Source organism: Lithobates pipiens, unplaced genomic scaffold (genome assembly GCF_037356315.1).
Source record: "Lithobates pipiens isolate NorthernLeopardFrog02 unplaced genomic scaffold, aLitPip1_a1.2 Scaffold_19, whole genome shotgun sequence".
NCBI classification, from domain to species: Eukaryota; Metazoa; Chordata; class Amphibia; order Anura; family Ranidae; genus Lithobates; species Lithobates pipiens.
This window is the reverse complement of record NW_027507764.1, coordinates 589696721-589768809: the sequence shown is the minus strand read 5'-3', so window position 1 is coordinate 589768809 and position 72089 is coordinate 589696721.

Genomic DNA, 72089 nt, shown 5'->3' with positions numbered 1-72089 from the left:
CTCAACCTTGATGGCACCTCCACACCCGCAGGGCCGCCTGAATGCTGTCCTGAAGCCCCAAAGACCAAAGGTCAATGCCCACATCCGTGAGGTGGACCCCATCCTTCCTTAAATAAAGACCAACGTTGATCTCCAATTCTCTATGGCGAATCACCATCCCCCCTTCTTTTGCCAAAAACCTCCCGACCACCTTATTGACACTAATCCGTGCCTTATTAAGTCTGTACACAGACCGGGCCATGCGCCATGTCGTCCGCGCCACCATGTCCGACCACAGCAGCAACGTGTCCGGGAAAGCTGTACGCAGGTAGACCAGGTCGGCCTTGATATCCGCGATCAGGTCCCTGACCGTTCGGAAACCCAGGTCGTTACCTCCTGCATGAATGACCAACACATCCGGCGGTCTGTCCAACCAAAAATATCTTTCCACTTCTGGGACCACCCTGCCCCACATCATACCCGGCCTACCCAGCCACCGGATGGTCGCCTCCCGCCCGGAGATCCCCAACTGTCTCCCACCTGGTCTTGCGTCCCCTCTCCTGGCCCCCCAGCACACATACGAATGCCCCAGGATCCAGACGAGGCGTGTAGGCCCTCCATCTGAAACAACAAACAGAACGTAGCAATCACTCACCAACCACTGTACAGAAATTTTTATTTGTATGTTTTTTTTTTTTTTTTTATTCACAAACCAACTGCGGTCTAACATAAGTACGGAATCGTTTGGATTCCCATCTCCCCAGCCTACACACCTCCGTTTCATCCAACCCGCTTCTGGCGGCCTCCGTGGCCGCCCCGATACGGAAGGAGTGGGAAGCGTATGCTGAACCATCCAAGCCCAACCTCTGTAAGCATTTTCGCAGTACCGCCACAAACTGGTATTTCGATAAGAAAGACCCATCCGCATGAACCAATAAAGGACCACCCCCTGCCGGTCTCTCACGTACAAAACTCCCAACCGCCCGTACTGGGCATGCCACACAGCCCGGCAACGCGTACAACGACAGTCGAACCCCCCACACCTTGTTGGTCCCTTTTGGACCTCCTCAACAGCACCGATACTTTATCGCCGAACACTTCCACATCGCGTGCCAACAAACCACCCCCAACCGCCCTAGAAGGGCTCACCAATTCCCCAATCCTGAACGCCCCAAAAAACGCCAGTGAAAAAGCCGCCAAAAACAACAACCTTTCGAAGTGTGACGAGCATACCGATCCCAATTGTGCGCATAACGCACAAAAGTAATAGGCCGCCTCGTATCCTTACTCCTATGCTCCCTCCGATATCCCTTAATAGCCTGCTTCACCCAAAAATCCTTCGTCCAATCCACCATCCCACGCAGCTTGAAACAAAACGCCAACCCTGTCAATTTCCTATTTATGGATGAAACCGACTTTCCCTCCTCCATGTTCCTGGATACCAAATACAACACCAAAAGCCTCAGCGCACGCTCCTCACCCCCGACCTCTGCCTCCTGAACCAAAGTCAGCCATTCCTGCCATACCTTATTATAAGCCGAGCATGTGGCCGCACTTACGGACCGCCGGATCCATCCCGCGGCGATTCCAATGGCAAATCCCAAATCCAGCCCGGGGCAAGGGACTCCCTCCTTCTTCGCGTCCGGCGCCAGATTCCTGAACCTGTCCCACTGGAACCGAGACAAAGAATCAGCCAGGGCATTATCAACCCCCGGGATATGCACAGCATATAGAAAAATGTTTAACTGCAAGCAGCGCAACACCAACTGCCGCATCAGCCGTATGACGGGTTGTGAAGATGCCGACATGCTGTTGATCACCTGCACAACCCCCATATTATCGCAATTTAGCCGCAATTTCAGGTTCCGGCAAGCCTGCCCCCATAGTTCCAACGCCAGTACCACCGGAAAAAGTTCCAGCAGCACCAAATTCTTAAGGAAACCCGCCTCCACCCAAGATTGCGGCCACGGCTCTGCGCTCCAATGACCTTGAAAGAACGCTCCGTATCCTGTGGATCATGCGGCGTCAGTAACCAATTCCACGTCGAAGTTGCTCACCGGGCCCGACATCCATACTGACTTGCCATTGTACTCAGTCAGGAATCGATACCACACCAAAAGGTCTTCCCTATGTTCCCTAGTCAATCTGATGAAGTGTGTAGGCGCCCTCACCCCGGATGTGGCTGCCGACAGCCTGCGACAAAATATCCTCCCCATGGGAATGATCCTACACGCAAAATATAATTTACCCAACAACGATTGCAACGCACGCAACTGAACCTTTTTACAACCATGAATCTCCCGAATTTCCCTCTGCAAGTCCCTGAGCTTCCCCTCCGGCAATCTGCACTCCATCGCCACGGAGTCAATCACTATGCCCAAGAAGCTCAGCTCCGTACGTGGGCCCTCCGTCTTATCAGCTGCCAAAGGCACCCGAAATCTCTCCGCAATGTGCTGCAACGTGGACAGCAGAATCGCACACACATTGGAAGAAGGAGGGCCCACACAGAGAAAATCAACCAAGTAGTGGATGACGGAGTCAACACCTGCCACGTCCCGAACCACCCACTCTAAAAAGGAGCTAAACGCCTCAAACATCGCGCAGGAAATGGAACAACCAATCGGTAAACATCTATCTACATAAAACCGGTCGTGCCAACAACAACCCAGCAAATGAAAACTATCCGGGTGAACCGGCAAAAGTCGAAACGCAGATTCCACGTCAGACTTTGCCATCAACGCCCCACGACCGTAGCGCCTCACCCAGCGGACCGCCGCATCAAACGACGTATACGACACCGTACAAGCCTCTGGGTCGATGAAATCGTTCACCGACCCCCCCTTCGGGAATGACAAGTGGTGAATCTACCAAAACTTGTGAGGCTCTTTTTTGGGAACCACACCCAACGGCGACACCACCAACTCGGCTAACGGTCTCGTCGCAAAAGGCCCCGCCATTCTCCCCAAGGCCACCTCCTTAGCCAGCTTCTCAGAAACCACCGCTGGGTGCTCCAAAGCCGACTTCAAATTTTTCGCCAGCGGGGGCACCACCGTCAACGCACACGGGATCCGAAACCCATGCCGAAAACCGGCGTAGAGCAACCCCGCTGCCGCCCATCCTTTCCCACATCACCGGCGTCGTCCCTCTTGTGCGAAGGCTCTCCGGCACGTTTTCCCTTTTTAAAACACCGCGCGAGCGCGTGTCCTCCCCCGCAGCCCGAACACTCGTGTTTGAACTTGCAGGCACCACCAAACTTGCAGGAGCCCATCGTTGAACTGCCAGCACACTCCCCCATTTTTTCCGGCCGACAGTCCCGAAGAGTGGCTACTCCCGGCCCCCCCTTGAAATGGCTGATTAGGGGTCCTTGCCGACGCCATTAGCCTCATCCAGAGGCTAATGTCCTTGTGGTCCCAACGCAAGGCAGGTCGCACCGCCCTGCGTTGCCGGAACTGCTCGTCGTAGCGAAGCCACGCCGTGCCACCATAAACCCTATAGGCCTCCCCAACAGCGTCCATGTAACAAAATAAGGCCGAACAGTGTTCGGGGGTTCTTTTCCCCAATGACGCTTGCAAAAATGGCGAATGCTTGTAACCAGTTAGCAAATGTGCGCAGGATTAAATGGTACCGACGTTTTTCTTCATCCTCCTTCTTTGTATCATCTGGCTTAACCCTATCCAGGTTGAACTTCTCCAGGGGCAAAAGGGAGAAAATCTCCACATACTCCCCTTTCCAGATTTTTTCCCTCACCTCCTGTTTTAAATGTGCCCCTAACAGTCCCTCGAAGCATAAATATACCTCGCACCGAGCCGCATCTGCGATCCTCACGATGTCCGACCTCGCCGTCTTCTCCGCGCCCCGCGGATCCACCGTACTCACCTTTTCCGAAGTACCCGGCGCCACACTGCCCGTGGGAACCGCCCCGGTCCCCTCACTTAGCACCCCCTCGGCGACCCCAGTAGCCGCTCCGCTGGCCGTGCCCACGCCGCCAACACCTCGCCCCTCCACCGGATCCAGAACTTGACTACCATCAAAACGGCCCACCAGAACCCGCAAACCCTCCAACAGTTCGTGCATCTGTCCCCGCGCCCCCCCCTGTGGACACACTCCCGCCCCGCGTCTGGTCAGAGGTAGCCAGCGGCGGTGCGGGAGGCCCTGTCACCCCCCCCCCCCACCGACACAGAATCCAACAAACTCTTCAAAGCATTAGTGAATATAACATTGTCGTTCGACTTACCGGGCTGACCGGGTGGTCTCCCCACAGCCGCTGATTGGACCTCCCTTGACGTGATCGGCCGACTGGGCACCTCCTCCTCTTCGGACAGCTCTCCCTCCGATCTGCTCACACCGTCCAAGTCCTCCACGCACGGCGACCCCCCCTGGCGAGGGGCCCCTGGATGGCAGGCTGCTCCGTGCCCCATACTGACTGCCAACTGCCCCCCCCGCTGTCTCTCGGCTCTGCTGGCAGGCGGGCCGATCCGGGCACCGCTCCTGCTCCGTGATGCCCTCACTTGGTCACTTGTTGGCCTCCGCCCTACATAGTGCCCACTGTCATACTCTCCACACTTCTCTCCTATACATAGTGCCCACTGTCATACCCTCCACACTTCTCATCTATACATAGTGCCCACTGTCATACCCTCCACACTTCTCATCTATACATAGTGCCCACTGTCATACCCTCCACACTTCTCATCTATACATAGTGCCCACTGTCATACCGTCCACACTCCTCTCCTATACATAGTGACCACTGTCACACCCTCCACACTCCTCTCCTGTACATAGTGACCACTGTCACATACTGCTCACTGTCATATCCCCCACATTCCTCTCCTGTACATACTGCCCACTGTCATACCCTCCACACTCCTCTCCTGTACATACTGCTCACTGTCATATCCCCCACACTCCTCTCCTGTACATACTGCCCACTGTCATATCCCCCACACTCCTCTCCTGTACATACTGCCCACTGTCATACCCTCCACACTCCTTTCCTGTACATACTGCCCACTGTCATACCCTCCACACTACTCTCCTGTACATACTGCCCACTGTCATACCCTCCACACTCCTTTCCTGTACATACTGCCCACTGCCATACCCTCCACACTCCTCTCCTGTGCATACTGCCCACTGTCATACCCTCCACACTCCTCTCCTGTACATGCTTCCCATTATCGTACCCTCCACACTCCTCTCCTCTACATACTGCCCACTGTCATACCCTCCACACTCCTTTCCTGTACATACTGCCCACTGTCATACCCTCCACACTCCTCTCCTCTACATACTGCTCACTGTTATACCCTCCACACTCTTCTCCTGTACATACTGCTCTCTGTCATACTCTCCACACTCCTCTCCTGTACATACTACCCACTGTCATACCCTCCACACTCCTCTCCTGTACATACTGCCCACTGTCATACCCTCCACACTCCTCTCCTGTACATACTACCCACTGTCATACCCTCCACACTCATCTCCTGTACATACTGCCCACTGTCATACCCTCCACACTCATCTCCTCTACATACTGCCCATTATCATACCCTCCACACTCCTTGCCTGTACATAGTGCCCACTGTTATACCCTCCACATTCCTCTCCCTCACCTGCACATACTTCACACTTTTATACCATCCATACTCCTCCCCTATGCCTCTTACCCACAAAAACAGTTCTTTAAAATGATTCTGAATATCCTCAATGTTACCAGCTCTAGAATGGGCACTCTTGTTAGTTCAACTAAAGGAAATCTTCTCAGTCCTCATATTTGTTGTGCCCCATTATTAGTACTTATTTCATGTTGTGATTACTATTGTGATGTATAGAGGAACACGGGGGATGTCAGCTACTCTAAATATAGCACTGGAAAAAAAAAGTGTCCCAGGAAATACTTTTGAAATCTTGGCACCTGATCACTGCCCAAGGGCCACCAGGTCAGTAAGGGGCCCCATGAGAGGCTCCTGGGATCCTATGATAGTAACCGCTTGCCGACCGCCTCACGCCGATATATGTCGGCAGAAGGGCTCGTACAGGCAAACTAAAGTACCTGTACATTGCCCTTTAAGAGGCGGCCTGCGGCAAGCTCCATGGGTCGGGTCGCGGGTCCCGTGGACTCGATCGACCCGGGGATACCCGCGATCGCCTCACGTAGAGGAAGAACGGGGAGATGGTAATGTAAACAAGCATCTCCCTGTTCTGCCTAGTGACAGTGTCACTGATCTCTGCTCCCTGTGATCGGGAGCTATGATCAGTGATGTGTCAAACACAGCCCCTACCCCCACAGTTAGAAACACTCCCCAGGACACACTTAACCCCTACACTGCCACCTAGTGGTTAACCCCCTTCACTGCCAGTTGCATTTACACAGGAATTAGTGCATTTGTATAGCACTGATCGCTGTATAAATGACAGTGGTCCCAAAAAAGTGTCAAAAATGTCCGACGTGTCCGCCGTAATGTCGCAGTCACAATAGAAATCGCTGATCGCCACCGTTATTGTAAAAATAATGATTCATAAAAATGCCATAAAAACTATCCCCTATTTTGTAAACGCTATAAATTTTGCGCAAACCAATCAATAAACACTTATTGCGATTTTTTTTGTTGCCAAAAATATGTAGAAGAATACGTATCGGCCTAAACTGGGGAAAAAATGTTTTTATATATATTTTTGGGGGGATATTTATTCTAGCAAAATGTAAAAAATATTGTATTTTTCTTCAAAATTTTCGCTCTTTTTTTGTTTATAGCGCAAAAAAATAAAAACCGCAGAGGTGATCAAATACCACCAAAAGAAAGTTCTATTTGTGGGGAAAAAGAAACGTCATTTTTGTTTGGGAGCCACGTCGCACGACCGCGCAATTGTCAGTTAAAGCGACGCAGTGCCGAATCGCAAAAAGTGCTCTGGTCAGGAAGGGGGTAAATCCTTCCGGGGCTGAAGTGGTTAAACCAGTAAACTGCGCTAACATTACTACTTTTTAGAGGCCCTGGGGTAGGTTATGCCATAATGTAAAGTATGCACAGCATATTAGCACATTGGGGCACACTTACCTGCCAGACTGAGCCCTCCAGTGCTGTGCTGTGACCAAGCCGGTGGGTCCCGGGTGCTTCCATCTTCACCCGGTCTTCCTTCCGGGTGCCTTGGGTCACTTGCCTTGGCCAGGCTGCATTGATGTCAGTCCCACGCATGCTCATGCGCATCCTCTCCTTCTCTCTCATCCCCCCTCCCTTACCCCTCACCCCTCTCTCATCCCCCCTCTCTCATCCCCCCTCTCTCACTCTCTCGCTCTCACCCCCTTTCTCTCTCTCACCCCCTTTCTTTCTCTCACCCGCTTTCTCTTTCTCTCTTATCTCCTTTCTCTCTCTCTCATCCCCTTTCTCTCTCTCATCCTCCCTCCCTTACCCCTAGCCCCTCTCTCACCCCCCCTCTCTCATTCCCTTGCTCTCTCTCGTCCCCTTTCTCTCTCTCTCTTTCTCTCTCATCTCCTTTCTCACTCTCTCTCATCCCCCCTCCCTTACCCCTAGCCCCTCTCTGATTCCCTTTCTCTCTCTCATCCCCTTTCTCTCTCTCTCATCCCCTTTCTCTCTCTCATCCCCTTTCTCTCTCTCTTTCTCTCTCTCTCTCATCTCCTTTCTCTCTCTCTCTCTCTCTCTCATCTCCTTTCTCTCTCTCTCATACCCCCTCCCTTACCCCTAGCCCCTCTCTCACCCCCTCTCTCTCTCATCCCCTTTCTCTCTCTCTTATCCCCTTTCTCTCTCACATCCCCTTTCTCTCTCTCTCGTTCTCTCTCTCTCATCTCCTTTTTCTCTCTCTCACCCCCTTTCTCTCTCTCTCTCTCTCATCTCCTCTCTCTCTCTCTCTCTCATCCCCATCCCTTACCCCTCACCCCTCTCTCATCCCCTCTCTATCTTTCTCTCTATCATCCCCTTTCTCTCTCTCTCTCATCCCCTTTCTCTCTCTCTCTCATCCCCTTTCTCTCTCTCTCATCCCCCTCCCTTACCCCTCACCCCTTTCTCATCCCCCCTCTCTCTCTCATCCCCTTTCTCTGTCTCTCTGTCTCTCTCTCTCTCATCACCCTCTCTCTCATTCCTTTTCTCTCTCTCTCTCTCTCTTTCTCTCTCTCTCATTACCCTCTCTCTCATCCCCTTTCTCTGTCTCTCTCTCTCTCACTCTCTCGCTCTCACCCCCTTTCTCTCTCTCACCCCCTTTCTCTCTCTCTTATCTCCTTTCTCTCTCTCTCATCCCCTTTCTCTCTCTCATCCTCCCTCCCTTACCCCTAGCCCCTCTCTCACCCCCCTCTCTCATTCCCTTTCTCTCTCTCATCCCCTTTCTCTCTCTCGTCCCCTTTCTCTCTCTCTCTTTCTCTCTCATCTCCTTTCTCTCTCTCTCATCCCCTTTCTCTTTCTCTCTCTCTCATCCCCCTCCCTTACCCCTAGCCCCTCTCCCACCCCCTCTCTCTCTCATCCCCTTTCTCTCTCTTATCCCCTTTCTCTCTCTCGCATCCCCTTTCTCTCTCTCTCGTTCTCTCTCTCTCTCATCTCCTTTCTCTCTCTCTCACCCCCTTTCTCTCTCTTTCTCTCTCTCTCTCTCATCCCCATCCCTTACCCCTCACCCCTCTCTCATCCCCTCTCTATCTTTATCTCTCTCTCATCCCCTTTCTCTCTCTCTCATCCCCCTCCCTTACCCCTCACCCCTCTCTCATCCCCCCTCTCTCTCTCATCCCCTTTCTCTGTCTCTCTCTCTCTCATCACCCTCTCTCTCATTCCTTTTCTCTCTCTCTCTCTCTCTCTTTCTCTCTCTCATCACCCTCCCTCTTATCCCTTTTCTCTCTCTCTCTCTCTTTCTCTCTCTCTCTCACCCCCCCTCTCTCTCTCTCATTCCCCCTCTCTAATTGGCATTGGCAAGTACTAAAGAAAAAAAAGTATCGGTACACGTAATCACTGTAAAAAAAAAAAAATTGGTATCGGTGCATCCCTATGTAAAACCGAAACATCTTTTTCTTTGCGCACACTTTAATGTGATTTACACCAATTCTGAACCGTCCTACAAACCTCCCCAGTCTTCTCCGATGCCACGCAGGAGGCGGGGCAGAAGTGATTGGTGACTCTATGCTGGGTCTTCTCCGATGCCACGCAGGAGGCGGGGCAGAAGTGATTGGTGACTCTATATGGAAACCAGGCAAATCTCCAAACTGCAATACTTTGACTCTCATAATTATTTGTAGACTTGTCTCTCTGACAGTCAAACAAGTCAAGTCCAGACAAGACTCGTGACTGCTGGTACATCACATAAATGTGCGCCGTAATGTATTATAATTTCAAATGTTATTTCTATAATTCTGGATTCCTCATTAAGTAACCGTATCGTCAGGAGTGGCCCAACCCCCGAGCCACACCCAGAAAGCTGATTCTAATAGAAAAGGAGTGTAAAGCATTGGAATGGGACATTGGAGGAGCCGGCGCCCGGAGAGGACAACATGTCGGGGACAAGTCCTCTGTGCCCAACCTTCCTGGTCTTTGTGCTGTGTTTGGTGTCGTCCATAAGTTCTCCTTTTACAGAGACGAGAGCGATTGGAATATATCGACCTAAAGAGCTGGATAAACATCTACCTGCCCAGGAGAGTGAGGTAGGTGGCCCATTTAAGACGGTTCTGTCCTGTTTAATGAGTGGTGGGAACGTCTCCCAGCTGATGGTGTAGCGGGAGACTTAGGGTTGCCACCTTTTGTTCAAATCAAACCCGGACACTTTAGCGGAGCACGCCAATTTATTTATTTTTTATAGTATAAACTATACATATATTTTGCTACTAAATAACATTTCTAATCATATGAAGTTAATAACAAGAGTTCCCCTTTACATCAGAGTCCACAGAGTTCTCCTTTTACATCTGAACCCGCAGAGTTCCCTTTCACTGTAAGGGGGGACTCTCCAGACTCTGATGTAAGGGAGAACTCTGGGGACTCTAACATAAGGGATGCTCTGGGAACCCTGATCTAAGGGGGAACACTGAGAACTCTGATGTACGGAGAGGACTCTAATGTAAGGGGGAACACTGTGGCTTCTGATGTAAAGGGGAAATCTGATGTAAGGGATGCTCTGGGAACCCTGATTTAAGGGGGAACACTGAGAACTCTGATGTACGGAGAGGACTCTGATGTAAGGGGGAACACTGTGGCCTCTGGTGTAAAGGGGAAATCTGATGTAAGGGATGCTCTGGGAACCCTGATCTAAGGGGAAACACTGAGAGCTCTGATGTACGGAGAGGACTCTAATGTAAGGGGGAACACTGTGGCTTCTGATGTAAAGGGGAAATCTGATGTAAGGGATGCTCTGGGAACCCTGATTTAAGGGGAAACACTGAGAGCTCTGATGTACGGAGAGGACTCTAATGTAAGGGGGAACACTGTGGCTTCTGATGTAAAGGGGAAATCTGATGTAAGGGATGCTCTGGGAACCCTGATCTAAGGGGGAACACTGAGAGCTCTGATGTACGGAGAGGACTCTAATGTAAGGGGGAACACTGTGGCCTCTGGTGTAAAGGGGAAATCTGATGTAAGGGATGCTCTGGGAACCCTGATCTAAGGGGGAACACTGAGAGCTCTGATGTACGGAGAGGACTCTAATGTAAGGGGGAACACTGTGGCCTCTGGTGTAAAGGGGAAATCTGATGTAAGGGATGCTCTGGGAACCCTGATCTAAGGGGGAACACTGAGAACTCTGATGTACGGAGAGGACTCTAATGTAAGGGGGAACACTGTGGCCTCTGGTGTAAAGGGGAAATCTGATGTAAGGGGTGCTCTGAGAACCCTGATTTACATTAGTGTACTCACTCAGAGGCAGGAGAGAGGAGGGCGGAGACTTCAGTGACAGACAGGGATGGATGGTGAGCTCACTCACCCCTTGGCAGTCAGAACCTCTCATCCAGATGTATCCGAGGCTGCTGAATTCAAATTTCCGGCCCCCACTTTCCTTTTCTGAGGCAGACACAGAGGGGTGAGGGGAAAGAGGTGCTGATCGAGCCCTCTCTCCTCTCCCGTCTGTGTGTGTGTGTGTGTTTCGTGGGGGGTGGGGGGGATTGTTAGTGTTGGCTTTGGGCAGTGTGAAAGAGTTTAACAGACACTTTCAGCTTAGACAACTGCAGCTAGGAACCCTGCTGGGAAACCAGTCCAGTCTAAATAATGTGTCCGGGTTTCAGGGAGTCTGAAACCCGGACGCATGATTCCAAACCCGAAATGTCCAGGTGAATCCTGGACAGGTGGCAACCCTAGGGAGACTCGTTATCCTGGGAAGACGTTCCGGGGGATAATTACTTCTGGCTTTAATGGATACATTTTGTCGCTCTATATTTGTGACTACTAGAACAAGAACCATTAAACTTAGGGACATTTTTCTAAAAAAATATATCATAAGGCCAAATATCTGTGGACCTTCCTTTAACCCCTTCAACACCGGACACTTTCACCCCCCCCCCCCCCTTCCTGCCCCAGGCTAGTTTTCAGCTTTCAGCGCTGTAACGCTTTGAATACAAGTCATGCTACATTGTATCCAAACTACATTTCTTTGTTAGCGCTTTCTTTTGGTGGTATTTAACCGCCTCGCCTCGACAGAAGGGGCGCGTACGGGCAGAACCACGTACCTGTACCTTTAGGAGGCAGCGGGGGCACGCTTGCGCGGCCGCAGGAAGCTCCGTGAGTCCCGGTCCTGGGTCCCGCGGACTCGATCACCGCGGGGATACCCGCGACCGCCTGACGGAGAGGAAGTAAAGTAAACAAGCATCTCCCCGTTCTGCCTAGCGACAGTGATCTTCATAGTTTCATAGTTAGTAAGGTTGAATAAAGACACCAGTCCATCCAGTTCAACCTTAATGAGTGTCTACGATTGTCCCTATCTCTGTACATTGCACACTCACATTGGTCCCTACCCTCAAGGAGCCCACAATCCAAGGTCCCCATTCATATACTAGGTCCAATTTTGGACATAAGCCAATTAACCTCCCTGCATGTCTTTGGAGTGTGGGAGGAAACCGGAGTACCCGGAGGAAACCCACGCAGGCACAGGGAGAACATGCAAACTCCATGCAGGTAGAGTCATGGTTGGGATTTGAACCAGTGACGCTTCTTACTGCTAGGCGAGAGTGCTAACCACTACACCACTGTGCCACCCAATTGGAGCAGAGATCAGTGATCTGTAAAACACAGCCACGCCCCCCCCCCCCCCCCACAGTTAGAAACACTCCCCTAGGACACACTTAACCCCTACGCCGCCACCTAGTGGCTAACCGCTTCACTGCCAGTGTCATTTACACAGGAATCGGTGCATTTTTATAGCACGGATTGCTGTATAAATGCTATACAAATCGAAAGTGCTATACAAATCGGTGCATTTGTACAGCACTGATTGCTGTATAAATGACACTGGTCCCAAAAAAGTGTCAAAAATGTGTCAAAAATGTCCGATGTGTCCGCCATAATGTCGCAGTCACGATAAAAATCGCTGATCGCCGCCATTAAAAAAATTAATAAAAAATCAATAAATATTAATAAAAATGCCATAAAACTATCCCCTATTTTGTAAACGCTGTAACGTTTGCGGAAACCAATCAATAATCGCTTATTGCGATTTTTTATTATGTAATATGTAAAAGAATACGTATCGGCCTAAACTGAGGAAAAAAATTGTTTTTTTTATATATTTTTGGGGGATATTTATTATAGCAAAAAGTAAAAAATTATGTGTTTTTTTTTTCAAAACCGTCGCTCTTTTTTTGTTTATAGCGCAAAAAAAATAAAAACCGCAGTGGTGATCAAATACGACCAAAAGAAAGCTCTATTTGTGGGAAAAAATATATATATTAATAAAAATGCCATAAAACTATCCCCTATTTTGTAAACGCTGTAACGTTTGCGGAAACCAATCAATAATCGCTTATTGCGATTTTTTATTTTTTTTGCCAAAAATATGTAAAAGAATACGTATCGGCCTAAACCGAGGGAAAAAATGTTTTTTTTATATATTTTTTGGGGATATTTATTAAAGCAAAAAGTAAAAAATAATGTGTTTTTTTTTCAAAATTGTCACTCTTTTTTTGTTTCTAGCACAAAAAATAAAAACCAGCAGAGGCGATCAAATACGACCAAAAGAAAGCTCTATTTGTGGGAAAATATATATATATATTAATAAAAATGACATAAATCTATCCCCTATTTTGTAAACGCTATAACTTTTGCGCAAACCAATCAATAATCGCTTGTTGCGATTTTTTTTTTTTTTTGCAAAAAATATGTAGAAGAGTATGTATCGGCCTAAACTGAGGAAAAAATTTTTTTTTTAATATATTTTTTGGGGGATATTTATTATAGCAAAAAATTATGTGTTTTTTTTTTCAAAATTGCCGCTCTTTTTTTGTTTCTAGCGCAAAAAATAAAAACCGCAGAGGCGATCAAATACGACCAAAAGAAAGCTCTATTTGTGGGAAAAAATATATATATATTAATAAAAATGACATAAATCTATCCCCTATTTTGTAAACGCTATAACTTTTGCGGAAACCAATCAATAATCGCTTGTTGCGATTTTTTTTTTTGCAAACAATATGTAGAAGAATACGTATCGGCCTAAACTGGGGAAAAAATTGTTTTTTATATATTTTTGGGGGATATTTTTTATAACAAAAAGTAAAAAATAATGCGTTTTATTTTTTTCAAAACTGTTGCTCTTTTTTTGTTTCTAGCGCAAAAAATAAAAACCGCAGAGGCGATCAAATACGACCAAAAGAAAGCTCTATTTGTGGGGGAAAAAATATATATTAATAAAAATGCCATAAATCTATCCCCTATTTTGTAAACACTATAACTTTTGCGCAAACCAATCAATAATCGCTTGTTGCGATTTATTTATTTTTTTGCCAAAAATATGTAGAAGAGTATGTATCGGCCTAAACTGAGGAAAAAATATTTTTTCATATATTTTTGGGGGGTATTTATTATAGCAAAAAGTAAAAAAATAATGCGTTTTTTTCAAAACCGTCGCTCTTTTTTTTGTTTATAGCGCAAAAAAATAAAAACCGTAGAGGCAATCAAATACGACCAAAAGAAAGCTCTATTTGTGGGGGAAAAAAAAGACATAAATTTAGTTTTGGGAGCCACGTCGCCCGCGCAATTGTCAGTTAAAGCGACGCAGTGCCGCATCGCAAAAAGTGCTCTGGCCAGGAAGGGGGTAAATCCTTCCGGGGCTGAAGTGGTTAATCACCACTGGGGTTTTTATTTTTTTGATAAATAAACAAAAAAAAGACCGAAAATTTTGAAAAAATAAAATAAAAGATGCCTTTTTGTTATAAAATTTTGCTAATTTATTCTTATGGTGGTATTTAATCACCACAGTTTTTTTTTTTTTTTTTGCTAAATAAATGAAAAAATAACCAAATATTTTAGAAAAAAAATCATGTTTTCCTTAGTTTCTGTTCTAACATTTTGCAAATAAATAAGCTTTCTTCATAAATTTAGGACAAAGTGTATTCTGTACTCTTACTAGTGCAGTAGAGATTTGGAGATTTTCACTTAGGGGTGTACTGACTTTTGTTGCCAGCGGTTTAGACATTAATGGCTGTGTGTTGAGTTATTTTGAGGGGACAGGAAATTTACACTGTTATACAAGCTGTACACTCACTACTTTACATTGTAGACAAGTGTCATTTCTTCAGTGTTGTCACATGAAAAGAGAGAAGAAAAGATTTACACAAGGATCAGGGGGATTGAAGTACTAGAAGGTCTTGGTGGTAGCCGAGATGTGAAAGTGAAAAGTGATGAGGATATAAACGCGTTGCCAAAAAAGTTGGAATAAAGCAATCTAGCGGTGCAACTTCAGGTGAATCCTAATTACCAATCGGACAGCGATGGGGTCCGGGGATCCGAGGTGGTGATTCAGGTAGTGAACTGAAGTGAGTGACGACGCACCAAAGTGAATCTGATGTCCCTGGGTGAAGCCTATAAAGGGGCACGGCCATCAAAAGCCCACCAACCTCATGCAAGAGGGAGGCGTCCTTGGCTGGGGACGGGCAGCTGCCCAGCGTCGGTGCCAGTACACTCCTCCTTCTAGCCGCCTGATTGTACTACCGTGGAAAGGAGGGGCGGTGCCACAGCAGTCACACCACACCTACAACACACAGAAGGTGACATCGGCGCATGAACATCCACCCACCCTAAGTAAAAGGGGCGGAGGGTCCGCAGCACGCATCACATCTCCCGGGAGGGAGCCAGAGGGATCCTTAACCAGATCACATAGTTACATAGTAGGTGAGGTTGAAAAAAGACACAAGTCCATCAACTCCAACCTATGTGTGTGATTGTATGTCAATATTACATTGTATATCCCTGTATGTTGTGGTCGTTCAGGTGCTTATCTAATAGTTTCTTGAAACTATCAATACCCCCCCCGCTGAGACCACCGCCTGTGAAAGGGAATTCCACATCCTTGCCGCTCTTACAGTAAAGAACCCTCTACGTAGTTTAAGGTTAAACCTCTTTTATTCAAATTTTAATGAGTGGCCACGAGTCTTGTTAAACTCCCTTCCATGAAAAAGTTTTCTCCCTATTGTGGGGTCACCAGTCCGGTATTTATATATTGTGGGGTCACCAGTCCGGTATTTATATATTGTGGGGGTCACCAGTCCGGTATTTATATATTGTGGGGTCACCAGTCCGGTATTTATATATTGTGGGGTCACCAGTCCGGTATTTATATATTGTGGGGTCACCAGTCCGGTATTTATATATTGTGGGGTCACCAGTCCGGTATTTATATATTGTGGGGTCACCAGTCCGGTCTTTATATATTGTGGGGTCACCAGTCCGGTATTTATATATTGTGGGGTCACCAGTCCGGTATTTATATAATGAAATCATATCCCCTCTCAGGCGTCTCTTCTCCAGAGAGAATAAGTTCAGAGCTCACAACCTTTCCTCATAACTAATATCCTCCAGACCCTTTATTAACTTTGTTGCCCTTCTCTGTAGTCGCTCCATTTCCAGTACATCCTTCCTGAGGACTGGTGCCCAGAACTGGACAGTATACTCCAGGTGCGGCCGGACCAGAGTCTTGTAGAGGGGAGAATTACCCTTTTATCTCCTTTTTAATGCCTGCCCCACTAAATAGAGCAAGGGAGGCTGTATATCTATTTAAGGAACGCGAGGTAACAGCCCCATCCTGAAGGGCATTGGCCCCCTATTGGGGGTCCCCCAATCTATAATGCCACACTTTTATTAGTCAACATTGTAAGGTTGGACTTGATGGACTCGTGTCTTTTTTTGACCTCACCTACTATGTAACTATGTAAGTAACTATATAAGTATGGTAGAGCTGCCACGACTACGTTGACTATGAAAATACGTCAGCGTGCGTGAAAGGCATCGATGCGTCACACTCGTTTCATCTCGCGGGTAATGGTGCTAATGGCGGCTGCTGCTCCTGGGAATGGGAATGGAGAAAGTTCCAGTGTAGCACGAAGAGCTAGACCACGATTTCAAAAGTATGAGAATTCTTTAAACAGAGGCCAGATAAAATGGTCCTTGGTTCCCTTTCTAAAACGGAAATGGCGTACCATGGTAGCACAACCTGTTAGTATGTATCATTTTTGATAGTAATTATTTATAATCACACGGCAACTTGTCTATATTGTATGTACGGATATACAATTTTATGAATTGTAGCAGTTATTTGCGTTGTATTGGATATACACTCATTCATTTTTATGCATTTTATATGTTAATTTATGTAATAAACTGAATCCTTTATACCTACGTGCTTCATCCAAAGTCCCCCCATCCCCCCTTTTCCCTCCTTTTTTCAGATATTACCATTCGAAACATGTAGCAGAATACATGTCTGGTGAAAATTTATGAGGAAATTTGATTTTATTTTATATATTTTATAACAGAAAGTAGAAAATATTTTTTTTTTTTTCTTTTTTCAAAATGTTTTTAGTCTTTTTTTCCTTTATATAAAAAAATAAAAAACCTTGTAGTAATTACCATAAAAAAAGCTCTATTTTTGTGAAAAAAAAAAAAAATCATATAAATTTTATTTGGGTAGAATGTCGCAAGACCACACAATTGCCAGTTAACCGTTTGCCGACCAGTCGGCGGCGTCATTATACTGCGGCAGGCTGGCACAGCTGTGCGAATCACCGTATCGGTCGCTTTAAGAGCTCTGGTTGGGAGGGTGGGCACGCCCCCCCCCCCCCCGCGGCACAACGCCAAGGCTGATCTGTGCGTCTGCCGGCGACCCATGGTCGCTCCACAGAGAGGCAGAATGGGGATCTGTCAATGTAAACAGGCAGATCCCCGTTCTGAAAGGGGAGGAGACAGAGAGAGCTGCTGTTGCTAGTGATCAGGAACAGCAATCTCTCTCCTCCTCCAGTCAGTCCCCTACCCCCACACTTAGAAACACCTCCCTAGGGAACACTGAACCCTTTGATCGCCCCCCCCCCCAGTGTTAACCTCTTCCCTGCCGGTGACAGTACTCAGTGGCTATTTTTTTAGCACTGATCGCTGTATAAAATGTCACTGGTCCCCCAAAAAAAGTGTCATATCTGCACACCGCAATATCACAGTCCCGCTATAAATGGCTGATCACCGCCATTACTAGTAAAAAATAATAATAATAATAATAATAAAAAAAATGCCATAAATCTATCCCCTATTTTGTAGCCGCTATAGATTTTGCGCAAACCAATCAATATACCCATATTGCGATTTTTTTTTTATCAAAAATATGTAGAATATATATATTGGTCTAAACTGATGAAGACATTTTTTTTTTCTGACAATATGCACGGTCGTGCGACGTGGCTCCCAAACAAAATTGGCGTCCTTTTTTCCCCACAAATAGAGCTTTCTTTTGGTGGTATTTGATCACCTCTGCGGTTTCTATTTTTTGCGCTATAAACAAAAATAGAGCGACAATTTTGAAAAAAATTCAATATTTTTCACTTTTTGTTATAATAAATATCCACAAAAAATATATATAAAAAACATTTTCTTCCCTCAGTTTAGGCCGATACGTATTCTTCTACATATTTTTGGTTCAAAAAAATCACAATAAGCGACTATTGATTGGTTTGCACAAAAGTTATAGCGTTTACAAAATAGGGGATAGTTTTATAGCATTTTTATTAATGTTTTTTTTTTTACTAGTAATGAATGCGATCAGCGATTTTTATTGTGACTGCGACATTATGGCGAACACGTCGGACATTTTTGACACATTTTTGGGACCGTTGTCATTTATACAGCAATCAGTGCTATTTAAATGCACTGATTCCTGTGTAAATGGCATTGGCAGTGAAGGAGTTATCCACTAGGGGGCAGTGTAAGGGTTATGTGTGACATTATGTGTTTATTGCAGGGGGGCGTGGCCTGGCATGTGACGTCACTGATTGTCTTTCCCTATAAAAGGGAACAGACGATCGGTGACAGGCTCAGTAGGAAGCATGGGGAGAGGTTTGTTTACACAGACCTCTCCTCGTTCTTCAGCTCTGTGACCCGATCGCAGGACACCAGCGGCGATCGGGTCCGCTGGTCCCGCGGCTACGGTCACGGAGCTCAGGACCGGGTCGGGATCTCGCCGCTGGCGGCGCGATCCCGACCCACGGTTGGGCACTTAAAGAGCAACGTACAGGTACGCGATTGTGCCCAGCCGTGCCATTCTGCCGGCGTATATCGGCGTGAGGCGGTCCTTAAGTGGTTAAGGTTAAGGGAAAAATGAGTCTTTCTTGGACATCGTGAATATCTGGGGGGTAACCTCCACCCCTGACCACTCTCTCTGTTTCTCTTTCAGATTCCGACCCCTCAGGGTAGTCCGAGGTCCACCAAGCCCGGAGCCAGGGATAGAGATGACATAGCCAGAGCGCTCCGCAGCGGGGAAATGAACAGGCCTGTTATTAAGATTGAGATATTAAATATCATTGATAACTTACTTCCTTGTAAATCCTGCACAACGCACAATAAGAAATCAGCATAAGAATTTAATGATGGCTTTTAAAAGCTAAATATAAAAAAAAACTTTAATAATAAATACATCTAATTATACATCAAATTGTTGTCTCTCTTTTTGCTCTGCTGTGACATTTTGCAGATGAAAAAGCAAGGGTGCAGACATAGAAATTAGACACGTGCAATTAGTATGGTTCCAAATTCGTTTTTTTTAACGAATTTTGACAACTTCGTTAATTCCAAAATTTCCAAATTTTTTAATTTTCGAATTTCGGAATTTCGGAATTTCGCATTTTCGAAATTCAAATTTCCGAATTCCCAAAAAATTCTAAATTTGGGAAATTCAGAATTTCTGAGTTTTGTAAATATGGAAATTTGAACTTTTGGAATTTTGAAATGCGGAAATTGGAAAATTTTGGAAGTTTGGAGATTAAAAATTTCCAAAGTGTGGAATTTCAGAAATTCGAAATTCAGAAATTCGAAAATCCTAAATTAGAAAATTTGGAAATTCGAAAATTCGTAAATTTTAAAATTTGAGAATTCGGAAGTCGAAAATTTGGAATTCAGAAATTCAGAAAACCAAAACTTTGAAAATCCCCAAATTAGAAAATCGAAAACTTGGAAATTCGAATATCCGAATTTTCAGATTTTCGAATTCCGAATTTCTGAAAACAAAAACATTTTTTGGCAGTGCACATGTCTAAGCCCTTGTACACACGGTCGGAGATTCCGACAACCAAATCCGTCGGATTTTGTCCGACGGATTTTGTCCAAAACTGGTGCATACACACGGTCGGACAAAGTTGTCGGAAAATCCGATCGTTCAGAACGTGATGACATTATTTCATTACGACGGGACTATGTTCAGGCTAGTAGCCAATAGCTTTGGTTAGTGATGGACGAACTTCCGACGGGACGTTTCGCGAACGCGAAACGCGAACGGACACAAACGTTCGCGAAAACGACCGTTCGCCGCGGGCTCCATTGACTTCAATGGGAGGCGAATTTCGCAAACCTTTAGGTCGAATTTGCGGCCACGGGGTAATTATTAGGGGGTAGCACGTAGTCCCACCACCTGGACAATAGCATAATACATGTATGAGGTGAATTTGGGATCGATAACTACAAGCATTTTTTTTTTATTTGGGAAATTGTTCTGACAATTCAGGACTATGGAGCTAATGAAGGCAATGGAGGAGAGGGAAGGTCAGGGACCAGGGTAGGCAAACAAGAGGGTGCAGGAGATACAGAGCACTGACAGCAGCACCGTAATACAGAGCACTGACATCAGCACCGTGACATACAGCGCTGACAGCAGCTCCGTGACATACAGCGCTGACAGCAGCTCCGTGACATACAGCGCTGACAGCAGCTCCGTGACATACAGCGCTGACAGCAGCTCCGTGACATACAGCGCTGACAGCAGCACCGTGACATACAGCGCTGACAGCAGCTCCGTGACATACAGCGCTGACAGCAGCTCCGTGACATACAGCGCTGACAGCAGCTCCGTGACATACAGCACTGACAGCAGCTCCGTGACATACAGCGCTGACAGCAGCTCCGTGACATACAGCGCTGACAGCAGCACCGTGACATACAGCGCTGACAGCAGCTCCGTGACATACAGCGCTGACAGCAGCTCCGTGACATACAGCGCTGACAGCAGCTCCGTGACATACAGCGCTGACAGCAGCTCCGTGACATACAGCGCTGACAGCAGCTCCGTGACATACAGCGCTGACAGCAGCTCCGTGACATACAGCGCTGACAGCAGCTCCGTGACATACAGCGCTGACAGCAGCTCCGTGACATACAGCGCTGACAGCAGCTCCGTGACATACAGCGCTGACAGCAGCTCCGTGACATACAGCGCTGACAGCAGCACCGTAAGCAGCCCCAGGAGGAAGTCAGCACAGCACAGGGATGGTGTGATCCCCTCATAATAAGAACCCCCAGGAGGAAGTCAGCACAGCACAGGGATGGTGGGAGCCCCTCATAATAAGAACACCCAGGAGGAAGTCAGCACAGCACAGGGATGGTGGGAACCCCTCATAATAAGCAGCCCCAGTAGAAATATGACACCGCTCAACCTCTTCAAAGAGGAGGGTAGGGGCATATAGTACGGTGTGCTTTTTTGGGTCAGGGAAGTGAGCCAAATGAATTAAGAAGGTCTGTGTGCTTGATTCCAAAAATTGTTTATAGACATATACATGGTCTACTGATCACATGTGTTGAATTCCTCCGAGATCCATGCCTCATTCATTTTTAGAAATGTGAGGTAGTTAACACTGTGGTGAGCTAGGCGAGTACGCTTATCGGTCACAATCCCCCCTGCTGCGCTGAACGTCCTTTCGGACAGGACACTGGATGAGGGGCAAGCCAACAGTTCGATTGCAAATTGGGCAAGCTCTGGCCAGAGGTCAAGCCTGCCCACCCAGTAGTCTAGGGGTTCATCACTCCTCAGAGCGTCCACATCGGCCGTTAACCCAATGTAGTCGGACACCTGACGGTCTAGGCGTTCCCTGATGCTGGATCCGGATGACACCTGTCGATGGGTCGGCTGAAAGAATGACCTCATATCCGAAGTCACCAACACATCTTCAAACCGGCCTCTTCTTGCAGGCGCTGTTGGATTGGTACCCGCAAATCCTTCTCTGGGAGTGGGAATTGCTCCTCTGCCAGCGCACGCAAAAGCAGAATGCAGCATTTCTCGAAGCAAGGCCTGGAAGTGCTGCATTCTGACAGCCCTCTGCGACGGCGGTAACATTTCCGCCATTTTGTGTTTGTACCGGGGGTCTAAGTACGTTGCCACCCAGTACTGGTCCTTGACCCTCATGCTTTTTATACGGGGGTCCCTATTAAAACACTGGAGCATGAAGGCCCCCATTTGCACTAAAGTGGAAGCGGTGTGGTGGCCTGGCTCCTGCTCATCATCCAGGATAATGTCGTCCTCTTCATTCTCCTCTCCCCATCCTCGCACAACAGGGATCCCAGAAAGGTTTAAAGCATGCTCTTCTTGCTCCTGCTCATCCGCCCCGGCACCATCCTCCTCTGACTCCTCATCAGACTCCTGTTGTTGACTTGTCTCAGATAGAGTAGCCCCCCCTGGGAATTCATCCAGCATTGCGACTTCCTCATCTTCCCGCTCCTGCTCCTCCACAGCCTGATCAATGACACGACGCAATGCACGCTCCAGAAAGAAGGCATAAGGTACCATGTCACTGATGGCGCCATGGCTGCGACTGACCAGTTTGGTGATCTCCTCAAATGGCCGCAGAAGTCTGCATGTGTCGCGCATGAGCAGCCACTGGCGCGGTGAAAAAAAACCCAGCTCCCCAGAACCGTTTCTTTCGCAGAGTTCATACAGGTAGACGTTAACTGCACGTTTCTGCTGGAGCAGCCTATCAAGCATATAGAAGGTTGAGTTCCATCGCGTCGGGCAATCGCAAATAAGACGTCTGACCGGCAGATGGTGTCGCCGCTGAATGTCAGCAAGGCGAGCCATGGCCGTGTAAGATCTTCTGAAATGGGCCGAGATTTTCCTTGCCTGCCGCAAGATGTCCTGGACCCCAGGGTATTTGACAAGGAATCGCTGCACGACCAAGTTTAAGACGTGTGCCATGCACGGCACGTGCGTGATTTTGCCCTGTTTCAATGCGCTAAGCAGATTGGCACCGTTGTCACACACCACTTTACCAACTGTCAAATTGAGCGGTGTTAGCCACTCATCTGCCTGTGAACGCAAAGCTGAAAGGAGTGCCGGGCCAGTGTGGCTCTTTGCTTCCAGGCACAACAGACGCAGCACGGCATGGCAACGTCTCACCTGGCATGTGGAATAGGTTCTGGGGAGCTTGGGCGGTGCAGTGGAAGAGACGCTAGCAGCGGAAAAGGAGGAGGCAGCTGAGGAGGAGAGGGAGGAGGATGGAGTAGGAGGAGGAGAAGAAGAGTCAGGCCTGCATGCAATCCGTGGCGGTAAAACCAAATCTACACGGGTGCCACGGGTTACATGCTTGACGGCCGTCAGAAGGTTCACCCAGTGGGCAGTAAAACTGATATACCTTCCCTGCCCGTGTTTGCTAGACCACGTGTCTGTGGTCAGATGTATCTTGGCACCGACACTGTGTGCCAGAGATACATTCACTTGCCGCTGAACATGGCCATATAGCTCTGGGATGCCCTTCTCTGAGAAATACTTCCTTCCTGGGACCTTCCATTGTGGTGTTCCAATGGCCACAAATTTGCGAAAGGCCTCCGAGTCCACCAGTTTATATGGCAGTAGTTGGCGGGCTATGAGTTCTGACAAGCCAGCCGCCAACCGTTGGGCAAGAGGGTTATCCGGCGTCATCATTTTTTTACGCTCAAACATTAGGCCCACGGAAGCCTGCCTTTTTGCAGAAAAATGTGAGCTTGGCGTGATGGAAGGTGGAGTGGAGGACAATTGTGAGGAGAGAGGAGAAGGAGAAGTAGAAGACGAGGCTGGACGGTGAGAGCCTGCAGTGTGGCTTTGTGTGTTCCGTTGCTCCCACTGGGCTCGGTGATGGCTGCTCATGTGCCTTCTTAAGGCGGTCGTCCCTAGGTGAGTATTGGGCTTACCGCGACTAACGCGTTGACTGCAAAGATTGCAGATGGCAACGCTATTGTCAGCAGCGGACACGTTAAAAAAAGCCCACACTGCGGAGCCATGTGCCGGTGTCCTGGGAGCGCCAGATGTGACCGTACATGGTCGATGACTCGCTCCTGATACATTTGCAGTCTGCTTTGTCCCTGCTGTGCAATGTAAGTCATTGCTGCTTCTCCTCCCTATCTGCTGGTCCATATCTCCCTCTGAACTCCCCTCCTCTTCCTCTCTTGTGGGCACCCACGTGACATCACTAGACACGTCATCATCAACGTCACCTTCCCCACCGCTATAAGTAGAGTAGGCAGCAACACCGGGGACCAACCTCCTCCTTGGGCTGATCTGGGTACTGGCGTCAGACTGCTGAGTAGCGCTTGTTGCTACCTCCTCTTCCTGATCCAATACCAAGAGTGGCTGCGCATCAGAAATGTCCTCTTGATATGGATCGGAAAATAATTCCAGTGACTCAAGCGGAAGGTATGTGGTGGTGGTGGTGGTGGTCGTGTTGTTGGTGGTAGTGTCTTTGGGGGTGCACATAGCAGAGAGTGAAGAAGAGGGTGCAGATCGAGAGGATGAGGAGGGTGCAGAAGAGTAAGGCTGAGCGAGCCACTCAACCAAGTCTGGTGCATCCTTTAAAGTAATTGAACGCACCTTCTGCAACTTCCCACTTTGGCTCAAGCCTGTTGCTCCTGCCCTACCCCTACCACCCCTGCGGAAGGGCCTGCCTCTTCCTCTGCATGTCATTTTTTAAATGACCCTGTGACAAAACTCTTAGTCCCTATACCGCTGAAGGACTGCTGCAGTATAGGTGAGCGGTCAGCAGTGGTGCACGTCAACCCTATCTATTGTGGACCTATAGCGGTCCTTACAGAACAGCAGACTGTACCGCACTCAAGCCTATGTACCGTAGCACCCTATACCAAGTTACCAGTCCTTATAAGAACTTTTGTGGACCAAGCAGGTTGTGTATTAGTGTTTAGCAGACTGTACGTCAGTCCCTATACCGCTGAAGGACTGCTGCAGTATAGGGCAGCGGTCAGCAGTGGTGCACGTCAACCCTATCTATTGTGGACCGATAGCGGTCCTTACAGAACAGCAGACTGTACCGCACTCAAGCCTATGTACCGTAGCACCCTATACCAAGTTACCAGTCCTTATAAGAACTTTTGTGGACCAAGCAGGTTGTGTATTAGTGTTTAGCAGACTGTACGTCAGTCCCTATACCGCTGAAGGACTGCTGCAGTATAGGGCAGCGGTCAGCAGTGGTGCACGTCAACCCTATCTATTGTGGACCGATAGCGGTCCTTACAGAACAGCAGACTGTACCGCACTCAAGCCTATGTACCGTAGCACCCTATACCAAGTTACCAGTCCTTATAAGAACTTTTGTGGACCAAGCAGGTTGTGTATTAGTGTTTAGCAGACTGTACGTCAGTCCCTATACCGCTGAAGGACTGCTGCAGTATAGGGCAGCGGTCAGCAGTGGTGCACGTCAACCCTATCTATTGTGGACCGATAGCGGTCCTTACAGAACAGCAGACTGTACCGCACTCAAGCCTATGTACCGTAGCACCCTATACCAAGTTACCAGTCCTTATAAGAACTTTTGTGGAACAAGCAGGTTGTGTGTTAGTGATTAGCAGACTGTACGTCAGTCCCTATACCGCTGAAGGACTGCTGCAGTATAGGTGAGCGGTCAGCAGTGGTGCACGTCAACCCTATCTATTGTGGACCGATAGCGGTCCTTACAGAACAGCAGACTGTACCGCACTCAAGCCTATGTACCGTAGCACCCTATACCAAGTTACCAGTCCTTATAAGAACTTTTGTGGACCAAGCAGGTTGTGTATTAGTGTTTAGCAGACTGTACGTCAGTCCCTATACCGCTGAAGGACTGCTGCAGTATAGGGCAGCGGTCAGCAGTGGTGCACGTCAACCCTATCTATTGTGGACCGATAGCGGTCCTTACAGAACAGCAGACTGTACCGCACTCAAGCCTATGTACCGTAGCACCCTATACCAAGTTACCAGTCCTTATAAGAACTTTTGTGGACCAAGCAGGTTGTGTATTAGTGTTTAGCAGACTGTACGTCAGTCCCTATACCGCTGAAGGACTGCTGCAGTATAGGGCAGCGGTCAGCAGTGGTGCACGTCAACCCTATCTATTGTGGACCGATAGCGGTCCTTACAGAACAGCAGACTGTACCGCACTCAAGCCTATGTACCGTAGCACCCTATACCAAGTTACCAGTCCTTATAAGAACTTTTGTGGAACAAGCAGGTTGTGTGTTAGTGATTAGCAGACTGTACGTCAGTCCCTATACCGCTGAAGGACTGCTGCAGTATAGGTGAGCGGTCAGCAGTGGTGCACGTCAACCCTATCTATTGTGGACCGATAGCGGTCCTTACAGAACAGCAGACTGTACCGCACTCAAGCCTATGTACCGTAGCACCCTATACCAAGTTACCAGTCCTTATAAGAACTTTTGTGGACCAAGCAGGTTGTGTATTAGTGTTTAGCAGACTGTACGTCAGTCCCTATACCGCTGAAGGACTGCTGCAGTATAGGGCAGCGGTCAGCAGTGGTGCACGTCAACCCTATCTATTGTGGACCGATAGCGGTCCTTACAGAACAGCAGACTGTACCGCACTCAAGCCTATGTACCGTAGCACCCTATACCAAGTTACCAGTCCTTATAAGAACTTTTGTGGACCAAGCAGGTTGTGTATTAGTGTTTAGCAGACTGTACGTCAGTCCCTATACCGCTGAAGGACTGCTGCAGTATAGGGCAGCGGTCAGCAGTGGTGCACGTCAACCCTATCTATTGTGGACCGATAGCGGTCCTTACAGAACAGCAGACTGTACCGCACTCAAGCCTATGTACCGTAGCACCCTATACCAAGTTACCAGTCCTTATAAGAACTTTTGTGGACCAAGCAGGTTGTGTATTAGTGTTTAGCAGACTGTACGTCAGTCCCTATACCGCTGAAGGACTGCTGCAGTATAGGGCAGCGGTCAGCAGTGGTGCACGTCAACCCTATCTATTGTGGACCGATAGCGGTCCTTACAGAACAGCAGACTGTACCGCACTCAAGCCTATGTACCGTAGCACCCTATACCAAGTTACCAGTCCTTATAAGAACTTTTGTGGAACAAGCAGGTTGTGTGTTAGTGATTAGCAGACTGTACGTCAGTCCCTATACCAATGAAGGACTGCTGCAGTATAGGGCAGCGGTCAGCAGTAGTGCACGGCAACCCTATGTATTGTGGACCGATAGCGGTCCTTACAGAACAGCAGACTGTAACGCACTCAGGCCTATGTACCGTAGCACCCTATACCAAGTTACCAGTCCTTATAAGAACTTTTGTGGACCAAGCAGGTTGTGTGTTAGTGATTAGCAGACTGTACGTCAGTCCCTATACCAATGAAGGACTGCTGCAGTATAGGGCAGCGGTCAGCAGTAGTGCACGGCAACCCTATGTATTGTGGACCGATAGCGGTCCTTACAGAACAGCAGACTGTAACGCACTCAGGCCTATGTACCGTAGCACCCTATACCAAGTTACCAGTCCTTATAAGAACTTTTGTGGACCAAGCAGGTTGTGTGTTAGTGATTAGCAGACTGTACGTCAGTCCCTATACCAATGAAGGACTGCTGCAGTATAGGGCAGCGGTCAGCAGTAGTGCACGGCAACCCTATGTATTGTGGACCGATAGCGGTCCTTACAGAACAGCAGACTGTACTGCACTCAGGCCTATGTACCGTAGCACCCTATACCAAGTTACCAGTCCTTATAAAAACTTTTGTGGACCAAGCAGGTTGTGTGTTAGTGTTTAGCAGACTGTGCGTCAGTCCCTATACCGCTGAAGGACTGCTGCAGTATAGGGCAGCGGTCAGCAGTAGTGCACGGCAACCCTATGTATTGTGGACCGATAGCGGTCCTTACAGAACAGCAGACTGTAACGCACTCAGGCCTATGTACCGTAGCACCCTATACCAAGTTACCAGTCCTTATAAGAACTTTTGTGGACCAAGCAGGTTGTGTGTTAGTGATTAGCAGACTGTACGTCAGTCCCTATACCAATGAAGGACTGCTGCAGTATAGGGCAGCGGTCAGCAGTAGTGCACGGCAACCCTATGTATTGTGGACCGATAGCGGTCCTTACAGAACAGCAGACTGTAACGCACTCAGGCCTATGTACCGTAGCACCCTATACCAAGTTACCAGTCCTTATAAGAACTTTTGTGGACCAAGCAGGTTGTGTGTTAGTGATTAGCAGACTGTACGTCAGTCCCCTATACCAATGAAGGACTGCTGCAGTATAGGGCAGCGGTCAGCAGTAGTGCACGGCAACCTATGTATTGTGGACCGATAGCGGTCCTTACAGAACAGCAGACTGTAACGCACTCAGGCCTATGTACCGTAGCACCCTATACCAAGTTACCAGTCCTTATAAGAACTTTTGTGGACCAAGCAGGTTGTGTGTTAGTGATTAGCAGACTGTACGTCAGTCCCTATACCAATGAAGGACTGCTGCAGTATAGGGCAGCGGTCAGCAGTAGTGCACGGCAACCCTATGTATTGTGGACCGATAGCGGTCCTTACAGAACAGCAGACTGTAACGCACTCAGGCCTATGTACCGTAGCACCCTATACCAAGTTACCAGTCCTTATAAGAACTTTTGTGGACCAAGCAGGTTGTGTGTTAGTGATTAGCAGACTGTACGTCAGTCCCTATACCAATGAAGGACTGCTGCAGTATAGGGCAGCGGTCAGCAGTAGTGCACGGCAACCCTATGTATTGTGGACCGATAGCGGTCCTTACAGAACAGCAGACTGTACTGCACTCAGGCCTATGTACCGTAGCACCCTATACCAAGTTACCAGTCCTTATAAAAACTTTTGTGGACCAAGCAGGTTGTGTGTTAGTGTTTAGCAGACTGTGCGTCAGTCCCTATACCGCTGAAGGACTGCTGCAGTATAGGGCAGCGGTCAGCAGTAGTGCACGGCAACCCTATGTATTGTGGACCGATAGCGGTCCTTACAGAACAGCAGACTGTAACGCACTCAGGCCTATGTACCGTAGCACCCTATACCAAGTTACCAGTCCTTATAAGAACTTTTGTGGACCAAGCAGGTTGGTGTTAGTGATTAGCAGACTGTACGTCAGTCCCTATTACCAATGAAGGACTGCTGCAGTATAGGGCAGCGGTCAGCAGTAGTGCACGGCAACCCTATGTATTGTGGACCGATAGCGGTCCTTACAGAACAGCAGACTGTACTGCACTCAGGCCTATGTACCGTAGCACCCTATACCAAGTTACCAGTCCTTATAAGAACTTTTGTGGACCAAGCAGGTTGTGTGTTAGTGATTAGCAGACTGTACGTCAGTCCCTATACCAATGAAGGACTGCTGCAGTATAGGGCAGCGGTCAGCAGTAGTGCACGGCAACCCTATGTATTGTGGACCGATAGCGGTCCTTACAGAACAGCAGACTGTACTGCACTCAGGCCTATGTACCGTAGCACCCTATACCAAGTTACCAGTCCTTATAAGAACTTTTGTGGACCAAGCAGGTTGTGTATTAGTGTTTAGCAGACTGTGCGTCAGTCCCTATACCGCTGAAGGACTGCTGCAGTATAGGGCAGCGGTCAGCAGTAGTGCACGGCAACCCTATGTATTGTGGACCGATAGCGGTCCTTACAGAACAGCAGACTGTACCGCACCCAAGCCTATGTACCGTAGCACCCTAGACAGACCAAGTTACCAGTCCTGATAAAGAGCTTTGTGGAACAAGTGAGTTGTGAATGATTAGCAGACTGCAGCAGAAGGGCAGCAGTCAAGTATAATATTCTTTCTATATTTGGAAGAAAGAATATTATACGTGTACAAGCCTATTACCGTACCACTGATACCAGTCCTGAAAAGAACCTTTGTGGAACTAATAGTAACAGCAAGTCTTTAAAATTATCCTCACTGCCTGACACACTGCTTCCTGCCTGTCCCTATACAAATTGGCAAAAAAGAGTAGGCTGGAACGATTAGCTGGAACAGCTCTTTTGTGGACCTGATAGTAACAGCTAATGATGATGATGATGATGATGATGAAGAAAGACTAATCTGGCTGAGCTGTCCCTAAAATAGCAGCATACAGCGCTCTGTCCCTTTATCTAAACTGACAAAAGAAACTCAGGCTGCTGACCTAACACCTATACCAGTCCTGAAAAGAACTTTTGTGTACCAAATAGCTAGCGTTTTCTCTGTCCCTACTCCACACAGGATCCTTTCCCTACAGTGACAGAAGAAAGAATGTAAAATGGCCACCGGATCGGGTGTATTTATAGGTTAGGGGGAATGTCCAAGTGTCCATGAGCTGTCATGTCTCAATTGGTTGTCCTGTAACACATGATAAACGTGTCACGAAAGGTTAAAGTTCTTGTATACATTAAACACGTAAGTCCGCCGGGGCGAACGACGGAAAAAGGCGTTCGAACCCGCGGACGGCGAAAGTCGGAAATTCGCCGCGAAACGACCGCCGGGCGAACCGTTCGGCCATCACTAGCTTTGGTGTAGGAATTTGATCTGAGCATGCGTGGCACTTTGTCCGATCCGAATTCTCTACACATGATCGGAGTATGTCCGATCGGAGCATTTTGTCTGAAAATTTTACCAACAAGTTGGAAAACTTGGTCCGTCGGATACTCCGACGGAAACAGTCTGATGTAGACCACACACAGTCGGAATATCCGACAAAATGGTCCGATCGGACACATTCCATCGGAAAATTCGAAATTTTGTAAATTCTTAAATTGGAAAATTTTGGAAATTCGAAAATTTTAATTTGGAAATTCGAAATTTCAGAAGTTCTGAAATTCTGAAATTCAAACTTTTGGAAATTCGAAATGTGGAAATTGGACAATTTCGGAAATTCAAAATTTCGGAAATTCATAAGTTCGGAAATTCGAAATTTTGGAAATTCGAAATTTGAAAATTCGGAAATTCAAAAATTTGGAAATTTGAAAATTTGAGACTTCGGAAATTCAAAAATTTGGCATTCGGAAATTCAGAAATCCAAAAATTCAAAAATTAGAAAGTCAAAAACTTGGAAATTCGAAAATCAGAAGACCCCTGGATGGCGGTGACAAAGGAGAAACTAGGGCTCCTCCGCTAGCAAAAGAGCGGAAGATAGCGGAGGAGCCGGCGAGAAGAACCCCGAAGTCGGAAGAAGACCCCCGGAGCTGTCTAATAAACTACTTTAAAAACCTGTGTTGTGTTTTTTTTATTGACACCTTTTCCCTCAGGTGAATGGGTAGGGGTACCATGTACCCCATACTCATTCACATAGGGTGGGGGCCGGGATCTGGGGCCCCCTTATTAAAGGGGCTCCCAGATTCCGATAAGCCCCCCACCCGCAGACCCCAACAATCAATGGTCAGGGTTGTCGGGAAGAGGCCCTTGTACTCATCAATATGGGAACAAGGTGCTTTGGGGTGGGGGGGCCGCACTAGAGGGGTCACCAGCAGGAGGAAGGAGGTCCTGATTCCTCTATATAGATCTTTATATCACTAGAGGGATCACCAGCAAGAGGAAGGAGGTCCTGATTCCTCTATATAGATCTTTATATCACTAGAGGGGTCACCAGCAGGAGGAAGGAGGTCCTGATTCCTCTATATAGATCTTTATATCACTAGAGGGGTCACCAGCAGGAGGAAGGAGGTCTTGATCCCTCTATATAGATCTTTATATCACTAGAGGGGTCACCAGCAGGAGGAAGGAGGTCCCGATTCCTCTATGTAGATCTTTATATCACTAGAGGGGTCACCAGCAGGAGGAAGGAGGTCAGTGGCGGCCCGTCCATAGGGGGCGCCCGGGCGCCGCCCCCCCCCTGTAGTGTCAGAAAAAAGACGTTTAAAAAAATAAAATAAAGTCATTTAACATAGTGCACTGTGGCGCCGGTCGATTGCATCCATGGCGCTTCATTTGCGGGCTTTTAACCCGCCTTGTGGTGCAAAGCGCTGATTAGATTCCACCCGTAGAATAACTACGGCGGGAGCATTGTTGTTTACATTTAGAGGTTACTTCCGGAATTTGTGGGCTAAACGAAAACCGTAAGTGACGTCGGCAGCTCCGTTCTTTGCATGGAGCGGAGCTGTCAGGTAGGAGAGCGCACCGGGCCGCTTTGATATTCAGTTCACTAACTCAGTGAACAGGAAATCTGTGCATACTACTGAGCGTCCCTGTCACAGCCATTCAGTCACAGGACAGCTGCAGCTGACACAGCCGATCTCTCCAGGAAAACTAACACTAGGCTAATCTGCCATCAGCTTCACTGTGCTAGCTGCCTCTGTCCCTGATCCCATCCCACCCAACATCCATCTGTCCCTGATCCATCCCACCCACCATCCCTCTGTCCCTGATCCATCCCACCCACCATCCATCTGTCCCTGATCCATCCCACCATCCCTCTTTCCCTGATCCATCCCACCATCCCTCTGTCTCTGATCCATCCCACCATCCCCCTGTCTCTGATCCATCCCACCCACCATCCCTCACTCCCTGATCCATCCCACCATACCTCTGTCCCTGATCCATCCCACCCACCATCCCTCTGTGCCTGATCCCTCCCACCCACCATCCATCTGTCCCTGATCCATCTCACCATCCCTCTGTCCCTGATCCATTCCACCATCCCTCTGTCCCTGATCCATCCCACCATCCCTCTGTCCCTGATCCATCCCACCATCCCTCTGTCTCTGATCCATCCCACCCACCATCCCTCTGTCCCTGATCCATCCCACCATCCCTCTGTCCCTGATCCATCCCTCTGTCCCTGATACATCCCACCCACCATCCCTCTGTCCCTGATCCATCCCACCCACCATCCCTCTGTACCTGACCCATCACACCTGCCATCCCTCTGTCCCTGATCCCATCCCACCCGCCATCCCTCTGTCCCTGATCCCATCCCACTCGCCATCCCTCTGTCCCTGATCCCATCCCACCCACCATCCCTCTGCCCCTGATCCCATTCCACCCAGCATCCCTCTGTCCCTGATCCCATCCCACCCGCCATCCCTCTGCCCCTGATCCCATCCCACCCACCATCCCTCTGTCCCTGATCCCATTCCACCCAGAATCCCTCTTTCCCTGATCCCATCCCACCCAACATCCCTCTGTCCCTGATCCCATCCCACCCACCATCTCTCTGTCCCTGATCCCATCCCACCCACCATCCCTCTGTCCCTGATCCCACTCCACCCACCATCCCTCTGTCCCTGATCCCATTCCACCCAACATCCCTCTTTCCCTGATCCCATCCCACCCGCCATCCCTCTGTCCCTGATCCCATCCCACCCACCATCCCTCTGTCCCTGATCCCATCCCACCCACCATCCCTCTGTCCCTGATCCCATTCCACCCACCATCCCTCTGTCCCCGATGCTATCCCACCCACCATCCTTCTGTCCCTGATCCAACTCCCCACCTCACCTCCATTCTTCTGTCCCTGATCACCACCATCCCTCTGATCCCACCACCAAAGGCAAACATGTAAGATATTGCATTATTGCAGTCCCTAAATGTGATGACTGTATTTGTTTTATTTTATTAGGCGTTCTTGTACTTCATTGTCTGCGGTGACCTCTGCCTATTGCTGTTTCCCGAGCACCTTTTTTGTGTTTCCTGTTTTTTCTTTTTCTCTGGTGAACGAAGAGTGTGACTGGGCTGTCAGACAGATTGATGTGTCATTAGAGCCCAGTGTATAATGTAGAGCCTGGTATATGATGTACAGAGCCCTGTGTATAATGTAGAGCCTGGTATATGATGTACAGAGCCCTGTGTATAATGTACAGCCTGGTATATGATGTACAGAGCCCTGTGTACAGCCTGGTATATGATGTACTACAGGAGACTGAGTTGGTGGATTCTATAAGGGGTGTGGCTTATGAGAAGTGGGAGTGGTCAAAAGAGTGGGTGAGGTCTAGCACCCCCCCCATCTTAAAACTTCACCAGCCATCACTGAAGAAGGTTCTGATTCCTCTATATAGATCTTTATATCACTAGAGGGGTCACCAGCAGGAGGAAGGAGGTCCTGATTCCTCTATATAGATCTTTATATCACTAGAGGGGTCACCGGCAGGAGGAAGGAGGTCCTGATTCCTCTATATAGATCTTTATATCACTAGAGGGGTCACCGGCAGGAGGAAGGAGGTCTTGATTCCTCTATATAGATCTTTATATCACTAGAGGGGTCACCAGCAGGAGGAAGGAGGTCCTGATTCCTCTATATAGATCTTTATATCACTAGAGGGGTCACCGGCAGGAGGAAGGAGGTCTTGATTCCTCTATATAGATCTTTATATCACTAGAAGGGTCACCAGCAGGAGGAAGGAGGTCCTGATTCCTCTATATAGATCTTTATATCACTAGAGGGGTCACCAGCAGGAGGAAGGAGGTCCTGATTCCTCTATATAGATCTTTATATCACTAGAGGGGTCACCAGCAGGAGAAGGAGGTCCCGATTCCTCTATATAGATCTTTATATCACTAGAGGGGTCACCAGCAGGAGGAAGGAGGTCCTGATTCCTCTATATAGATCTTTATATCACTAGAGGGGTCACCGGCAGGAGGAAGGAGGTCTTGATTCCTCTATATAGATCTTTATATCACTAGAGGGGTCACCAGCAGGAGGAAGGAGGTCCTGATTCCTCTATATAGATCTTTATATCACTAGAGGGGTCACCGGCAGGAGGAAGGAGGTCCTGATTCCTCTATATAGATCTTTATATCACTAGAGGGGTCACCGGCAGGAGGAAGGAGGTCTTGATTCCTCTATATAGATCTTTATATCACTAGAGGGGTCACCAGCAGGAGGAAGGAGGTCCTGATTCCTCTATATAGATCTTTATATCACTAGAGGGGTCACCGGCAGGAGGAAGGAGGTCTTGATTCCTCTATATAGATCTTTATATCACTAGAAGGGTCACCAGCAGGAGGAAGGAGGTCCTGATTCCTCTATATAGATCTTTATATCACTAGAGGGGTCACCAGCAGGAGGAAGGAGGTCCTGATTCCTCTATATAGATCTTTATATCACTAGAGGGGTCACCAGCAGGAGGAAGGAGGTCCTGATTCCTCTATATAGATCTTTATATCACTAGAGGGGTCACCGGCAGGAGGAAGGAGGTCTTGATTCCTCTATATAGATCTTTATATCACTAGAGGGGTCACCAGCAGGAGGAAGGAGGTCCTGATTCCTCTATATAGATCTTTATATCACTAGAGGAATCACCAGCAGGAGGAAGGAGGTCCTGATTCCTCTATATAGATCTTTATATCACTAGAGGAATCACCAGCAGGAGGAAGGAGGTCCTGATTCCTCTATATAGATCTCTATATCACTAGAGGGGTCACCAGCAGGAGGAAGGAGGTCCTGATTCCTCTATATAGATCTTTATATCACTAGAGGGGTCACCAGCGGGAGGAAGGAGGTCCTGATTCCTCTATATAGATCTTTATATCACTAGAGGGGTCACCAGGAGGAGGAAGGAGGTCCTGATTCCTCTATATAGATCTTTATATCACTAGAGGGGTCACCAGCAAGAGGAAGGAGGTCCTGATTCCTCTATATAGATCTTTATATCACTAGAGGGGTCCCCAGCAGGAGGAAGGAGGTCCTGATTCCTCTATATAGATCTTTATATCACTAGAGGGGTCACCGGCAGGAGGAAGGAGGTCTTGATTCCTCTATATAGATCTTTATATCACTAGAGGGGTCACCAGCAGGAGGAAGGAGGTCCTGATTCCTCTATATAGATCTTTATATCACTAGAGGAATCACCAGCAGGAGGAAGGAGGTCCTGATTCCTCTATATAGATCTTTATATCACTAGAGGGATCACCAGCAGGAGGAAGGAGGTCCTGATTCCTCTATATAGATCTTTATATCACTAGAGGGGTCACCAGCAAGAGGAAGGAGGTCCTGATTCCTCTATATAGATCTTTATATCACTAGAGGGGTCCCCAGCAGGAGGAAGGAGGTCCTGATTCCTCTATATAGATCTTTATATCACTAGAGGGATCACCAGCGGGAGGAAGGAGGTCCTGATTCCTCTATATCGATCTTTATATCACTAGAGGGGTCACCAGCAGGAGGAAGGAGGTCCTGATCCCTCTATATAGATCTTTATATCACTAGAGGGGTCACCAGCAGGAAGAAGGAGGTCCTGATTCCTCTATATAGATCTTTATATCACTAGAGGGGTCACCAGCGGGAGGAAGGAGGTCCTGATTCCTCTATATAGATCTTTATATCACTAGAGGGGTCACCAGCAAGAGGAAGGAGGTCCTGATTCCTCTATATAGATCTTTATATCACTAGAGGGGTCACCAGCAAGAGGAAGGAGGTCCTGATTCCTCTATATAGATCTTTATATCACTAGAGGGGTCACCAGCGGGAGGAAGGAGGTCCTGATTCCTCTATATAGATCTTTATATCACTAGAGGGGTCACCAGCGGGAGGAAGGAGGTCCTGATTCCTCTATATAGATCTTTATATCACTAGAGGGGTCACCAGCAAGAGGAAGGAGGTCCTGATTCCTCTATATAGATCTTTATATCACTAGAGGGGTCACCAGCAGGAAGAAGGAGGTCCTGATTCCTCTATATAGATCTTTATATCACTAGAGGGGTCACCAGCGGGATGAAGGAGGTCCTGATTCCTCTATATAGATCTTTATATCACTAGAGGGGTCACCAGCAGGAGGAAGGAGGTCCTGATTCCTCTATATAGATCTTTATATCACTAGAGGGGTCACCAGCGGGAGGAAGGAGGTCCTGATTCCTCTATATAGATCTTTATATCACTAGAGGGGTCACCAGCAAGAGGAAGGAGGTCCTGATTCCTCTATATAGATCTTTATATCACTAGAGGGGTCACCAGCGGGAGGAAGGAGGTCCTGATTCCTCTATATAGATCTTTATATCACTAGAGGGGTCACCAGCAAGAGGAAGGAGGTCCTGATTCCTCTATATAGATCTTTATATCACTAGAGGGGTCACCAGCAGGAGGAAGGAGGTCCTGATTCCTCTATATAGATCTTTATATCACTAGAGGGGTCACCAGCGGGAAGAAGGAGGTCCTGATTCCTCTATATAGATCTTTATATCACTAGAGGGGTCACCAGCAAGAGGAAGGAGGTCCTGATTCCTCTATATAGATCTTTATATCACTAGAGGGGTCACCAGCAGGAAGAAGGAGGTCCTGATTCCTCTATATAGATCTTTATATCACTAGAGGGGTCACCAGCGGGATGAAGGAGGTCCTGATTCCTCTATATAGATCTTTATATCACTAGAGGGGTCACCAGCAGGAGGAAGGAGGTCCTGATTCCTCTATATAGATCTTTATATCACTAGAGGGGTCACCAGCGGGAGGAAGGAGGTCCTGATTCCTCTATATAGATCTTTATATCACTAGAGGGGTCACCAGCAGGAGGAAGGAGGTCCTGATTCCTCTATATAGATCTTTATATCACTAGAGGGGTCACCAGCGGGAGGAAGGAGGTCCTGATTCCTCTATATAGATCTTTATATCACTAGAGGGGTCACCAGCAGGAGGAAGGAGGTCCTGATTCCTCTATATAGATCTTTATATCACTAGAGGGGTCACCAGCAAGAGGAAGGAGGTCCTGATTCCTCTATATAGATCTTTATATCACTAGAGGGGTCACCAGCAGGAGGAAGGAGGTCCTGATTCCTCTATATAGATCTTTATATCACTAGAGGGGTCACCAGCGGGAAGAAGGAGGTCCTGATTCCTCTATATAGATCTTTATATCACTAGAGGGGTCACCAGCGGGAGGAAGGAGGTCCTGATTCCTCTATATAGATCTTTATATCACTAGAGGGGTCACCAGCAAGAGGAAGGAGGTCCTGATTCCTCTATATAGATCTTTATATCACTAGAGGGGTCACCAGCGGGAGGAAGGAGGTCCTGATTCCTCTATATAGATCTTTATATCACTAGAGGGGTCACCAGCAGGAGGAAGGAGGTCCTGATTCCTCTATATAGATCTTTATATCACTAGAGGGGTCACCAGCGGGAGGAAGGAGGTCCTGATTCCTCTATATAGATCTTTATATCACTAGAGGGGTCACCAGCAAGAGGAAGGAGGTCCTGATTCCTCTATATAGATCTTTATATCACTAGAGGGGTCACCAGCAGGAGGAAGGAGGTCCTGATTCCTCTATATAGATCTTTATATCACTAGAGGGGTCACCAGCGGGAAGAAGGAGGTCCTGATTCCTCTATATAGATCTTTATATCACTAGAGGGGTCACCAGCGGGAGGAAGGAGGTCCTGATTCCTCTATATAGATCTTTATATCACTAGAGGGGTCACCAGCAAGAGGAAGGAGGTCCTGATTCCTCTATATAGATCTTTATATCACTAGAGGGGTCACCAGCGGGAGGAAGGAGGTCCTGATTCCTCTATATAGATCTTTATATCACTAGAGGGGTCACCAGCAGGAGGAAGGAGGTCCTGATTCCTCTATATAGATCTTTATATCACTAGAGGGGTCACCAGCGGGAGGAAGGAGGTCCTGATTCCTCTATATAGATCTTTATATCACTAGAGGGGTCACCAGCAAGAGGAAGGAGGTCCTGATTCCTCTATATAGATCTTTATATCACTAGAGGGGTCACCAGCAGGAGGAAGGAGGTCCTGATTCCTCTATATAGATCTTTATATCACTAGAGGGGTCACCAGCGGGAAGAAGGAGGTCCTGATTCCTCTATATAGATCTTTATATCACTAGAGGGGTCACCAGCGGGAGGAAGGAGGTCCTGATTCCTCTATATAGATCTTTATATCACTAGAGGGGTCACCAGCAAGAGGAAGGAGGTCCTGATTCCTCTATATAGATCTTTATATCACTAGAGGGGTCACCAGCAGGAGGAAGGAGGTCCTGATTCCTCTATATAGATCTATATATCACTAGAGGGGTCACCAGCGGGAGGAAGGAGGTCCTGATTCCTCTATATAGATCTTTATATCACTAGAGGGGTCACCAGCGGGAGGAAGGAGGTCCTGATTCCTCTATATAGATCTTTATATCACTAGAGGGGTCACCAGCAGGAGGAAGGAGGTCCTGATTCCTCTATATAGATCTATATATCACTAGAGGGGTCACCAGCGGGAGGAAGGAGGTCCTGATTCCTCTATATAGATCTTTATATCACTAGAGGGGTCACCAGCAGGAGGAAGGAGGTCCTGATTCCTCTATATAGATCTTTATATCACTAGAGGGGTCCCCAGCAGGAGGAAGGAGGTCCTGATTCCTCTATATAGATCTTTATATCACTAGAGGGGTCACCGGCAGGAGGAAGGAGGTCTTGATTCCTCTATATAGATCTTTATATCACTAGAGGGGTCACCAGCAGGAGGAAGGAGGTCCTGATTCCTCTATATAGATCTTTATATCACTAGAGGAATCACCAGCAGGAGGAAGGAGGTCCTGATTCCTCTATATAGATCTTTATATCACTAGAGGGATCACCAGCAAGAGGAAGGAGGTCCTGATTCCTCTATATAGATCTTTATATCACTAGAGGGGTCACCAGCAGGAGGAAGGAGGTCCTGATTCCTCTATATAGATCTTTATATCACTAGAGGGGTCACCAGCGGGAAGAAGGAGGTCCTGATTCCTCTATATAGATCTTTATATCACTAGAGGGGTCACCAGCGGGAGGAAGGAGGTCCTGATTCCTCTATATAGATCTTTATATCACTAGAGGGGTCACCAGCAAGAGGAAGGAGGTCCTGATTCCTCTATATAGATCTTTATATCACTAGAGGGGTCACCAGCGGGAGGAAGGAGGTCCTGATTCCTCTATATAGATCTTTATATCACTAGAGGGGTCACCAGCAGGAGGAAGGAGGTCCTGATTCCTCTATATAGATCTTTATATCACTAGAGGGGTCACCAGCGGGAGGAAGGAGGTCCTGATTCCTCTATATAGATCTTTATATCACTAGAGGGGTCACCAGCAAGAGGAAGGAGGTCCTGATTCCTCTATATAGATCTTTATATCACTAGAGGGGTCACCAGCAGGAGGAAGGAGGTCCTGATTCCTCTATATAGATCTTTATATCACTAGAGGGGTCACCAGCGGGAAGAAGGAGGTCCTGATTCCTCTATATAGATCTTTATATCACTAGAGGGGTCACCAGCGGGAGGAAGGAGGTCCTGATTCCTCTATATAGATCTTTATATCACTAGAGGGGTCACCAGCGGGAGGAAGGAGGTCCTGATTCCTCTATATAGATCTTTATATCACTAGAGGGGTCACCAGCAGGAGGAAGGAGGTCCTGATTCCTCTATATAGATCTATATATCACTAGAGGGGTCACCAGCGGGAGGAAGGAGGTCCTGATTCCTCTATATAGATCTTTATATCACTAGAGGGGTCACCAGCGGGAGGAAGGAGGTCCTGATTCCTCTATATAGATCTTTATATCACTAGAGGGGTCACCAGCAGGAGGAAGGAGGTCCTGATTCCTCTATATAGATCTATATATCACTAGAGGGGTCACCAGCGGGAGGAAGGAGGTCCTGATTCCTCTATATAGATCTTTATATCACTAGAGGGGTCACCAGCAGGAGGAAGGAGGTCCTGATTCCTCTATATAGATCTTTATATCACTAGAGGGGTCCCCAGCAGGAGGAAGGAGGTCCTGATTCCTCTATATAGATCTTTATATCACTAGAGGGGTCACCGGCAGGAGGAAGGAGGTCTTGATTCCTCTATATAGATCTTTATATCACTAGAGGGGTCACCAGCAGGAGGAAGGAGGTCCTGATTCCTCTATATAGATCTTTATATCACTAGAGGAATCACCAGCAGGAGGAAGGAGGTCCTGATTCCTCTATATAGATCTTTATATCACTAGAGGGATCACCAGCAGGAGGAAGGAGGTCCTGATTCCTCTATATAGATCTTTATATCACTAGAGGGGTCACCAGCAAGAGGAAGGAGGTCCTGATTCCTCTATATAGATCTTTATATCACTAGAGGGGTCCCCAGCAGGAGGAAGGAGGTCCTGATTCCTCTATATAGATCTTTATATCACTAGAGGGATCACCAGCGGGAGGAAGGAGGTCCTGATTCCTCTATATCGATCTTTATATCACTAGAGGGGTCACCAGCAGGAGGAAGGAGGTCCTGATCCCTCTATATAGATCTTTATATCACTAGAGGGGTCACCAGCAGGAAGAAGGAGGTCCTGATTCCTCTATATAGATCTTTATATCACTAGAGGGGTCACCAGCGGGAGGAAGGAGGTCCTGATTCCTCTATATAGATCTTTATATCACTAGAGGGGTCACCAGCAAGAGGAAGGAGGTCCTGATTCCTCTATATAGATCTTTATATCACTAGAGGGGTCACCAGCAAGAGGAAGGAGGTCCTGATTCCTCTATATAGATCTTTATATCACTAGAGGGGTCACCAGCGGGAGGAAGGAGGTCCTGATTCCTCTATATAGATCTTTATATCACTAGAGGGGTCACCAGCGGGAGGAAGGAGGTCCTGATTCCTCTATATAGATCTTTATATCACTAGAGGGGTCACCAGCAAGAGGAAGGAGGTCCTGATTCCTCTATATAGATCTTTATATCACTAGAGGGGTCACCAGCAGGAAGAAGGAGGTCCTGATTCCTCTATATAGATCTTTATATCACTAGAGGGGTCACCAGCGGGATGAAGGAGGTCCTGATTCCTCTATATAGATCTTTATATCACTAGAGGGGTCACCAGCAGGAGGAAGGAGGTCCTGATTCCTCTATATAGATCTTTATATCACTAGAGGGGTCACCAGCGGGAGGAAGGAGGTCCTGATTCCTCTATATAGATCTTTATATCACTAGAGGGGTCACCAGCAAGAGGAAGGAGGTCCTGATTCCTCTATATAGATCTTTATATCACTAGAGGGGTCACCAGCGGGAGGAAGGAGGTCCTGATTCCTCTATATAGATCTTTATATCACTAGAGGGGTCACCAGCAAGAGGAAGGAGGTCCTGATTCCTCTATATAGATCTTTATATCACTAGAGGGGTCACCAGCAGGAGGAAGGAGGTCCTGATTCCTCTATATAGATCTTTATATCACTAGAGGGGTCACCAGCGGGAAGAAGGAGGTCCTGATTCCTCTATATAGATCTTTATATCACTAGAGGGGTCACCAGCAAGAGGAAGGAGGTCCTGATTCCTCTATATAGATCTTTATATCACTAGAGGGGTCACCAGCAGGAAGAAGGAGGTCCTGATTCCTCTATATAGATCTTTATATCACTAGAGGGGTCACCAGCGGGATGAAGGAGGTCCTGATTCCTCTATATAGATCTTTATATCACTAGAGGGGTCACCAGCAGGAGGAAGGAGGTCCTGATTCCTCTATATAGATCTTTATATCACTAGAGGGGTCACCAGCGGGAGGAAGGAGGTCCTGATTCCTCTATATAGATCTTTATATCACTAGAGGGGTCACCAGCAGGAGGAAGGAGGTCCTGATTCCTCTATATAGATCTTTATATCACTAGAGGGGTCACCAGCGGGAGGAAGGAGGTCCTGATTCCTCTATATAGATCTTTATATCACTAGAGGGGTCACCAGCAGGAGGAAGGAGGTCCTGATTCCTCTATATAGATCTTTATATCACTAGAGGGGTCACCAGCAAGAGGAAGGAGGTCCTGATTCCTCTATATAGATCTTTATATCACTAGAGGGGTCACCAGCAGGAGGAAGGAGGTCCTGATTCCTCTATATAGATCTTTATATCACTAGAGGGGTCACCAGCGGGAAGAAGGAGGTCCTGATTCCTCTATATAGATCTTTATATCACTAGAGGGGTCACCAGCGGGAGGAAGGAGGTCCTGATTCCTCTATATAGATCTTTATATCACTAGAGGGGTCACCAGCAAGAGGAAGGAGGTCCTGATTCCTCTATATAGATCTTTATATCACTAGAGGGGTCACCAGCGGGAGGAAGGAGGTCCTGATTCCTCTATATAGATCTTTATATCACTAGAGGGGTCACCAGCAGGAGGAAGGAGGTCCTGATTCCTCTATATAGATCTTTATATCTCTAGAGGGGTCACCAGCGGGAGGAAGGAGGTCCTGATTCCTCTATATAGATCTTTATATCACTAGAGGGGTCACCAGCAAGAGGAAGGAGGTCCTGATTCCTCTATATAGATCTTTATATCACTAGAGGGGTCACCAGCAGGAGGAAGGAGGTCCTGATTCCTCTATATAGATCTTTATATCACTAGAGGGGTCACCAGCGGGAAGAAGGAGGTCCTGATTCCTCTATATAGATCTTTATATCACTAGAGGGGTCACCAGCGGGAGGAAGGAGGTCCTGATTCCTCTATATAGATCTTTATATCACTAGAGGGGTCACCAGCAAGAGGAAGGAGGTCCTGATTCCTCTATATAGATCTTTATATCACTAGAGGGGTCACCAGCGGGAGGAAGGAGGTCCTGATTCCTCTATATAGATCTTTATATCACTAGAGGGGTCACCAGCAGGAGGAAGGAGGTCCTGATTCCTCTATATAGATCTTTATATCACTAGAGGGGTCACCAGCGGGAGGAAGGAGGTCCTGATTCCTCTATATAGATCTTTATATCACTAGAGGGGTCACCAGCAAGAGGAAGGAGGTCCTGATTCCTCTATATAGATCTTTATATCACTAGAGGGGTCACCAGCAGGAGGAAGGAGGTCCTGATTCCTCTATATAGATCTTTATATCACTAGAGGGGTCACCAGCGGGAAGAAGGAGGTCCTGATTCCTCTATATAGATCTTTATATCACTAGAGGGGTCACCAGCGGGAGGAAGGAGGTCCTGATTCCTCTATATAGATCTTTATATCACTAGAGGGGTCACCAGCGGGAGGAAGGAGGTCCTGATTCCTCTATATAGATCTTTATATCACTAGAGGGGTCACCAGCAGGAGGAAGGAGGTCCTGATTCCTCTATATAGATCTATATATCACTAGAGGGGTCACCAGCGGGAGGAAGGAGGTCCTGATTCCTCTATATAGATCTTTATATCACTAGAGGGGTCACCAGCGGGAGGAAGGAGGTCCTGATTCCTCTATATAGATCTTTATATCACTAGAGGGGTCACCAGCGGGAGGAAGGAGGTCCTGATTCCTCTATATAGATCTTTATATCACTAGAGGGGTCACCAGCAGGAGGAAGGAGGTCCTGATTCCTCTATATAGATCTTTATATCACTAGAGGGGTCACCAGCGGGAGGAAGGAGGTCCTGATTCCTCTATATAGATCTTTATATCACTAGAGGGGTCACCAGCGGGAGGAAGGAGGTCCTGATTCCTCTATATAGATCTTTATATCACTAGAGGGGTCACCAGCAGGAGGAAGGAGGTCCTGATTCCTCTATATAGATCTTTATATCACTAGAGGGGTCACCAGCAGGAGGAAGGAGGTCCTGATTCCTCTATATAGATCTTTGGTGTAAAGGGGGGCAGAGGACACTGTTTTGGGGCTACAGGACATTACAGTAGGGGGGTAATTTGAAGGGGGGCAGAGGACACCACTTTTTGGGGGGTGATACTACTGTGGGGAGAAGGGGGCAGAGAACACTGCTATGGGGGGCAGAAGACAAACACTAACAGCACGATTGCCAAACAATCTTTCCGAAAACGCACAGTTTCGCCCGAAAATTCTACACGGGTGTATGGCCAGCTTAAGTCTTTTTATTTTTATTGGGAGCTTGAAAGTTTGTTTGCTTTCTTTTAATGGCGCCGCCTAGTACTAGAGCTCGCCGAGTGCACGCTGCGGTGGAGTGGGCACGCGCACGTGTGCCCAGGGGTGGGGGGGGGGGGGGGGCAATGGGTTCTGGGAGGATGTCGGTAGATGCCCTCCCAGAACGGGTCGGCCGAGCTGTAGCCATCATTCAGTCGGAAAGTGGTTTAGCAGATAACTGTTGACTTCAGACGTCCCATGGCCTGGTTTTTGAAAAATAAATAAAATTGTGTTATAGCCACTAGATGGAGCCACTAGATGGAACCACTAGATGGAGCCACTAGATGGAGCTTATGATCGTACGAGAATACGGCAAGGTTCGCTGAAGCTGTACAGGTGTTTGTCACATTCGTTCAGCAAATTTTTCATACATAGACCCCTAATTACTGGTCCAACCTTTACAATTAAACTTGTCTTCCTGGCACAATGATGCCAACTGTAATTGTAATAAATATTCTAGGTCAGTTTCTTCATCTTTCACCTCCCCCCCCCCCCATCCCAGCTATAAAGGAACTGCAATTTCCAGGCGTCCCTCCCAGTCTCCCTGACGTTGCTCCGTCTTGTACTGAGATCCGGTTTATCTGCTTTATAGGAAATTATAATTCATGCCGAATGGTATTAATATCTCTCACAGCTCTGCAACTATTATATAATGTAGAAATGATATGATTTGCATAATTACAGGTTGCAATGTCTGATGTAAAGTGCGGGGAATTGAGTGCGAATCTGATATCGGTTGCTGGGAGCGGACTGAGCGCACCGGGGAATAGAACGTTGGCGGTTTGATCGTCTTTCCACCCATCGCACCCAACAATGAGGTGGCTGGGGACTCTTCTTCTTGTTGGGTTATCCATGGCGTCCATCTCAGCGCTGGTCCTGCTGGAGAAGGACAGAAGACAAGAAATATGTTGTGCTTCTAGAAGTTGCCCTGGCTGTGTGTGTCACCCCAAATACTACCGGGTAAGAGGCTGAAAGTCATGTGAATTTGTGTTAAGGAGCTTTGCTGGAAAAGTGTTTACTATAGGAAAGGAAGATGCATAGTGATGTATATCTCAAAACTCATTAATTTCTAGAGGAGAGAAGAGCAGAAAAGATTAGAGGAGAGAAGAGGAGAGAAGAGGAGAAAAGAGGAGAGGGGAAAAGAGGAGAGGAGAGGAGAAAAGAGCAGAGGAGAGGAGAAAAGAGGAGAGGAGAAAAGAGGAGAAGAGAAAAGAGGAGAAAATAGGAGAGGAGAAAAGTGGAGCGAAAAAGGAGAAAAAAGGAGAGGAGAGAAGAGGAGAGAAAAGAGGAAAGAAAAGAAGATAGCAAGGAAGAGAAAATAGGAAGGAAGAGAAGAGGAGAGGAGAGGAAGAAGGAGAAGGAGAGGAAAGGAGAGGAGAGCAAAGGAGTGGAGAGCGAGAGGAAAGGAGAGGAGAAGAGAGGAGAAGAGAGGAGAAAGGAGTTTACCATAGGAAAGGAAGATGCATAGTGATGTATATCTCAAAGCTCATTAACTTCTAGAGGAGAGAAGAGCAGAAAAGAGGAGAGGAGAGGAGACAAGAGGAGAGGGGAAAAGAGGAGAAAAGAGGAGAGGGGAAAAGAGAGGAGGAGAGGAGAAAAGAGGAGAGGAGAAAAGAGGAGAGGAGAAAAGTGGAGCAAAAGGGAGAAAAGAGGAGAGGAGAAAAGAGGAGAGGAGAGAAGAGGAGAGAAAAGAGGAAAGAAGAGAAAATAGCAAGGAAGAGAAAAGAGGAAGGAAGAGAAGAGGAGTGGAAGAGGGAGAAGGAGAGGAGAGGCGAGGAAAGGAGTGGAGAGGGAGAGGAAAGGAGAGGAGAAGAGAGGAGAAGAGGAGAAAAGAGGAGAGAAGAGAACAGGAGAAAAGAAGAGAGAAAAGGAGGGGGAGAGGAGAAAAGAGGAAGGCACAGAAAAGGAAGCGAGAGAAAAGGAGAGGAGAGGAAAAGGGAGAAGGAGAGGAGAGGCAAGGGAAATAGTGGAGAGGGAGAGGAAGGCAGAGGAGATGAGAGAAGAGAAGAAAAAGCGGAAGGAAAAAAAGAGAAGAGCGAGAGCGGGAGGAAGAGGAGGAGAGAGAGAAGAGAAGAGGAAGGGAGAGCAGAGAAGAGGAGGTGGAAGCAGAGGAGAAAAAGGGAAGGGAGAGAAGAGAAGAGGAGAGGAGAGGAAGAGGAGGAGAGAGAGAAGAGAAGAGGAAGGGAGAGCAGAGAAGAGGAGAGGGGAGGAAGAGGAGGAGAGAAGAAGAGAAGAGGAAGGGAGAGCAGAGAAGAGGAGAGGGGAGGAAGAGGAGGAGAGAGAGAAGAGAAGAGGAAGGGAGAGCAGAGAAGAGCAGAGGGGGGAGCAGAGGAGAAAAAGGGAAGGGAGAGAAGAGGAGAGGAGAGAAAGCGAAAGAAGTGGAAGGGAGAAGGAAAAGGAAGGTAGAGGGAGAGTAGAGGCGAGGAGAAAAGCAGAAGGGAGAGAAGAGAAGAGGAGAGGAGAAGGAGAGGAGGGGAGAGGAGAGGAGAAAAGATGAAGGGAGAAAAGAGGAGAGGAGAGGAAAGGGGAGGAGAAAAGAGAAGATGAGTGGAGATTGAAGGAGAGAAGAAGAGGCGGGAATAAAAAAGAGGAGGGTATAGAGCAGGGGTGCCCAACCAGTGGCCTGGTGGTGGAGGTGACTCTTGCAGAGCAGCCTTGTGTGTCATGCCAGGGACCAAGCAGGCCAGCGTGGGTGAAGCCTGAGAAGTATCTGGAGTGCCAAGCTAGGGACCCTGAGGCTCTAATGGGCTTCAAAAAGGTTGGGTTCGGGGCACTGCGCCTGAGCCCACCCACTCGTGACATTAGTGAATTGACATTCGCTATTGTCTTCCTGCTTCTCCTCCCAGCCAATCAGGACAGGAAGTGGGTCCTAAGACTGGATTGGTCAGCAGGAGAAGCCGGAGAAGCCGCCTGCAACCTGGATGAGGTAAGTGCGGGGCTGGCGGGCGAGCAGTGGGGTGATGGGTTTGTTAATTGTATAAAATAAAAAATAAAAAAACATTCAATAAATCTAAAGCAGCAATTCACAACCAGGGTTCCTGAGAGGTCTCTAGGGCTTCCATGAGGTTTAGCTGACCCCCCCCCCCCCCCTCTGATGGTGCCCACATGATTCCTAATCCATCGCCACTTGGCAGAGCCAGTGGGCCTGACCTCACCAATCTCTCTGGCTGTCTGTTAAGATGTTATTCTCATCAACACTATAAAGGGAGCATTCTTCCCACTGACCTGAGTTATATCATATTGGAGTTCCTCAAGAGTTTAACATTAGATCCAGGAATCCTCTGAGAGGGTAAAAAGGTTGAGAAAAGTGGATCTAAAGCTTTGAGGGGCTTCTGTAACAAATGTACCGAGTCTTTAGTATGCAATCTGTACAGACATATGAAACTCTTTGTAAATGTAGCAAGGTCTTTTATCTCTTTTGGTCTAATGAGGACCTCCAAGGCCAAAGATAGCCGACATCCTTCAACATGTGGTGGGTAGTGAGGCACAGTGGGTTCACTGACACTGAATCCCGTGAGCTCCTCAAGGCTTTTGCGGTGGTATCTCCCTCAAGCGTCACCCACACTTCCCTGCTGGGTCCCTAGCTTGGCACTCCGCATACCTTAAAGCTTCACCCCTGCTGACCGGCTCGGTCCCTGGCTTGACACACAAGGCTGCTCTGAAAGAGTCACCTCCACTGGTTGGGTCCCTGAACTTGATCGCCGTCTGAAGTTTCCCCATTCTCCACCACGCCCCTTTCGGCGAGAATATGGTTCTGGTACTTGCTTAATAACTTGCTCATAACCTGACATTGGGTTGCCCTTCTCGTATCTAGTACCGCCAAGTACCCGGCCACCTAGTGGTAGAAGATAAAAGTGCAATGAGGCCAAACTCAGGGAGAAATCAATGGATCTCTATCAATTGACCAAGATAACTACTCTTGGCAAGTAAACTTGTGAGGAGCTCCCTGACTAAACTCCAGGGTAGACATGTGCATTTCGCTTCGTTCCGATTCGAAATTCGGACGAAATTTCATTATTCGGACATTCGGATGGATCTGAATTACCGAATTACAATGCTAATGAATTCAACCGAATTCGGCCGAAATTCGAATCAATACCGGATTCGAAATGATTTCAACATGATTCGACATTATTTCAACCGCATTTGAAATTATTTTAACCGCATTCGAAATTATTTCAACCGCATTCGAAATTATTTCAACCGCATTCGAAAATATTTTGTGACCCGATTTTAGGGCCATGTATCTTGGGGTCACTTGGTGCTAGAAACTCCAAATTTGGATATGTTGTAGTGCTAGTACTATTGTGTTTGCATACCAAATTTGAGGTTTCTAGCTATAACTGACCCCAAGATACGTGGCCCCAAATTCGGGTCACAAAATGTCAAGTACTTTTCTGCAGCAGAGAATGACATTTTCCGACCCGATTTTGGGGCCACATATCTCGGGGTCACTTATAGCTAGAAACCCCAAATTTGGTATGCAAACACAATAGTACTAGCACTACAACATATCCAAATTTGAAGTTTCTAGCCTAAGTGGCCCTGAGATACATGGCCCTAAAGTCGGGTCACAAAATATTTTTCGAATGTGGTTGAAATAATGTTGAATCATGTTGAAACCATTTCGAATGCGGGTACCCTAAGGGGAATGGGGTTTGGTCCCAAAATTTTGAAGTGGATAAAGGCACTATATAACAGCCCCAAGGCAGTGGTAAGAGTTAATGGGGTACTATCAACAGCCTTCAGAATGAACAATGGGACTAGACAGGGGTGTCCGCTGTCCCCCCTATTGTTCGTTCTGGCATTGGAGCCACTCCTGGAGACGATAAGGAGAAACCCAGATATAAAGGGGGTTGAGATAGAGGGGGAAATACATAAGACAGCCGCATTCGCGGATGATATTCTGTTTTATGTATCCAGCCCACGAATCTCCATGCCAAACTTGTTAAAGGCTTTACAGGAATACGGAGAATTATCTAACTTTAAAATCAACCCAAGCAAGTCAGAAATCTTAAACGTAAATATAAATCCGAGAGAAGAACTTGACATTAAGAGAGAATTCCCATTTCTATGGCAAAAGGAAATTAAATATTTAGGGATTAAACTGACTGCATCAATAGAAAAAATGTACCTAATAAACTATATCCCCCTTCTAGAAGAATTGAGAGAAGAAATAAGGAGAATGAGAACAAAGCCCCTGTCATGGTTAGGAAGAATTAATGCCTTAAAAATGATTATTCAACCTAAAATCCTTTATAAATTTCAGCTATTACCAATATATATCCCCCCCCCTATATTTTAAAATGATAAATTCTTTAATTTCTAAATTTATCTGGAACAACAAGAAACCTAGAATCCCACTGAAGACTTTGCAAAAGGGAAAAGACGAGGGGGGTCTGAATGTCCCAGACTTTAGAAAATATTACGAAGCAGCAGTGTTAACACGGGTGGTGGAATGGGCAAAATTAGAAAGTAAAAAAAGATGGGGAAAAATAGAACACAGTTTATCAGGCACAAATTTAGGTAGAGAAATCTGGACTCCTTTAAAATATAGATCACTAGGGAAGACAACACCTTTGGTCACAAAAAATGTGTTTAGAGTATGGGAGGGAATACACAAACATAATAAGTGGAAATATAATTCCCCTTTAATTTATTTAAAAGATAATGATTTTTTTGCACCTGGTAAAAGTACAATAGGAGGGAAATGGATAAAACAAGATAATATGCAATTACGACACATAATTAAAGAGGGGAAATTGAAAACACTAGCAATATTACAGAAAGAAAATGATTGGATGGATTTGAATGAGTGGCGATACCTGCAGCTTAGACATTTCGTCTCAAGACTACCACAACCGCTTAGAGATGGAGAAAATTTGACTGCCTTGGAGCGGATATGTGAGGGGAAATCCCCAAGGGCAGGTATTGCCCAGCTTTATAAGGTCTTGAGACGGGAATGTGAAGCGGAGGTACCAACTTTCATTCAAAAATGGGAAGAAGAGATAGGAGCACGGGGTGAAAACCAAAATATAGAAAAAATATTGAAGATGGTGCACAGATCCACGGAAAATAGTAAGATGATAGAAACAAATTATAAAATTTTAGTAAGATGGTATAGGACCCCAGATATAATGGCAAAGTACCAGGAGGGACAATCTGGGAAATGTTGGAGGAATTGTGGACAAACGGGAAGTTTGGCCCATATATGGTGGGATTGTCCCAAGATTAAAGAATATTGGAGAGAAATAATAAGATATATAGAAGTAATAGCTAAAATACAGTTACCTGAGAACCCATGGTTATGCCTATTCCATGCAGTAGATACCCCAATTAAGGAGTATAGGAATTCCCTCACAAGCTCATTAATAAACGTGGCAAAAAGCCTGATTCCGAAAAAATGGAAAGAAATAGAAGCACCCAAAGTAAAGGAATGGCTAGGAAAAGTTGAGGAAATGTATAGTATTGAAGGGCTGGGAATGGAGGAAGAAAGAGAAAGAAAGAGATTCCATGTGAAATGGAAATACTGGAAAATCTTTAGACAATCTATGATTTTTAACGAGGTAATGGGTCGGTAGGGGTGGGGAGAGGGGTGGGAGGGAGATATTTTAGAAGAACTCGAGAAGTAAAAAAAGAAAACCAGGATAATGTGAAAAATTTAAGGGCATGAATGTATTTTGGTCCTATGGTTTTCTTTTATAATACTTGATTATGTTTTGTACGCAACTTAAATGAAAAATTTAAATAAAGAATAAAAAAAAAAAAAAAGAAACCATTTCGAATGCGGTTGAAATAATGTCGAATCATGTTGAAATCATTTTGAATCCGGAAGAAATATTTTCAAATTTGGTTGAAATATTTTCGAATGTGGCCGATTTTTCGAATTCAGTAGAAAACTAAACGAAATCCGAAAACGAATTTAAGGAAGTTAACGAATAACTAAACTAAATTAATGAATTAACGAATTAAAACGAAACAAAACTAAACAAATTTTTTCCTTTTGCACATGTCTACTCCAGGGTGCTACATAAAGACATAAACAAAATAAAGGAAAGGGGTTAGTACCCATGAGGGGTTTTAGCCGCTATCCAGAGCTTACTTAGAGTGGACCTTCACTCCTTTTGTGATTATCCTCTCTCCTGTCTCCTTCCGGCTCTAAGACCGCCGATCACTTGGTTCTCAGAGCTCCGTGAGTAAAGGCTCCCTGCTCTGCCCCCCCCCCCCCCCTGCTCACCGGAGTGGTAGGCTGTGGAGGGGGGCGGCCGGCTCAGTCTCTCAGCTGCCTAAAGACAGAACAAACTGCAGAAGTACATCAGAGGTCACATCCGATGTACTTCTTACTGTATGTAACTATGTAACTACTTTGTAACATCCAAGCAAGCTTTCCCTGTACTTCTCCTTTAAGGCTACATTCCTGCTTTGTGATTTGGAATCATGGGCAGAATTGCCACTTATTCAGCCCGCGATTCCAAATCGTGTGGCAATCTCTGCACGGTGTGCATTTGGGGTGCCATTATTCCTTTAATGGCACCCCAAATGTAATGGGATTCTGCCGCAATTGTCGAGCAAGAGGATTGTGCGGCAATCGGAGGAAGAACATGCCTTTACAAAACGCATGGAGCTTGCCACCCAAAAGGGGGCAGGAGCTTCTTTTTGGGTGACAAACGCCCATTCAATTGCAGAACCGTGAGAGAATCGCGCTTTGAAAATCCCATAGCGGGAATGCTCGTCCCTGCTACTCGATATGTGAACGGGCCCCCCGATCCTTGCCCACTTTACGATGTTGTGCCCAGACCCCAAGAATGTGCAGACATGCCGCAGGTCACTCTGGGGGTCCATGAATCATCTCTGTGCATGCGTGACATCCTCCAAACTGCTGCCTGGGACTTCTTCTTCTTCACACATCCCAGGAGGCAGTTTGTGGGATCTCGCGCATGCACAGAAACACCAGTTTAATGGTGAGGCCGCCATTGCCGCCACATGCGTAGGGGGGGGAGATTTGGTGCATGTACAGAGACGACGCGGGGATCTGACAGGTTTCATAGTTCTCAATGCAAGATGGCGGCACCAGAGGAGAGCGGTATGGTGAGAACTTTCCCTGCAAGCAAGACAACGCTTCACTCCATGGACTATTAGTTATATTTTCTTTTTCTAGAAGCAAATAGATTTTTGATAGTGGATGGGGTGGAGTTCCTCTTTGAGAGATTTCTACTTACTTCCTCTCCTCCTGTCCTCCATTAAATCTCCTTAATGGAGCCCTGGATCTTCTGGTATTGATTGACTGGTTGATATGTTGATTGATCGATTGGTTGACTGATTGAGTGAATTCTCCCCAACAGCAGCCCGGTGGAGGGCCTAAAGCTAGTCAACTCTATAAGAAGCTAAAAAGTGGAGTGGAATTTCATCTTAAATGATTAATACATATATTTTTAATGTTCAGTCTTTCTAACATTCATTTAAAATAATAACATTATTCTTCACATTCTTTCTCCACCCAGGTAAGGAGAGCTGTTGTAAAACTAATGACTGTTTTCATGCCTAGTGTAGAGTGTGCATTTTGCAGAATATTAAAGTGCTGAAAAAAATGGGACAAACGCCATCGAGACACAAACAGAAGTGAAGCCGCAATCACAATAAGTTATGTGCAAATGTACTTTTTACTGGCGATCCCCGGTCCACCCCGGGGTTTGTCTTGTCACTGGACTTTCACTTTTTATTATGCTGATAATCCGGATGTTACTGATTAACTTAAGTGTAAGACAAATCACGCCTAAGGGTAAAATAAACCAAACCTAAGGGTAAAACAAATCACGACTAGGGGTAAAACAAATCACGACTAAGGGTAAAATAAACCGAGCCTAAGGGTAAAACAATTCACACCTAAGGGTAAAACAAATCACGACTAAGGGTAAAACAAATCACGACTAAGTGTAAAACAAATCACGACTAAGGGTAAAACAAATCACGCCTAAGGGTAAAATAAACCAAGCCTAAGGGTAAAACAATTCACACCTAAGGGTAAAACAAATCACGCCTAAGGGTAAAATAAACCGAGCCTAAGGGTAAAACAATTCACACCTAAGGGTAAAACAATTCACACCTAAGGGTAAAACAAATCACGACTAAGGGTAAAACAAATCACGACTAAGGGTAAAACAAATCACGACTAAGTGTAAAACAAATCACGACTAAGGGTAAAACAAATCACGACTAAGGGTAAAACAAATTACGACTAAGGGTAAAACAAATCACGACTAAGGGTAAAACAAATCACGCTAAGGGTAAAACAAATCACGCTAAGGGTAAAACAAATCACGACTAAGGGTAAAACAAATCACGACTAAGGGTAAAATAAATCACGACTAAGTGTAAAACAAATCACGACTAAGGGTAAAACAAATCACGACTAAGGGTAAAACAAATCACGACTAATGCAGGCCATACACGGTCGAATTTCGAACGAATTTTCTTTTCAAAATCAGAAAATTCGTTTTTTTTGTGATCCGATGATGCCATCATTGATTTTCGAAATTCGGCCGACCAAGCCTTCAATTTCACCTCATGTTGCTACAGAAAATAATTTTCTTGGCTGGGAATCTTCTTTTCTCTCCGTAAATTTTCTTTTATCTCCGTACATTTTCTTTTATCTCCGTACATTTTCTTTTCTTATTACGTTTCTCGCACGATTCTCCCATCATTGATTAGAAAATCGTTTGTTTTTCAAAAAATTTCCAACATGTCCGATTCCTCAAATTTTATTTCCGCACGAAAATCGGCTGTTGCTGCAGCCCACTAATGGTGCGAAATTCATACGAAAATTCTTAGATACGATTTTCGAAAGAAAATTCTTTCGAAATTCGAACCGTGTATGGCCGGCATAAGGGTAAAACAAATCACGCTAAGGGTAAAACAAATCACGACTAAGGGTAAAACAAATCACGACTAAGTGTAAAACAAATCACCACTAAGGGTAAAACAAATCACCACTAAGGGTAAAACAAATCACGACTAAGGGTAAAACAAATCACGACTAAGGGTAAAACAAATCACGACTAAGGGTAAAACAAATCACGCTAAGGGTAAAACAAATCACGACTAAGGGTAAAACAAATCACGACTAAAGGTAAAACAAATCACGACTAAGGGTAAAACAAATCACGCTAAGGATAAAACAAATCACGACTAAAGGTAAAACAAATCACGACTAAGTGTAAAACAAATCACCACTAAGGGTAAAACAAATCACGACTAAGGGTAAAACAAATTACGACTAAGGGTAAAACAAATCACGACTAAGGGTAAAACAAATCACGCTAAGGGTAAAACAAATCACGACTAAGTGTAAAACAAATCACGACTAAGGGTAAAACAAATCACGCCTAAGGGTAAAATAAACCGAGCCTAAGGGTAAAACAATTCACACCTAAGGGTAAAACAAATCACGACTAAGGGTAAAACAAATCACGACTAAGGGTAAAATAAATCACGACTAAGGGTAAAACAAATCACGCCTAAGGGTAAAACAAATCACGACTAAGGGTAAAACAAATCACGACTAAGGGTAAAACAAATCACGACTAAGGGTAAAACAAATCACGACTAAGTGTAAAACAAATCACGACTAAGGGTAAAACAAATCACGACTAAGGGTAAAACAAATCACGCCTAAGGGTAAAATAAACCGAGCCTAAGGGTAAAACAATTCACACCTAAGGGTAAAACAAATCACGACTAAGGGTAAAACAAATCACGACTAAGGGTAAAATAAATCACGACTAAGGGTAAAACAAATCACGCCTAAGGGTAAAACAAATCACGACTAAGGGTAAAACAAATCACGACTAAGGGTAAAACAAATCACGACTAAGGGTAAAACAAATCACGACTAAGTGTAAAACAAATCACGACTAAGGGTAAAACAAATCACGACTAAGGGTAAAACAAATCACGCTAAGGGTAAAACAAATCACGACTAAGTGTAAAACAAATCACGACTAAGGGCCGGTTCACACTGCGGCGCGAGGCGAGGCGACACGGCTCGCCTCGCCTCGCTCCCGCAAGTCGCCCCCATTCTGTACAATGGAACCGTTCTGAGAGGAGCGACTCGAGTCGCTCCGACTCTGAAAAAAGGTTCCTGTACTACTTTGGGGCGACTTCGGGGGCGACTTGCATTGACTTCTATACAGAAGTCCTCTGCAAGTCGCCGCTGAGGTCCGTGCAGGTCGCGGCGAGGCAAGTCGGAGACGCCTCGCCGCGCATCGCTGTGTGCACCGGCCCTAAGGGTAAAACAAATCACGACTAAGTGTAAAACAAATCACGACTAAGGGTAAAACAAATCACGACTAAGTGTAAAACAAATCACGACTAAGGGTAAAACAAATCACGACTAAGGGTAAAACAAATCACGCTAAGGGTAAAACAAATCACGCTAAGGGTAAAACAAATCACGACTAAGGGTAAAACAAATCACGACTAAAGGTAAAACAAATCACGACTAAGGGTAAAACAAATCACGCTAAGGATAAAACAAATCACGACTAAAGGTAAAACAAATCACGACTAAGGGTAAAACAAATCACGACTAAGTGTAAAACAAATCACCACTAAGTGTAAAACAAATCACCACTAAGTGTAAAACAAATCACCACTAAGGGTAAAACAAATCACCACTAAGGGTAAAACAAATCACCACTAAGGATAAAACAAATCACGACTAAAGGTAAAACAAATCACGACTAAGGGTAAAACAAATCACGACTAAGTGTAAAACAAATCACCACTAAGGGTAAAACAAATCACCACTAAGGGTAAAACAAATCACGACTAAGGGTAAAACAAATCACGCTAAGGGTAAAACAAATCACGACTAAGGGTAAAACAAATCAGGCAGGTAGGGTCCTGGTTGGGATTTGAACCAGCGACCCTTTTTACTAGGCGAGAGTGCTACCCACTACACCACTGTGCCGTCCAAAATATGATGAAATCTGGGTGTGTATTATAATGTTTTATGGTCTGTGCTCTCCAAGTGTATCCCTTTAAGGTTGTTCAATAAAACCTATTAAGTAAAAATAAAAAATGAAGTCCCCTAATTGGTTAGGGATGTAGGGGTCATCCAGGGAGCATTTGCCAACCCCCTCAATGAAGTCTCATATGACAAAACGCATTGGGTGGAGCTTAGCTGTGATGTCATCACACACGCTCGCTCTGCTCAGTATCTTTCTTTTTAAAAGAGTATATCCAAAATACAAAAAAAGAAAAAAAAAAAAGGATTTTGTTCTGCTGTTGGTCAGTTGTAAAAGGATTACATAGGCACAGATTTCTAGGGTCACATTTTCAAAAACTGACACTTTTTTGGACATTAGAGAGGGTATACCTGGCAGCCATGTTATATATTGTATATTATGTCGGTGATATACATTATTTAATGACATGTACTTGTACAGATCTGGGGTCACCTCCAGCCCTGACCACACTCTCCGTGTCTCAGATTCCGACCCTCCAGTGTACTCCCAGACCAAAAAAAAAGGCCAACAAAACCAGTGGTTGGACATGGTGATGACAAAACCACAGCGCCCTCCCGGAGGCGGAGATGGTGAAATGGACAAGAGTTTTTGTGATGACAACGGAAGATGCCAGATGGAAATGGACTTGATGGTCATTGACGGCCTTCCTCCTCCTCGTAAAGGAAACCCACACAGCGTCCTAAATCTGGATAAGAAAAAAAATGATGGATCTCCGACTATAACAAAATCATAAATACATCTCTGTATGGCAGTTTTTGTTCTGTTGTGATATTTTGCAGATGCCCATGAGGTTGTTTTGTATTTCCTAGTATGACCAGGAGATGGCGATATATCTTTATGAACCAGCACTGAGGTGCTCTAAACACTGCCACCTACAGGCTCAACAATAAACTCGTGAAAAAGGTGAATTACTAAGAAACAAAAAAAAGTCAAACTCTACCAATCTTTCCTATTTTATGTAGAAATTGAAAACACTTCCGATAGTGCACAGTGCTACATAATGTAATATGCAAACAGCAGCTTATTGCATTAAAGAATATGGAAAGATAAAACTTTTTTTTTTTTTTTTAGCCAGGGGCTGTCTGTGTTGTGTCGGGGAGACTTCCCTACACTTCCTGTCCTATAAACACACCACAAAATGAGAGATCTCTCGAAAGTAGGGCGATATTCCATCTTTTAAACGGTTATTATCAGAGAAGGTGTCCCCTTTGGAAGATCACCAATCTTCTTCTATGATGAGTCAAAAAAGGTTTTGGGTTTTCCATCAATGTATGTCTCATAGGTGAGGGTGACGAGGGCACTACATCCTGAAAGAAAACAAAAAGTAAAAGTTTTGGCTTTGTATATATACCCTACAGAACATCTGAGAAACTATTGAAGAAGTAAATCTAGGTGGCTCTCAAGGGGCAGGAACTTCTATAGATGTCTGTGACTTGCCACATACTGACTCTGCATGGTGCTATATACACCTTTATATATTAATAATTGCACAGTGATGTCATAATATGTAATTATATTGTATATTATTATGATGATAATGATGATAATATGATAATGTGGTATGTAAATCACAGCGTTATAGCCTTGTACAGTGCAATAAAAATAATGCGGTGATTTAATTCTGTGTGATCTTTTTACATTAATTATTGCCTGTGTTACTTTTAGATACACTGACAGATTATACAAAGCTAATTAGCATTATTTCCCATGAGTGTTGCCCATTGTGTGTGGATCTATTTGCAATATATACTGTGTAACATATACCTTCTATTGTATGACCCCAGACTCCATTCTGTTGTGTTGTGTAACCCATGACTCCCTTCTATTGTGTTGTGTAACCAATGACACACTTCTATTTGTGTTGTGTAACCCGGGGCTCCCTTCTATTGTGTTGTGTTGTGTAACCCATGACACCCCTCTATTGTGTTGTGTAACCCAGAACTCCCTTCTATTGTGTTGTGTAACCCAGGACCCCCTTCTATTGTGTTGTGTAACCGGGGACTCTCTTCTATTGTGTTCTAGAACCCAGATCTCCCTTCTATTGTGTTGTGTAACCAATGATTCCCTTCTATTGTGTTGTGTAAACTGGGACTCCCTTCTATTGTGTTCTATAGCCCAGGACTCCCTTCTATTGTGTTGTGTAACCCTGGACTCCCTTCTATTGTGTTGTGTAACCCATGACTGCCTTCTATTGTGTTGTGGAACTCAGGACTCCCCTCTATTGTGTTCTATAACCCAGAACTCCCTTCTATTGTGTTGTGTAACCCATGACTGCCTTCTATCGTGTTCTATAACCCATGACTCCCTTATATTGTGTTCTATAACACAGGTCTCCCTTCTATTGTGTTGTGTAACCCATGACACCCTTCTATTGTGTTGTGTAACCTGGGACTCCATTCTATTGTGTTCTATAGCCCAGAACTCCCTTCTATTGTGTTGTGTAACCCACGACTGCCTTCTATTGTGTTGTGTAACCCATGACACCCTTCTATTGTGTTGTGTAACCCAGGTCTCCCTTCTATTGTGTTGTGTAACCCAGGTCTCCCTTCTATTGTGTTGTGTAACCCATGACACCCTTCTATTGTGTTCTATAGCCCAGGACTCCCTTCTATTGTGTTGTGTAACCCATGACTGCCTTCTATTGTGGTGTGTAATCTGGGACCCCCTTCTATTGTGTTGTGTAACCTGAGACTCCCTTCTATTGTGTTGTGTAACCTGGGACTCCCTTCTATTGTGTTGTGTTGTGTAACCAATGACACACTTCTATTTGTGATGTGTAACCGGGGACTCCCTTTTATTGTGTTGTGTAACCCGGGGCTCCCTTCTATTGTGTTGTGTTGTGTAACCCATGACACCCCTCTATTGTGTTGTGTAACCCAGAACTCCCTTCTATTGTGTTGTGTAACCCAGGACCCCCTTCTATTGTGTTGTGTAACCCAGGACCCCCTTCTATTGTGTTGTGTAACCGGGGACACTCTTCTATTGTGTTCTAGAACCCAGATCTCCCTTCTATTGTGTTGTGTAACCAATGATTCCCTTCTATTGTGTTGTGTAAACTGGGACTCCCTTCTATTGTGTTCTATAGCCCAGGACTCCCTTCTATTGTGTTGTGTAACCCTGGACTCCCTTCTATTGTGTTGTGTAACCCATGACTGCCTTCTATTGTGTTGTGGAACTCAGGACTCCCCTCTATTGTGTTCTATAACCCAGAATTCCCTTCTATTGTGTTGTGTAACCCATGACTGCCTTCTATCGTGTTCTATAACCCATGACTCCCTTATATTGTGTTCTATAACACAGATCTCCCTTCTATTGTGTTGTGTAACCCATGACACCCTTCTATTGTGTTGTGTAACCTGGGACTCCATTCTATTGTGTTCTATAGCCCAGAACTCCCTTCTATTGTGTTGTATAACCCACGACTGCCTTCTATTGTGTTGTGTAACCCATGACACCCTTCTATTGTGTTGTGTAACCCAGGTCTCCCTTCTATTGTGTTGTGTAACCCAGGTCTCCCTTCTATTGTGTTGTGTAACCCATGACACCCTTCTATTGTGTTCTATAGCCCAGGACTCCCTTCTATTGTGTTCTATAACCCAGGACTCCCTTCTATTGTGTTGTGTAACCCATGACTGCCTTCTATTGTGTTGTGTAATCTGGGACCCCCTTCTATTGTGTTGTGTAACCTGAGACTCCCTTCTATTGTGTTGTGTAACCTGGGACTCCCTTCTATTGTGTTGTGTTGTGTAACCAATGACACACTTCTATTTGTGTTGTGTAACCGGGGACTCCCTTCTATTGTGTTGTGTAACCTGGGACTCCCTTCTATTGTGTTGTGTAACCCAGGACCCCCTTCTATTGTGTTGTGTAACCGGGGACTCTCTTCTATTGTGTTCTAGAACCCAGATCTCCCTTCTATTGTGTTGTGTAACCAATGATTCCCTTCTATTGTGTTGTGTAAACTGGGACTCCCTTCTATTGTGTTCTATAACCCAGAACTCCCTTCTATTGTGTTGTGTAACCCATGACTGCCTTCTATCGTGTTCTATAACCCATGACTCCCTTATATTGTGTTCTATAACACAGGTCTCCCTTCTATTGTGTTGTGTAACCCATGACACCCTTCTATTGTGTTGTGTAACCTGGGACTCCATTCTATTGTGTTCTATAGCCCAGAACTCCCTTCTATTGTGTTGTGTAACCCACGACTGCCTTCTATTGTGTTGTGCAACCCATGACACCCTTCTATTGTGTTGTGTAACCCAGGTCTCCCTTCTATTGTGTTGTGTAACCCAGGTCTCCCTTCTATTGTGTTGTGTAACCCATGACACCCTTCTATTGTGTTCTATAGCCCAGGACTCCCTTCTATTGTGTTGTGTAACCCATGACTGCCTTCTATTGTGTTGTGTAATCTGGGACCCCCTTCTATTGTGTTGTGTAACCTGAGACTCCCTTCTATTGTGTTGTGTAACCTGGGACTCCCTTCTATTGTGTTGTGTTGTGTAACCAATGACACACTTCTATTTGTGATGTGTAACCGGGGACTCCCTTTTATTGTGTTGTGTAACCCGGGGCTCCCTTCTATTGTGTTGTGTTGTGTAACCCATGACACCCCTCTATTGTGTTGTGTAACCCAGAACTCCCTTCTATTGTGTTGTGTAACCCAGGACCCCCTTCTATTGTGTTGTGTAACCCAGGACCCCCTTCTATTGTGTTGTGTAACAGGGGACACTCTTCTATTGTGTTCTAGAACCCAGATCTCCCTTCTATTGTGTTGTGTAACCAATGATTCCCTTCTATTGTGTTGTGTAAACTGGGACTCCCTTCTATTGTGTTCTATAGCCCAGGACTCCCTTCTATTGTGTTGTGTAACCCTGGACTCCCTTCTATTGTGTTGTGTAACCCATGACTGCCTTCTATTGTGTTGTGGAACTCAGGACTCCCCTCTATTGTGTTCTATAACCCAGAATTCCCTTCTATTGTGTTGTGTAACCCATGACTGCCTTCTATCGTGTTCTATAACCCATGACTCCCTTATATTGTGTTCTATAACACACGTCTCCCTTCTATTGTGTTGTGTAACTCATGACACCCTTCTATTGTGTTGTGTAACCTGGGACTCCATTCTATTGTGTTCTATAGCCCAAAACTCCCTTCTATTGTGCTGTGTAACCCACGACTGCCTTCTATTGTGTTGTGTAACCCATGACACCCTTCTATTGTGTTGTGTAACCCAGGTCTCCCTTCTATTGTGTTGTGTAACCCAGGTCTCCCTTCTATTGTGTTGTGTAACCCATGACACCCTTCTATTGTGTTCTATAGCCCAGGACTCCCTTCTATTGTGTTCTATAACCCAGGACTCCCTTCTATTGTGTTGTGTAACCCATGACTGCCTTCTATTGTGTTGTGTAATCTGGGACCCCCTTCTATTGTGTTGTGTAACCTGAGACTCCCTTCTATTGTGTTGTGTAACCTGGGACTCCCTTCTATTGTGTTGTGTTGTGTAACCAATGACACACTTCTATTTGTGTTGTGTAACCGGGGACTCCCTTCTATTGTGTTGTGTAACCTGGGACTCCCTTCTATTGTGTTGTGTAACCCGGGGCTCCCTTCTATTGTGTTGTGTTGTGTAACCCATGACACCCTTCTATTGTGTTGTGTAACCCAGGACCCCCTTCTATTGTGTTGTGTAACCCATGACACCCTTCTCTTGTTTTGTGTAACCCAGAACTCCCTTCTATTGTGTTGTGTAACCCAGGACCCCCTTCTTTTGTGTTGTGTAACCCATGACACCCTTCTATTGTGTTCTATAGCCCAGGACTCCCTTCTATTGTGTTCTATAACCCAGGACTCCCTTCTATTGTGTTGTGTAACCCATGACTGCCTTCTATTGTGTTGTGTAATCTGGGACCCCCTTCTATTGTGTTGTATAACCTGGGACTCCCTTCTATTGTGTTGTGTAACCCGGGACTCCCTTCCATTGTGTTGTGTTGTGTAACCAATGACACCCTTCTATTGTGTTGTGTAACCCAGAACTCCCTTCTATTGTGTTGTGTAACCCAGGACCCCCTTCTATTGTGTTGTGTAACCCATGACACCCTTCTCTTGTTTTGTGTAACCCAGAACTCCCTTCTATTGTGTTGTGTAACCCAGGACCCCCTTCTATTGTGTTGTGTAACCCATGACACCCTTCTATTGTGTTTTGTAACCGGGGACTCTCTTCTATTGTGTTCTATAACCCAGGTCTCCCTTCTATTGTGTTGTGTAACCCATGACTCCCTTCTACTGTGTTGTGTAAACTGGGACTGCCTTCTATTGTGTTCTATAGCCCAGGACTCCCTTCTATTGTGTTGTGTAACCCATGACTGCCTTCTATTGTGTTGTGTAATCTGGGACCCCCTTCTATTGTGTTGTGTAACCTGAGACTCCCTTCTATTGTGTTGTGTAACCTGGGACTCCCTTCTATTGTGTTGTGTTGTGTAACCAATGACACACTTCTATTTGTGTTGTGTAACCGGGGACTCCCTTCTATTGTGTTGTGTAACCTGGGACTCCCTTCTATTGTGTTGTGTAACCCGGGGCTCCCTTCTATTGTGTTGTGTTGTGTAACCCATGACACCCTTCTATTGTGTTGTATAACCCAGGACCCCCTTCTATTGTGTTGTGTAACCCATGACACCCTTCTCTTGTTTTGTGTAACCCAGAACTCCCTTCTATTGTGTTGTGTAACCCAGGACCCCCTTCTTTTGTGTTGTGTAACCCATGACACCCTTCTATTGTGTTCTATAGCCCAGGACTCCCTTCTATTGTGTTCTATAACCCAGGACTCCCTTCTATTGTGTTGTGTAACCCATGACTGCCTTCTATTGTGTTGTGTAATCTGGGACCCCCTTCTATTGTGTTGTATAACCTGGGACTCCCTTCTATTGTGTTGTGTAACCCGGGACTCCCTTCCATTGTGTTGTGTTGTGTAACCAATGACACCCTTCTATTGTGTTGTGTAACCCAGAACTCCCTTCTATTGTGTTGTGTAACCCAGGACCCCCTTCTATTGTGTTGTGTAACCCATGACACCCTTCTCTTGTTTTGTGTAACCCAGAACTCCCTTCTATTGTGTTGTGTAACCCAGGACCCCCTTCTATTGTGTTGTGTAACCCATGACACCCTTCTATTGTGTTTTGTAACCGGGGACTCTCTTCTATTGTGTTCTATAACCCAGGTCTCCCTTCTATTGTGTTGTGTAACCCATGACTCCCTTCTACTGTGTTGTGTAAACTGGGACTGCCTTCTATTGTGTTCTATAGCCCAGGACTCCCTTCTATTGTGTTGTGTAACCCATGACTGCCTTCTATTGTGTTGTGGAACCCAGGACTCCCTTCTATTGTGTTCTATAACCCAGAACTCCCTTCTATTGTGTTGTGTAACCCATGACTGCCTTCTATCGTGTTCTATAACCCATGACTCCCTTATATTGTGTTCTATAACACAGGTCTCCCTTCTATTGTGTTGTGTAACCCATGACACCCTTCTATTGTGTTGTGTAACCTGGGACTCCATTCTATTGTGTTCTATAGCCCAGAACTCCCTTCTATTGTGTTGTATAACCCACGACTGCCTTCTATTGTGTTGTGTAACCCATGACACCCTTCTATTGTGTTGTGTAACCCAGGTCTCCCTTCTATTGTGTTGTGTAACCCAGGTCTCCCTTCTATTGTGTTGTGTAACCCAGGTCTCCCTTCTATTGTGTTGTGTAACCCATGACACCCTTCTATTGTGTTCTATAACCCAGGACTCCCTTCTATTGTGTTATGTAACCCATGACTGCCTTCTATTGTGTTGTGTAATCTGGGACCCCCTTCTATTGTGTTGTGTAACCTTGGACTCCCTTCTATTGTGTTGTGTAACCCAGAACTTCCTTCTATTGTGTTGTGTAACCCATGACACCCTTCTATTGTGTTCTATAACCGATGACTCCCTTCTATTGTGTTGTGTAACCCAGAACTCCCTTCTATTGTGTTGTGTAACCCAGGACCCCATTCTATTGTGTTGTGTAACCCATGACTCCCTTCTATTGTGTTGTGTAACCCAGATCTCCCTTCTATTGTGTTGTGTAACCCAGAACTCCCTTCTATTGTGTTGTGTAACCCAGGACCCCCTTCTATTGTGTTGTGTAACCCATGACACCCTTCTCTTGTTTTGTGTAACCCAGAACTCCCTTCTATTGTGTTGTGTAACCCAGGACCCCCTTCTATTGTGTTGTGTAACCCATGACACCTTTCTATTGTGTTGTGTAACCGGGGACTCTCTTCTATTGTGTTCTATAACCCAGATCTCCCTTCTATTGTGTTGTGTAACCAATGATTCCCTTCTATTGTGTTGTGTAAACTGGGACTGCCTTCTATTGTGTTCTATAGCCCAGGACTCCCTTCTATTGTGTTGTGTAACCCAGGACTCCCTTCTATTGTGTTGTGTAACCCATGACTGCCTTCTATCGTGTTCTATAACCCATGACTCCCTTATATTGTGTTCTATAACACAGATCTCCCTTCTATTGTGTTGTGTAACCCATGACACCCTTCTATTGTGTTGTGTAACCTGGGACTCCATTCTATTGTGTTCTATAGCCCAGAACTCCCTTCTATTGTGTTTTATAACCCACGACTGCCTTCTATTGTGTTGTGTAACCCATGATAGCCTTCTATTGTGTTGTGTAACCCAGGTCTCCCTTCTATTGTGTTGTGTAACCCAGGTCTCCCTTCTATTGTGTTGTGTAACCCAGGTCTCCCTTCTATTGTGTTGTGTAACCCATGACACCCTTCTATTGTGTTCTATAGCCCAGGACTCCCTTCTATTGTGTTGTGTAACCCATGACTGCCTTCTATTGTGTTGTGTAATCTGGGACCCCCTTCTATTGTGTTGTGTAACCTTGGACTCCCTTCTATTGTGTTGTGTAACCCAGAACTCCCTTCTATTGTGTTGTGTAACCCATGACACCCTTCTATTGTGTTCTTTAACCCAGGACTCCCTACTATTGTGTTGTGTAACCCATGACTCCCTTCTATTGTGTTGTGTAACCCTGAACTCCCTTCTATTGTGTTGTGTAACCCAGGACCCCCTTCTATTGTGTTGTGTAACCCATGACATCCTTCTATTGTGTTGTGGAACCCATAACACCCTTCTATTGTGTTGTGTAAACTGGGACTCCCTTCAAGTGTGTTGTATAACCTTGGACTCCCTTCTATTGTGTTGTGTAACCCATGACACCCTTCTATTGTGTTGTGTAAACTGGGACTCCCTTCAAGTGTGTTGTATAACCTTGGACTCCCTTCTATTGTGTTGTGTAACCCATGACTGCCTTCTATTGTGTTGTGTAATCTGGGACCCCCTTCTATTGTGTTGTGTAACCTTGGACTCCCTTCTATTGTGTTGTGTAACCCAGAACTCCCTTCTATTGTGTTGTGTAACCCATGACACCCTTCTATTGTGTTCTTTAACCCAGGACTCCCTACTATTGTGTTGTGTAACCCATGACTCCCTTCTATTGTGTTGTGTAACCCTGAACTCCCTTCTATTGTGTTGTGTAACCCAGGACCCCCTTCTATTGTGTTGTGTAACCCATGACATCCTTCTATTGTGTTGTGGAACCCATAACACCCTTCTATTGTGTTGTGTAAACTGGGACTCCCTTCAAGTGTGTTGTATAACCTTGGACTCCCTTCTATTGTGTTGTGTAACCCATGACACCCTTCTATTGTGTTGTGTAAACTGGGACTCCCTTCAAGTGTGTTGTATAACCTTGGACTCCCTTCTATTGTGTTGTGTAACCCAGGACTCCCTTCTATTGTGTTGTGTAACCCACAACACCGTTCTATTGTGTTCTATAACCCAGGACTCCCTTCTATTGTGTTGTGTAACCCAGGACTCCCTTCTATTGTGTTGTGTAACCCAGAACTCCCTTCTATTGTGTTGTGTAATCCAGGACCCCCTTCTATTGTGTTGTGTAACCCCTGACACCCTTCTATTGTGTTGTGTAACCGGGGCTCCCTTCTATTGTGTTCTATAACCTAGATCTCCCTTCTATTGTGTTGTGTAACCCATGATTCCCTTCTATTGTGTTGTGTAACCCATGACACCCTTCTATTGTGTTGTGTTAATTGGGACTCCCTTCAAGTGTTCTATAACCCAGAACTCCCTTCTATTGTGTTGCCTAACCCAGGACCCCCTTCTATTGTGTTGTGTAACCCATGACAGCCTTCTATTGTGTTGTGTGACCCATAACTCCCTTCTATTGTGTTGTGTAACAGGGGACTCCCTTCTATTGTGTTATATAACCCAGATCTCCCTTCTATTGTGTTGTGTAACCCATGATTCCCTTCTATTGTGTTGTGTAACCCAGAACTCCCTTCTATTGTAGAAATTATTTGGTCCAAACTTCCCAGTGACACATTAATACTATAGGCACCTCATCCCCTAATAATTCTAGAAATAACATATATGAAAGGGAAGGGGGAGGGGGAATGCAACAGGGGATTTTTCAACGGTGCAGCTTATACGAAAGTAATAACAAAAATATAAAAAATTCACAGAGTTTTATTTCAATATATTAAAAATAGATTGTATAAACATTAATAACAGATACAAAAAATGTGCACAAGGTACATAGCTATTGGGTTTTGGGGATCCTGAAAATGTTTGTTGATAAAGTGATCGCACTTCTTCCCAACATGTTTCGCAATGAGCTTCTTCAGGGGAATGTGCAACTAACAATAACATGAAGAGAAAAATAAAACTTTTTTTTAGTTATACATTTAAATCAGGCTTTAATTGATAACTAATGTTCAATGTCTGTACCTTGTGCACATTTTTTGTATCTGTTATTAATGTTTATACAATCTATTTTTAATATATTGAAATAAAACTCTATGAATTTTTATATTTTAGTTATTACTTTCGTATAAGCTGCACCGTTGAAAAATCCCCTGTTGCATTCCCCCTCCCCCTTCCCTTTCATATATGTTATTCCCTTCTATTGTGTTGTGTAACCCAGGACCCCCTTCTATTGTGTTGTGTAACCCATGACACCCTTCTATTGTGTTTTGTAACCGGGGACTCTCTTCTATTGTGTTCTATAACCCAGATCTCCCTTCTATTGTGTTGTGTAACCAATGATTCCCTTCTATTGTGTTGTGTAAACTGGGACTGCCTTCTATTGTGTTCTATAGCCCAGGACTCCCTTCTATTGTGTTGTGTAACCCAGGACTCCCTTCTATTGTGTTGTGTAACCCATGACTGCCTTCTATTGTGTTGTGGAACCCAGGACTCCCTTCTATTGTGTTCTATAACCCAGAACTCCCTTCTATTGTGTTGTGTAACCCATGACTGCCTTCTATCGTGTTCTATAACCCATGACTACCTTATATTGTGTTCTATAACACAGGTCTCCCTTCTATTGTGTTGTGTAACCCATGACACCCTTCTATTGTGTTGTGTAACCTGGGACTCCATTCTATTGTGTTCTATAGCCCAGAACTCCCTTCTATTGTGTTGTATAACCCACGACTGCCTTCTATTGTGTTGTGTAACCCATGATAGCCTTCTATTGTGTTGTGTAACCCAGGTCTCCCTTCTATTGTGTTGTGTAACCCAGGTCTCCCTTCTATTGTGTTGTGTAACCCAGGTCTCCCTTCTATTGTGTTGTGTAACCCATGACACCCTTCTATTGTGTTCTATAGCCCAGGACTCCCTTCTATTGTGTTGTGTAACCCATGACTGCCTTCTATTGTGTTGTGTAATCTGGGACCCCCTTCTATTGTGTTGTGTAACCTTGGACTCCCTTCTATTGTGTTGTGTAACCCAGAACTCCCTTCTATTGTGTTGTGTAACCCATGACACCCTTCTATTGTGTTCTTTAACCCAGGACTCCCTACTATTGTGTTGTGTAACCCATGACTCCCTTCTATTGTGTTGTGTAACCCAGAACTCCCTTCTATTGTGTTGTGTAACCCAGGACCCCCTTCTATTGTGTTGTGTAACACATGACATCCTTCTATTGTGTTGTGTAACCCATGACACCCTTCTATTGTGTTGTGTAAACTGGGACTCCCTTCAAGTGTGTTGTATAACCTTGGACTCCCTTCTATTGTGTTGTGTAACCCATGACACCCTTCTATTGTGTTGTGTAAACTGGGACTCCCTTCAAGTGTGTTGTATAACCTTGGACTCCCTTCTATTGTGTTGTGTAACCCAGGACTCCCTTCTATTGTGTTGTGTAACCCACAACACCGTTCTATTGTGTTCTATAACCCAGGACTCCCTTCTATTGTGTTGTGTAACCCAGGACTCCCTTCTATTGTGTTGTGTAACCCAGAACTCCCTTCTATTGTGTTGTGTAATCCAGGACCCCCTTCTATTGTGTTGTGTAACCCCTGACACCCTTCTATTGTGTTGTGTAACCGGGGCTCCCTTCTATTGTGTTCTATAACCTAGATCTCCCTTCTATTGTGTTGTGTAACCCATGATTCCCTTCTATTGTGTTGTGTAACCCATGACACCCTTCTATTGTGTTGTGTTAATTGGGACTCCCTTCAAGTGTTCTATAACCCAGAACTCCCTTCTATTGTGTTGCCTAACCCAGGACCCCCTTCTATTGTGTTGTGTAACCCATGACAGCCTTCTATTGTGTTGTGTGATCCATAACTCCCTTCTATTGTGTTGTGTAACAGGGGACTCCCTTCTATTGTGTTATATAACCCAGATCTCCCTTCTATTGTGTTGTGTAACCCATGATTCCCTTCTATTGTGTTGTGTAACCCAGAACTCCCTTCTATTGTAGAAATTATTTGGTCCAAACTTCCCAGTGACACATTAATACTATAGGCACCTCATCCCCTAATAATTCTAGAAATAACATATATGAAAGGGAAGGGGAGGGGGAATGCAACAGGGGATTTTTCAACGGTGCAGCTTATACGAAAGTAATAACAAAAATATAAAAAATCCACAGAGTTTTATTTCAATATATTAAAAATAGATTGTATAAACATTAATAACAGATACAAAAAATGTGCACAAGGTACATAGCTATTGGGTTTTGGGGATCCTGAAAATGTTTGTTGATAAAGTGATCGCACTTCTTCCCAACATGTTTCGCAATGAGCTTCTTCAGGGGAATGTGCAACTAACAATAACATGAAGAGAAAAATAAAACTTTTTTTTAGTTATACATTTAAATCAGGCTTTAATTGATAACTAATGTTCAATGTCTGTACCTTGTGCACATTTTTTGTATCTGTTATTAATGTTTATACAATCTATTTTTAATATATTGAAATAAAACTCTATGAATTTTTATATTTTTGTTATTACTTTCGTATAAGCTGCACCGTTGAAAAATCCCCTGTTGCATTCCCCCTCCCCCTTCCCTTTCATATATGTTATTCCCTTCTATTGTGTTGTGTAACCCAGGACCCCCTTCTATTGTGTTGTGTAACCCATGACACCCTTCTATTGTGTTTTGTAACCGGGGACTCTCTTCTATTGTGTTCTATAACCCATATCTCCCTTCTATTGTGTTGTGTAACCAATGATTCCCTTCTATTGTGTTGTGTAAACTGGGACTGCCTTCTGTTGTGTTCTATAGCCCAGGACTCCCTTCTATTGTGTTGTGTAACCCAGGACTCCCTTCTATTGTGTTGTGTAACCCATGACTGCCTTCTATTGTGTTGTGGAACCCAGGACTCCCTTCTATTGTGTTCTATAACCCAGAACTCCCTTCTATTGTGTTGTGTAACCCATGACTGCCTTCTATCGTGTTCTATAACCCATGACTCCCTTATATTGTGTTCTATAACACAGGTCTCCCTTCTATTGTGTTGTGTAACCCATGACACCCTTCTATTGTGTTGTGTAACCTGGGACTCCATTCTATTGTGTTCTATAGCCCAGAACTCCCTTCTATTGTGTTGTATAACCCACGACTGCCTTCTATTGTGTTGTGTGACCCATGACACCCTTCTATTGTGTTGTGTAACCCAGGTCTCCCTTCTATTGTGTTGTGTAACCCAGGTCTCCCTTCTATTGTGTTATGTTATCCAGGTCTCCCTTCTATTGTGTTGTGTAACCCATGACACCCTTCTATTGTGTTCTATAGCCCAGGACTCCCTTCTATTGTGTTGTGTAACCCATGACTGCCTTCTATTGTGTTGTGTAATCTGGGAGCCCCTTCTATTGTGTTGTGTAACCTTGGACTCCCTTCTATTGTGTTGTGTAACCCAGAACTCCCTTCTATTGTGTTGTGTAACCCACAACACCCTTCTATTGTGTTCTATAACCCAGGACTCCCTTCTATTGTGTTGTGTAACCCATGACTCCCTTCTATTGTGTTGTGTAACCCAGAACTCCCTTCTATTGTGTTGTGTAATCAAGGACCCCCTTCTATTGTGTTGTGTAACCCATGACACCCTTCTATTGTGTTGTGTAACCGGGACTCCCTTCTATTGTGTTCTATAACCTAGATCTCCCTTCTATTGTGTTGTGTAACCCATGATTCCCTTCTATTGTGTTGTGTAACCCATGACACCCTTCTATTGTGTTGTGTAACCCATGACACCCTTCTATTGTGTTCTTTAACCCATGACTCCCTTCTATTGTGTTGTGTAACCCAGGTCTCCCTTCTTTTGTGTTGTGTAACCCAGGTCTCCCTTCTATTGTGTTGTGTAACCCAGGTCTCCCTTCTATTGTGTTGTGTAACCCATGACACCCTTCTATTGTGTTCTATAGCCCAGGACTCCCTTCTATTGTGTTGTGTAACCCATGACTGCCTTCTATTGTGTTGTGTAATCTGGGACCCCCTTCTATTGTGTTGTGTAACCTTGGACTCCCTTCTATTGTGTTGTGTAACCCAGAACTCCCTTCTATTGTGTTGTGTAACCCATGACACCCTTCTATTGTGTTCTTTAACCCAGGACTCCCTACTATTGTGTTGTGTAACCCATGACTCCCTTCTATTGTGTTGTGTAACCCAGAACTCCCTTCTATTGTGTTGTGTAACCCAGGACCCCCTTCTATTGTGTTGTGTAACCCATGACATCCTTCTATTGTGTTGTTTAACCCATGACACCCTTCTATTGTGTTGTGTAAACTGGGACTCCCTTCAAGTGTGTTGTATAACCTTGGACTCCCTTCTATTGTGTTGTGTAACCCATGACACCCTTCTATTGTGTTGTGTAAACTGGGACTCCCTTCAAGTGTGTTGTATAACCTTGGACTCCCTTCTATTGTGTTGTGTAACCCAGGACTCCCTTCTATTGTGTTGTGTAACCCACAACACCGTTCTATTGTGTTCTATAACCCAGGACTCCCTTCTATTGTGTTGTGTAACCCAGGACTCCCTTCTATTGTGTTGTGTAACCCAGAACTCCCTTCTATTGTGTTGTGTAATCCAGGACCCCCTTCTATTGTGTTGTGTAACCCCTGACACCCTTCTATTGTGTTGTGTAACCGGGGCTCCCTTCTATTGTGTTCTATAACCTAGATCTCCCTTCTATTGTGTTGTGTAACCCATGATTCCCTTCTATTGTGTTGTGTAACCCATGACACCCTTCTATTGTGTTGTGTTAATTGGG